We start from the raw sequence: 72,089 nt of genomic DNA, 5'->3' as shown, positions 1-72,089 counted from the left end.
ATCTGAAGAAAGGCCGTTGTGCAAGGAATGCAATCGTCCACACTTTGGAAAGTGCATGTAGGCATCATTCAAGTGCTTCAAATTCAAAGAGGAAAGACATAAAGCCATTGACTGTCCAAAGAAGAAAAGACCAACTGTTGGCAGAGCTTATGTCATGCATTCTGAGGAGGCGGAGGCAGAACCAGACACGAATCTAATCACTGGTAACCTAGTTGTTTAATGTTTTTACATTGCCTTATTGCATGCAATGATAATTTGGCTAATGGAATTGATTAGGATAATAAGTAACCTAGAAGAAAATAGGTTGCATGCTCTACTTTAGTTTGATTTAAGGGATGACATGGAGAATTGTAGAAATTGGGCATAAAATATATTCTTTAAGGATGTAAAGGAATGAATTGAAGCAATTTAAGAATTGTGGGACTGTATATTTCCTAAATCGAGAACTAGATAGTCTAAAGTGCAAAAACCGAGAGCTTGAGGGCGTAAATACACAAGGCCGAGAATTCAGGGACTAAATTGCAAGTTTGAGAATTTCAGGGGCAGTTTTGAAAACTTTATAAAACAAGGGGCTGTTTCTATAATTTCTAGAATTTTGGGGATCAAAACAATGGATTTATAGAAGATAGGGCCTGAATTGAATAAATTCCAAATTTATTTGGGGCAAAGATGTAATTTTCGAAACTTTAAAGGCCAAAAGTGAAGAATTTCGAAACTTTAAATGGATGAAATGCAACTTTTGAAACATATTTTGGGTAATTGGTGCATTTTCGAGATTTATTAAGGGTGAGGTGAGGTAGTTTTCAAGAATTTTGGGTGATTAAGGATATAAATTCTTTATGATTTCAACTCGAATGGATTTGATGGCATATTTGTCGCGGGAAGGATATTTATTTTAAGTGTATCTACCTATGCATTGCTAGATTCAGGAGCTAGAGACTCACTTATATTTGAGACGTTTGTGAAGCGATTGAAGATTATACCCGAGGATACGGATTTGGGCTTCAAAGTTTCCATTCTTTTTGGTGATCAGACGGTTACCACGAGCATTGTGAGGAATCTAGAGCTTCATTTGCTAAAGAATGCGGTTCAGGAAGATCTCATCATATTCCCGATGCTTGAGTTTGACATCATTCTTGGCATGGGTTGGCTATCTTTGAATGGAGATTCGATAGATTTTCGGCAGAGGTCATTATCCTGTTGACCGCTTGTAGTAGCCCGAATTCTACTAAGTTAACTAGACATGATTAAGTGTCTTTAATTAAGTAAATCATGTGTTAATTGAAATTGGTACCGATATAGATGATTTCAGAAGCCATGCATGATTTCAGAAGTCATGGGAACCTAGGTAGTGGCTGAACAGACGTGGCTGAGCAAAAGCGGCTGAGCCAAACTGGTGATAGGGAATAAGTCCAAACAGGTACTAGGGATATGTCTGAACTGCATTGTTCGTTAGGGAGCAAAGTTATGGCTCGAGCTGAGGTGTCCAGTAACATGTCACGAATCGGGGACAGGTGTCTTTGTGCATGTGACCGAGTGACACGTGCCCGAACAGGTGTCGAAGTGCATGGCATTGTGTTGACACGTCCATGCATGAAAGGCTCGAGAGTCCCAAACTGAGGTCTATAAATAGGCCATAGGATTTCTCACTATGAAGGGGGTACTGTGTGTTTATAGTTCAATTTCTAGCCATCTTAAAGAGCAGTCTGGGCAGGACATAACAGAACAGTCCGTACAGAGTAGAGCAGTCTGGACAGGTCAGAGCAGCAGTCCGAGCAGAGCAGAGCAGTCTGAGCTGGTTAGAGCAAAATAGTCCGGATAGGACAGAGCAGTCCGGGTAGAGCTGAGCAGTCCGAGCAGGATAGAGCAAAAAATTTCAGACAAAGCTGAGCAGTCCAGGCAGGTCAGAGAAGAGCATTCTCAGCAGAGCAGAGCAGTCCGGATAGAGCAGAGCAGTCCGAGTAGGTCAGAGCATATTAGTCCAGACAAGACAGAGCAGAGAACTCAAGACAGGACAGAGTACTCCAGACACAACTAAGCAGAGTAGTCTGGACAGGGCAGTTAGGGAACGAAGCAGCCAGGGAACAAACTATTCGAACTTGGACAGGTTAGACTAAGAGCATCGTCAACAGCGGGCTGACGATGGAAGAAGGTTTGAATTGTATCATTATTATTTCAGGAGTATTTGATACTCTAGCTAAGTCTTGTAGATACATTTAGTGATGATTTTTACTTGATGTATAGGCTTGGACTAGACGTTGTTGTTCTGGTTTTTCATGTCGATTAGGATTGCAGTGATAGAGGTACGAAAGTAGTATCCGATATATCCAGGTCTAGTATACATTCTTATATGTGTTGCTTAATTATTTTCTGGATTGATATATGTCATATGATGCATTCTATTATGTCATGCTTTATGTTGCATGTTGCATTTCATTTTGAGCCGTATCTCCTTTGAGATAGCCTTTACTATTGGGTTGTATCTCTTTCGAGATAAGATATATCTTGTGGGGCTGCTCAGCCCTATCTTGTGGAGGCATGGACACCGAGAGTACACAGTGGCCGACAGGTCGGGTGGGCTTCGGTGATTGGGGACATTTCATGTCCATGTCTGTTCTTGTAGTGGATCTAGTGACCCAAAGAAGTACCGCGCGGTACTACCCACTTGGCGCCTTTAGACTAAGCTTGTTGAGTTCTTTATTAATTCATGTTTCTTAACTACCCTGGTATCATATCATAGCATATGCATGTCATATAAGTTTGTATACTCATGCTTTAGTAGTGGGTGTTCTTATCTCTCACGTCCTCAGTTTTGTTTATCTTGGACACCCCATTCCCATGGGCAGGCCTCAGGTTGGATGGCTCAGGAGGAGGATGAGGACGTTGAGTAGCTGCTTGATTTATTTTATCAGTACTGTTTTGATTCGATATGGTTGTACCGTATATTTTGGTTTGAGTTGTTTTGGAATTTGATTGGGTCGTATAACTATTGTTTATTTATCGTTTCCGCAATTATCTCTAATTATTTTTATTTAGGTTAACTGCATGCTTAGCTCTTGATTAGTAGGTGATTCTTGAATGGGTCACTACATTTATGGTATCAGATCATGCATATGATTTTAGGATATAGATTCTGTTTTGGGATTTCCGTTGACCATTTGACCATTTTCCACCATTCTATCTTGTAGCGATGCCTGACCACCTTGGTGATGAGAGTAGTCACACGACAGTGTGGGTCGTTGGGGTGATGGACGACTGGAGGCGTCATCATGAGCATCTTCATCGTCGGGATGGCCCTAGGCGTTTTGAGATGCACCATTTCATTCAGATTGGGCCTAATCCTTAAGTCAGTGGTGAGACTCCCGATGTTGCGGAGGATTGGTTTGAGCGCATGGAGAGTTGTTTCCATGCATTCCAGTGCACCGAGGAGCAGTAGATGGAGACCCTTGGTTTTCTTCTCGAGGGGTGTGCGCGCAATTTGATGCGATCATGGTAGCGTTGCGGGGACTTATGATCAATCTAGGAGGGCTCACGGGCAAGGAGCAAAGTGCCGAAAGGTTCGTGATGCATGGGAGTGAGTTCGGAAGCCAAAGGATTATCATTCAAGCATTGTTAGAGACGGCCGAGACTACACGGACGTGTACACGGACCTGCACACAGGGTCCGTGTCCTATACACTTGAGGAAGAGAAATCTCGAGCCTACACGGACCCTGATCTGGAGCCATACACGGGGTCCGTGTCCTTTGTTTGCTGGAGAATATTTTTGGCCGAGTGTACACGGACCCGTACCCGGAGGCCTACACGGGGTCCGTGTCCTATGATTAGCTGCGAATATTTGCGAAGATTTGGTGCAGATTTTGTTACCTAGTTATCTTTTTATTATCTTTTGATTTTGGTATCATTATATAGACGAAAATCTATCATTGTAAACAACTTTTGAGTCATTAATTGAGTTTTATATAAAACTTTTCTTTGAGAATTCTCTCAAAAACAAGCTTAAGTTTCGTTATAACTTTTGCGTTGTATCAAATCAAACTTATCAAAAGATTTATCTTTTGTGGCGTTTGTCAATCGAATATCACGAGGGTTGCCAAGGACGGGTTCTTTGGAGGTTCCGATCGTTGATTAATTGTTGCTAGACCGCTTGATCTAGAGGCGATTGTCACATCTATCAATTACTAGTTTTAAAGATCGGGAAAAATCAAAGATCTCGTGGGCGGGATCGCATCAGGTGGTATCAGAGCTTTTGGTTTTTGATTCAAGTAAGCATATCCGTTCAATTCTTCGTAGGATTTTCAATACCGATTTTCGTGTAGCGATTTCTACGTATTTGTTGAATCTACAAAAAAAAATTAAAATAAAATATCGATTACTGTTCATCGACGGAGTACTGTTCATTTATCGGAATTACTATTCACGTGTATCGGATTTACTGTTCACGCGTTTCGGAATTACTGTTCATCTGCCGGAATTACTGTTCACGGCTGAAGTTACTGTTCAAGACTGAAGTTACTGTTCACGTAACTGTTCATCGCCGGATTAACTGTATCGTACTGTTCACCCGAAGAGAAAAAAAGAGAAGAAAAAAAAATTTGAATCGGGTATTTGTTGAAATTTTAGCGCTTATATTTCAGCGTTAAGTTCGTCCCTGTCATTTAGTCGCATTCTAGTCAATTTCCAAAGTTGCTTATTCTTGTGTGGTCTAAATGAGTCGAATTTCAAGCGTCACAGGATTGATCTCATAAGTTTGATACGTGGAAGCCACGAGACTTAAGCGCCCCCTTGAGAATTCTCACTTAAGTGAACATATTTGAGTGGAGTGAATTTTCATTGGAGTGATTTGTGAGGTTTTGTGGTGAGGGAAAAAGACGAGTGCGAGTGAATTTTCATTGGAGTGACTAGTGAGATTTTGTGGTGAGGAAACTTTATTCTTTTATTGTTTTATACTAACATTTTCTTGCAGATATAATGGTTGACGATCTTCAATTTCAAACAATGTTAAGGGGGTTTGATAAAATATGGGAAAAGGAGCTGAAGCCTTTACATGAAAGGTTGGATAGGCTTGAGGGTACTGCTAATGAGAAGAGACGAGGTAGTAGATTTGGTGGGGATAGAGCATTGCATTTGGATCGTGATGATAGGAGGTGCAAATCGAGTGGTAGGCAGGGAATTGACTCATGGAAGGAGTTCTTGACAGCCGCACGAAGGTCGAGTGAAGAGAAGAAGGTCAAGACTAGACCGAAGTTGGTTTTGAAGCATGGGTATCAAGGTACATCTAAAATTTCAAATGTTAGTACTTATGATATTCAATGTATTTGGTGTCTAGAGTTTGGACATGATATTAGCCAATGTACAAAGGAGGAGGTGAATGTATTGGATTCTAGAGTTGAATGTGAATCTAAGAACGCAGTCGAGTGTGGAGTTGACGTGAGCATTGATGTTGAACATAAAGTGGAGGTTGAGAGAATTGAGGAGGTTGGTACTCCACTGATTTCTGACTTGAGCATAGAGTATTGTGCTGTGGAGGGTGAATTCTTAGATGGTGAATTTTCTTTTAATGTGTGTGCTATGGAGGAGAAAGAAGAAAGTAGTAATAATTTGTTGCACGCATGTTATGATTCATCATGTACTTTATTGATCCATCTATATCAGTTGTAATTACTGATGATCAACTGCAATTTAATTGTGAGAGTGAAAAAGAATTTAAAATGGCCGAAAGAATAAGTGATCAAAAGAGTGAGATGGCCATAGAAAGAAAAGAAAAAGGAAATGCAAAAGAGGCCAACAGAAGAGAAAAAGAAAATAAATTAAAGGCCCAAAAGAGTGAGTATGAGAGTGATTTAATTTTGTATATATCTCTCCAAGTACCTTTGTACAAAGATGAGATTTATATACCTAGTGATGATATAGCCGGTTCAATTCCGAGCATTGTTACTTCTTCTTTGCAGGATTACGGTGATGTCATGATGAGGAGGCTAGCAAGTGTTGATGGTGTGAGGATGCAATGGGATGAACCATATGGATTCAAGAGCCATAGCGATGAGGTAAGGTTAGCTGTCAACGCAATGGATTGCACCTACAAACTTGAGCTTAGAGGTAAGCATGTTGATAATATCGTCCTTGTTATTACTAACTTGCGTCGTTTTTGTGTAGGTATCAAAGATTTGAGGACAAATCATTTTCAAGAAGGGGAGGATGATACTATCATGGTAGCGTTGCAGGGACTTATGATCAATCAAGGAGGGCTCACGGGCAAGGAGCAAAGTGCCGAAAGGTTCGTGATGCATGGGAGTGAGTTCGGAAGCCAAAGGATTATCATTCAAGCATTGTTAGAGACGGCCGAGACTACATGGATGTGTACACGGACCTGCACACGGGGTCCGTGTCCTATACACTTGAGGAAGAGAAATCCAGAGTCTACACGGACCCGAGCACAGACCTGTACACGGGGTCCGTGTCCTTTGTTTGCTGGAGAATATTTTTGGCCGAGTGTACACGGACCCGTACCCGGAGGCCTACACGGGGTCCGTGTCCTATGATTAGCTACGAATATTTGCGAAGATTTGGTGCAGATTTTGTTACCTAGTTATCTTTTTGTTATCTTTTGATTTTGGTTTCAATATATAGACGAAAATCTATCATTGTAAACAACTTTTGAGCCATTAATTGAGTTTTATATAAAACTTTTCTTTGAGAATTCTCTCAAAAACAAGCTTAAGTTTCGTTATAACTTTTGCGTTGTATCAAATCAAACTTATCAAAAGATTTATCTTTTGTGGCGTTTGTCAATCGAATATCACAAGGATTGCCAAGGACGGGTTCTTTGGAGGTTCTCTTGAACGAGATTGTTTCTATCGTTGATTAATTGTTGCTAGACCGCGTGATCTAGAGGCGATTGTCACATCTATCAATTACTTGTTTCAAAGATCAGGAAAAATCAAAGATCTCGTGGGCAGGATCACATCACAATTGGTGGCGATCGATTCTACGTCAATATTCCAGTCTCGTGGTAAGGTGACTATGGCCGACTTCCATGCAGCTTTCATGCAGCTATATTTTCTTGTAGCCCTTCGCCAGGAAAAGACGATTGAAATTCTGAGTCTTAAGCAGGAGAGTATGTCTGTTGACGAATATCAGTGGAAGTTCTTCGAGTTGTTACCCTTTGCTCCTCATATTAGTGGCAGTTCTGAGGCCAAGTATGACCATTTTCTTCAGGGCCTTAACCAGGAGATCTTTGATCGAGTCATGTCAGCGATGATCATACTTCTTATGAGGGGTAGTGAATCGGTGTCGCCAGGCAGAGATCAGTCTGTAGCGTGGTAGGTCTATTATGTCTTCCCGACCTCCGAGTACTTTGAGCCCTCGATCTCAATCTTTCAAGAAGTCTGGTTCTTCTGTTGGATCTAGATCTCGATCTAGTGGTTTTTTTCGCTTTCGTAAGAAGAAGGTTTCTTGTGTGCATTGTAGAAAGAACCATCCATCTGAGCAGTGCCGAATAGCCGTAGGAGCTTGTTTTCAGTACAGAGAGATGGTAATCTTAAGAAGAATTTTCCTCAATTGCGAGGTGAAGTAGGATTTAGTTCTGAATCTCAGAAGACTGTTCAGCATAGGACATAGGGTCATGCAGTGGGCGGTTCGAATCTTTGACCTCTTGCCCAGGGTCAGGTATTTGCGCTGAACTATGATCAGGCTACAGATGAGACAGGGAGAGTCATAGCAGGTACTTTTCATTTATGTGGTATTTCTGCTTTTGTTTTTATTGATAGTGGAGAATCACATTCATTCATATCTGCATGATTTGTTAAGCGTCATAAGTTACCGTATGTTTCTCTAGAAGTCATTTTTCTGTTTCTACTCCGATGGGTCATTAGGTGTTAGCGAAGCTTCTAGTGATGGATTTTCCTTTAGATTTTGAGGGTAATGAGTTGACTGTGAATCTTTTGATCCTAGAGATGGAAAACTTTGATTGTATTCTAGGATAGATCTTTTGACCACCTACCGAGCTACTGTGGATTGTTACCAGAAGCTTATTCAGTTTCTTACGACTAAAAGCTTTAGTTGGTTTTTCTATGGTGAGGGAGCACGACCTCTGATGCCATGGTATTTGCTCTGAAAGCCTGTCCTGCTTTAGAGTCGAGCGGAGAAGGCTACCTCATCTATACGAAAGTAATAAAACTTAGTCTCGGGTAATGGCATGTGTCTCAAATAGCATTGCACAATTACCAAACTAAATTCTTCGGCCCTTCTTGATTATGGATATGCAATCATAAATAAAATCAACTGGTATTCAATTCTATTTGGGTCCAAACATGATTAGTCCCTTAGGAGTCCATACCTTGATTGACTTACTGGTTCAAAGCTCTGTTTGTTCTGAAAGGGTTGTACAAAAATACAAGCGTGCAATGCTCTCGTTCATTAAAAAAAATGTTTTTTCGCTTTTCTATCATCATTGGTCTGCATGTATCCCTACTGAACGTACATACTGTTATTGTATCAGTAGGCGTATCCTTCGTAGATTTATGCTTTATCGAATTGATTTTATTACCAGACCCGTTTGGATTAGCATGAGAACTCTCTGGATTATACCATATATCAATTTTTCTTCTAGTGTTCATCTGTGTAACATGTTTTAAAATTTGATTAGTCGACTCCTGATATTCATATAATTTGCTAGCTATAACAAAACTAATGAATTTAGTTTTTCCTTTTTCTAGATACACCTGAATGTTCTTGTCAGTAAGAGTGTTATCATTACTATTTTAGCCGCGACCAGTCTTGTCTCTTGATGGCTTCTGTAGCTCCTGCATTTTCTCGAGGATGATTGATGACATGTTCTATAGTTTGATTGTGTGGGGACCCGGACGCTAATTCATTTTTTCAATCTTCTTTGGGATTAAGTGGATCCATTAACTAAACTAGGTCGAATTTTTATTTTTTTTAATGTTGAACACTTTATAATCAAGTGTACAAAGTACTACAACAAGTTAGGTCCAATCTCATTCAAATTACAATATCAAGTTTTATATCTATCACATGATCCAAAGTACAAGTCTGGTACATAAAAAAATCATAACAAACTAGGGTTCAACAACTACATATCAAGTTTTGAAAGCCAATTCTACTTCTAAGACCGGATCTCCACTCTAATCTCGATTGTTCATCATCTTCTCGACCCTGATCATGTCCCACTTGTTGTCATGCACACATACAAACACAACAACAGCCGGATAACTCCGGTGAGAAATATATTCCAAGTATAAACAACGTATACATGCATTTCATATAAACATATACAAAAACATATAACATATGGAAAACAATATGCATTGTAGTCTACCAAAGCATAAGTCGATACAAGTAATAAATCAAACTCTTTACTCATAATCTTGACTCGACTATTATCTAGGGATCCCGGTTGAATAAGAAGGTAACAAGTCTCCCACCTACTCTGCCCAGCTAGATGGTGGTACGTTCTTATTCCCAGACATTGGCCCTCTATATCGAATCTCTACAATAGGATTCGATCTACTCCTAAGCACATCGATATACACCAAATGTCCAGTGACCTGGCACCTCTGCAAAGACTCGATGCATGCTTTGCTATAACTCTATAGACTAAGCATATCGATCTCAAGAATTGCAAATACATAAAAGAAATTATAACGTATGTGGTTTTGGGAAACTCAAGCTATCTCTTACTCGAGTTGTATCTTCCCGGTTTAACATTGATTTATACCTTTATTTTCGTAGATCAATCTGGTCAATGAAATCAAATATCAGTCTAGCTCTGTTTAGTCTTCGAAGCCTTTTGTACCAACTCTGGAATCACATTATTGAGGAGTACAATATCAATATACAACTCAAAGCAATACTAGATATGATCAGAACTCAATCTAATTCTGTTTCGACGGCAAAACAGCACCAATCTCGATATATCCAACAACTCAAACATCCACAGATACAATTCACAACTCATAATCAATCAACAAGCACAATTCCAATACAAAATCTGTATATTCTCAATCAAACATAAGATGGAAATTGATAACAATTTCATACGGTGTCCGTTCTTCGATCCGGTTTCGATTATACGATTACCACAATCTCAGGAACACATAATATAGATCAAATTATGATTCCTTCAACATCAAGTTTTCAAACCATAATAGAAAGTAGTAAAACTTACGTCCTTTTGAAGTTTTTGACGAGAGAAACACAGTACTAAACTCATATTGAAAATCGGACGGCCAGATCTTGCAAAATCACAATTCTAGACTTCAATAATCTTGAGGTTGGCCATGGGCTTTTCTCGATTCTTGCTGCTCAGCCTGAAGGAAATGAAGAATAATTGCATATTATAATGCATGGCAAGGACAAGTGGCTTGGTATTCATTCAGCACGTCTCGCGCATATGCGCGTCCCTCCATGGCGCATATGCGCGAGACTCTCTTTCTCGGCAATCCAGAATTCACCATCTCGCGCATATGCGCGTCCCATGCCGGCGCATATGCGCGAGATCTACTGTCTCTACGCTTGAACCATACATCTTGCTCTCCCATATGCGTGCCTCATCTTGCGCATATGCGCGAGACCTACTGTCTAGGTACTCGAGTGATTCACATGCTCGCGCATCTACACGCCTAGTCTCACGCATATGCGCGAGGTCTTCTGCCTCGGAACTTTCTTACATGCATATGCGCGCCTTATCTCCGCGCATGCGCGCGATACCTAATGGATTTCACACTTACAATACAATACTAAAGCTTTTTTTCCAAATCTGGTCTCGGAGTTGTCCTTCTATAATCACATCAATTTATAAATCAATAATCTCGGATTAACAGGATAAAATCTCAGACATTACAATTCTTCCCCTCTGAGACACGATTTCGTCCCGAAAGCACAGGCAATTAAACATATAAGATAAGCAGGTAAAACAGAAGCTCAATAAGAAACTCACATCAATGAAATAACTCTGGAAATTTCTGTCTCATATCTGATTCAGTTTCCCAAGTAGCTTCTTCAATGCCATTACGACTCCACTGAACTTTTACAAGCGTGATAGTCTTCGTTCTGAGCTACTTTTCTTTACAATCTAGAATCTAGATCGGTATTTCAAAATAACTCATAGTTTCATAAAGTTCTGCCTCGTCTGGCTGAAGAACATGAGAAGCATCAGGAAGATATTTTCGCAGCATAGATACATGAAAGACGTCATGTATACCAGATAAGAAGGAGGAATAGCGAGTCGATATGCACGAGTACCTATCTTCTCAAGAATCTCATACGGCCCAATATAACGTGGAGATAATTTTTCTTTCTTGTCAAATCTGACAATACCTCTGAAAGGAAAAATCTTCAAAAATACTCTGTCTCCTGGCTCAAACTCTAACGGTCGATGTCGAACATCTACATATTTGGCATGTCTATCCTGAGCTGTTTTCATTCTCTGCTGAATCATTTTTACTTTCTCAATCATATCTCGAATCATATCAGGCCCAAGTTCAGGTACCTCAGATATCTCATCCAAATAGAGAGGGGATCTGTACTTCTTGCCATACAACGCTTCAAACGGAGCCATCTCTATACTCGTCTGATAGCTGTTGTTGTACGAATATTCACAAAGCGGCAAAGAGTCTTGCCAGCTAGTGCCAAAATCAAGCACTACAGCTCTTAGCATGTCTTCCAATGTCTGGATAGTTCACTCTGACTATCCGTCTGTTTGAGGATGATATGCAGTACTCAATGTAATTTCGTACCTAGAGCTTGTTGCAAACTGTGACAAAAATGTGAAGTAAATCGAGGATCACGATTTGATACGATAGACTTCGGCACACCATGCAATCTGACCACTTCTCTGACATAAATCCCTGCCATCTGGTCGTGTGTGTATGTCATTCTGTAAGGAATAAAGCATGCTAATTTGGTAAATCTGTCAATAAAGACCCAAATCGCGTCGCAACCTCTAGAGGATCGTGGTAGCTTCATAACAAAGTCCATGGAAATGCGATCCCATTTCTATTCTGGAATAGATAAGCTTTGCAACATACCTCCTGGTTTCTTTCTTTCTGCTTTCACCTGTTGGCAATTCAAACATCTAGATACAAACTCTGCAATGTCTGATTTCATCTGTTTCCACCAAAACTATTTCTTCAGATCATTGTACATTTTTCTGCCACAGGGATGAATACTTAAACAACTACAGTGAGCCTCTGTCAAAATCCGCTGTTTCAAATCTGAAACATCTGGCACAATAAATCGATTATTCACATATAACACATCATCACGAACCTGATGTTCTGATTGATGCCCTGATCTGACCATCAAAATTGAGTTCTGAACATTCTGATCAACTTTTTGTGCTTCTTTAATTTGAAAAATCAATTCTGGTTTAACATGAATAGCATAAAGTCTCAGAGGTTGACAATCTGTCTCAAATACTAGTCCAGAAAGACGGCAATCTTCAATCAAATTCGAAACACCAATCGTCGATAAGGATAAAGAACATACCTTTCGACTCAGTGCATCAGCTGCTGCATTTAATTTTCCCGGATAGTATTTGATTTAACAATCAAAATCTTTCAATAAATCAAGCCATCTACGTTGCGTCATATTCAATTCTGACTGTGAAAAGAGATATTTCAAACTCTTGTGATCAGAATAAATTTCGAATTTCTCACCATATAGGTAGTGTCGCCAGATCTTCAATGCAAATACGATGCCAGCCAATTCAAGATCATTAATCGGGTAGCAAGTCTCATGTTGTTTCAATTGTCTCGAGACATAAGCAATAACATGTCCTCGTTGCATCAAAACACAACCTATTCCTCTGTGAGAAGCATCACAATAAATAACAAAATCACCAGTACCTGACGGAATAGTCAACACAGGAGCAATGGTTAATCTCTTTTTAAACTCTAGAAAACTGGATTCACAAGCTTCTGACCAAACAAATGGGGCATTCTTCTGAGTCAACTGAGTAATCGGCTTAGCAATACTGGAAAATCTTTAAAAAATCGACGATAGTAGCCTGCTAAACCCATAAAACTACGTATCTCTGGAACTTATGTCGGTCTAGGCCAAATGATCACAGCTTCAACTTTGCTGGGATCAACAGAAATACCATCTCCAGATATAATATGTCCCAAAAATACTACTTGTTTCAGCCAAAACTCACATTTAGACAGTTTTGCATACAATTTCTCAGTTCTCAGAATCTTCAACACAGTTCTAAGATGCTTAGCATAATCAATCATATTTTTTGAATAAATCAGAATATCATCAATAAAGATAATTACAAAATCATTCAGGTATCTCTGAAATATACGGTTCATCAGACCCATAAATACAGCCGGAGCATTTGTTAAACAAAACGGCATGACTATAAACTCATAGTGGCCATACCTTGTTCTGAAAGCAGTTTTCGATATATCAGAATCTCTGACTCTCAGTTGATGATATCATGATCTCAGATCGATCTTGGAATAAACAGAAGAACCCTGCAACTGATCAAATAAATCGTCAATACGAGGCAAAGGATATTTATTCTTTATCATAGCCTTGTTCAATTGCCGATAGTCAATGCAAAGCCTCATAGAACCGTCTTTCTTTCTTACAAATAATACTAGAGCACCCCAAGGAGAAACACTAGGTCTGATGTAACCCTCGGCTAGTAAATCTTCTAGCTGCTCTTTCAATTCTTTCAATTCAATCAGTGCCATTCTGTATGGAGTTTTAGAAATAGGAACAGTACCTGGTATCAATTCAATGCTGAAGTTTATTTCTCGGATTGGAGGTAAACCTGGAATCTCATCTGGAAAGATATCAGCAAACTCACATACCACTGGCAAATCTGCCAATGACGTGCTCGATTTCAGTACATATACTGAATACACAAAGAATCCCTCCACTCCTTTCTGTAATAATCGAGTGATAGACAAAACAGATATAAAAGGAATTCGAGCTCTGGAACCCTTACCATAAAATTTCAATTCATCAGCTATCTCAGGTCTGAATTTTACAATTTTCTGGAAACAATCTACGGTAGCTCTGTACTTGGTCAGCATATGAATACCGATAATGCAGTCAAAATAGACAAACCAAGTACAATACAATCTAACTCAATTTCATTCCCATAATACTGCAGTATACAATGTTTAACAGACTTCACTGATATAAGACCTCTCCTCAAAGGTAAAGAGACAAATACTACACCAGGAAATGACTCAACAGGCAAATCATGTATCAATGCAAATCGTTCAGATATAAAAGTATGGGATGCACCCATATCAATCAATACATAAGCATTGTAACCACAAAGAGAATAGTTACCTGCAACAACATCATCAGTTGCTTCCTGGGCCTGTTCTTCAGTCAATGCAAACACTCTGGCCTACTGTCTCGGAGGCTGGCTAACCGTCTAGCTTCCTCTTGGCCTTGGTTGTGACTGGGTAGTAGGTGGCTGGAAAGAGTGAACAGAAGATGATCGTCTATCAGCCTGAGCCACAGATCCAGATGATTCTGCTCCCTGGGATCGTTGAGAAACTCGCTATGAACAGACTCTGGCAAAATGTCCTTGCAGTCGACAGATATTGCAACTACCAAACAATCCTTGGCATTGCTCTGTGGGATGTTTCCTCCACAAGTTCTGCAATAGACCCCTGTGTAACTCTGGCTCTGTTGTGAACCACTGGAGCTAGATGAATTAATACCAGACTTTTTAAACTGTTTTCCTCGAGATTTCAAATTATCTTTCTTTCCACTTCTACTACCACAACTATCAAATCTGGGAGGGGGTTGGTGGAACTGAGCTGAAGGTTGTTGCTGTTTCGGTGCTAGAGCAACATACGAAGCTTTTTTCTACCTGATCAAGGCCCGTTTCTGCTCCTTTTGCTTTATTCAAAGCATCAGCAAAATTATTCGGTCTCCCTGCATTTACCAGTGTAAAGATCTCGGGATTCAATCCATTAATAAACTGATCAGCCACTGCTTCATCATTCTCAGCAACATGAGGAGCAAATCGTAGCAAGCTAGAGAATTTGGCAACATATTCTTCAATATTAAAATGACCCTGTCTCAAACTATCAAATTCTACACCATTGTCTTTTCTGTACGATACAGGGAAGAATCGTTGACAGAACTCAGCTTTAAAGATCTTCCAAGTAATAATTGTACCTCGATGCTCCAATGCTCTCTTAGTCGTGAGCCACCAGCTTTTTGCAACATCATGCAATTGATGCCCAATCAGTCTAACTCTTCGCTCATCTGTGTAGTCAAGAGTAGCACGTCTTGCGCATATGCGCGTCCCTCCATGGCATATATGCGCGAGACTCTCAGTCTTGGCAAACCGGAATTCACCATCTCGCGCATATGCCGTCCCATGCCGGCGCATATGCGCGAGACCTACTGTCTCAGTACTCAGGTGATTCACATGCTCGCGCATATGTGCGCCTAGTCTCGCTCATATGCGCGAGGTCTTCTGCCTCGGCATTTGCTTCTCGCGCATATGCGCGCCTCGTCTCCGCGCATGTGCGTGATACCTACTGGATTTCACACTTACAATACTCATGCATTTTTTCCAAATCTGGTCTCAGAGTGGTCCTTCTATAATCACATCAATTTATCCGAAATTTCTTTTTTCTTGTCTTTGCGGTTCACTCAATTCATGGATTTTCTATCATCTAAGGAGCACCTTAAGTGATTTCAACGACAATATTGAATTTCATTATTTTCATTGGTCCATCCGTAATGACTTATCACATATCATCGTCTTGTACAACTAAATGCGTCTGCATCCTAATCTCCAATCATAACATTCTTATTTGAAAAACATGAAAATTTTACCGAAGAAGGCCATTTAAATGAGTAGTCATATACAATAATGAACCTGCTCTGATGCCATTTTTTTGGATTGGGAGACTGGTTTAGAGGATAGTGAATAAACAATCTCAACAGTGTGGAAATAATTCGATTGGATTAGCAACACAGAATTGAAATTCTATAAGCTAACAATTGAGTATTGCAAAAACACATTGAACTAGTTTGAGCACAATAAATGCAATATTGATGAACAGTTAGGCTAAGAAACCATAAGAAAAAATAAGTTTGTTGAAAATGTAAATGAACAAATATGTTTTTTGATGTTCGGAGACTTAATAACTCTTACATCGCTCCTTTTTCCTCTTCGAAAAGGATTTTCAATAAAAGGATTTTATAATTACAATATTTCGAAACTACCCACTTCAGTAGTTCTTACCACTGCTTAACATAAATTCTTAGTATGCTCACATCTTAATCAAGATGATCAGTAAGAGTTCTTACTGCCAATTACAAGTATATTGCAATGAATGACTCTAAGAAAAAATGATCCTTAATGAGCATAATATTAACCTTTAGTTTTTGCTCAAATAAATACTCTATCAGTCAGGCTTTCAAAAAATCATTTCATAAAGATTAGGAGATTTGAGGATTAGAGAGCTTTGAGATTTCACACAACTGATCTATTTATAGATTGCGATTGTTACAGTCTTTTGAATCTGAGAGTCGTTTCCAAATATAGACTTCTTTTCTGACAAATCATAAAATTTGGCTTATGCTCATGGACTTTGACATAATAACGAACTGTAAAGCTGTTATGAAGATTTTATCTGATATCAACTTGGTTCTCCTCTTCAAGGAATATTCGGAAATCTTCAGAGAATTTTCTTCTAACAGTCTGAATCATTTAGTAATGCAGATTGATTAATGATCTTATACCAGTAGCCCTTTCTTTCAGTTAACTTTCATGAGTTATGCTTAGACATCGGTTAAGCTATAAAATATCAGTTTTTCTTTGAGAAATATTTTACACATGAATTATCAGTGTCTCTCATTAATTCAGTTTGGCTGAGCTATGAAAATTTTATTTGTATTGGTGGCATAGATAATTTACCAAAACTTAATTGATCAAACAGTAAAATTTCAAAACAATACAAGTTCAGTCTTAATTAGCATACTTTCCTTCAAATTTTGTTGAGCATTTAACAAGATGCTCTGTCCTATATCCATTTTTTCACACTAGTTTTGAGTTATCATCTAAATTGACACTGGGATAAAATTATTTGTAGGACATAGCATTTGCTATTTCTCAAAATGAGTAGTTAGTGGTAATGATAGAACTCAAAAATTATAAAACATATAACAATTTAAATACCACTAACTACTCATTTTGATAAATAGCAAATGCTATGTCCTACAAAATTATAAAACATATAACAATTTAAATACTACATTTCGATCGGTTTTCCATCAAGAGTAATTATTGCTCCAAACAACCTTCTTCTAATGATTGAACTACCTTACAATTTATGTATATCAAACATGTAACATTGTCTTTGCTACGGGACTATACCAAAAAAATTAATTGATACATTATTTTAATTTTATGGACGGAATGAAAAGCATTGAAAATATACAATAAAAATAAAAATATATTAAATAGGAAGAAATTTTTTTATATTTTTACTTAAATAGACAAACTTCGTTAAATGACCAGGCGTGGAAATTGAAATATATTGTGCAACGATGCTTCTCCTGAAATTCCAATTTGGTTTCGCAATTCGCAATCGTGAGTTTCTCCTTTTTCTAATACTAACGACTGGACACATACCTTGTGTATCTAATATAATACATAAATACTATATATTGCAGTTATTTTTTTCTGGAATTTTTATTTTTTCATCATTTCTACAAAATTAAATATGTCTTGAGATTTAGTAAAACAATATTTCTAAAATAATGAATATGAAAATTTAAGCACAATCTATTACAATAATACAAACATAAATAAATACTAATGGAATAAATAAAATGCTTTCTGTTATAAATATATTATTATTATAGATGATTACCTTATTTAATTAAATTTGTACTCAAGATTAATATGACAAGATAATAAGTATAAAGATTTGTTGTATATTGTAGTCATCCCCTATAAATAGGGTGATTGTCTTCAATGAAAATTGCACCTGAGTATTGACTCATTATCTCTTTTCTTTTTACAAATTCTCTCAACTTATCTCTCTTTCTTTTATGGTTTATAACACATTATCAGTACGATGCTGTAAACAACTGAATATGAACATATTTCTCATTCTCTTGATACTATTGGAATAACACAACGTGTTGTCAATACTCAATTTTATAAAATATTTGTTAGTGCTCTGGAAGTGGCACAATTATAATTATTGATATATTGGTGTCCCTGAAATATTATGATGTTGATAGCTCTAAAGTAGCACAACATTAATTTATATTGATAGAAATTCATCATTAAGATATTTATATAAGATTAAATATTGAGAATTTAAAGAGATTCATGATTGAGATCTGGTAAAATATATAAGATCTATAAATGGTATTGAAGGATATATCTGTATCAAAGTATATCAATATTTATAAAGAAATATTGATCAAAATATCAAAGATTTGTTGATATTCATGGAGAATATTTATATAAGATCGAAAACTTGACAAGATTCTTGATGAATATTAATTTAATGTCTTTTTGGTTGAATGTTTTTTGATGATATTATGTATCGAGAAGGTTATTACAATTTCTTAAAGAATATCGACATAAGATCTGAAATTATTTATATTCCTAAACAATGTGACTAAAGATCTAATATCTATCAAAAGAAAAGACATGATCTATTATTAGTCACTATTTTATTATTTATAATGACTTCTTGTTCAATGATGAACTACATATACTATTTGATAATATATATATATATATATATATGATTATGTGGCAGTGAAACCATGATGTTTAAAAGAGAATATATGGTAGTGAATTGAGTTTTGAATTCACGTATTTCTCATCTACCGTCACTGATTTTCAATCCATGTTTCATTGCATGTTATTCACCATTCTTATGTTACTCTCTAAAATGTCTAGAATTTTTATAGTGAATTAATAGATTCAACTAAATTTTGAAAAATTCTAGCATGTATTTATTTTGATTCACATAAATAATTTTGTGACATAAATAATTTATAAATTTTGTGAATTTATTCTTCAATATATTTCATGGGATATTACATTAATTTATTATGTAATTTTGTGATAATTTTTCTGATTTGATATTTTTTTATTTAAGAAAATTTTGTGTTGTTAGATCTTTATTTCCTAAATTTTGATTAAATTTTGAGTGTGGATATAATTTTGACTAGTTTCAAAATTATTTGCTTAAAATTATCTTTATTTTAAAGTGCTGATAAATAAAAAAATATTGTTTACATATTATTGTTTTATATGTTTTGCAAATGAAGGAACAAAAAATCTAATATATGGAATGACATTCATAAGTAACCGAATGTCGTTATTTAAGATAAAAGATCTACTTGGTACATGTAAGAATTTAAAAAGGTACGTTCAATTTCCCAAGTTCAATTTCTCAATTTCAATATATTAGTTATATTCTTTTGTTTATTCAAAGATAAGTAAAGGTAAAAAATTATTCAAAGTTGTCTAACTAGTGTCCTCCATTCTATAAGATGAATGTGATAGTGTCAATGAACACATTTGATATCAAAGAAGAACATATTATCTCAAATGAGATATGAATTATAAAATTGGCACAAAATATTGAGATATACATTAAGCTCGATATAAAATTTGTGAAGGTCGATGATGTCTACCCAAATTATATTTTTATCGTATGTTGATATGAATGTTTTAAGGATCTAGAAGATAATTTCATTGACGATGAAAAAAATGATGATATGCTTGATACAATAAAATAGTGATAAACATTGATGTATAAGGATTTGAGAATCCAATGCCAATATTTATTTGGTATAAATAGTATATTACAAATCAATAGTTCTAGAAGAGCTAATATTACACAAAAGTATCATTGATACAAATATTTTCAGAGGTCAGTATAATCGCTTGGGTAGAATATTCAAATTATATAAATAGTTAAAAAAAACTATAGATAGTGCACAAAGATGTTAATGATGAAGCCAAAAGTTTCAGAATTGATAAATATAAAAAATTTTGAATCAAATATATAGAGAATTTTATTAATTCTAATTTATGGCTTAATTTTGAGAAAAATTTCCAAAATATATATCAAAACAAGTTTGATTAAAAGAAATAATATGAATATCAATTTTATGATTATAAATACATTGGTTTAGTTGTTCTTGCCTCCAAACAACTATTGAAACCATTGATTTTGATAAAAACTGCATCATATTTTGGGGATATCTTATATATATGTGAAACGACCCTCGCTTTTTAACTTCAAATTTCTTTTTTTTTTTTTTTGTAAGCATGATTTCGAAATCCACAATTTTAATAATTTAACATTCTCATTAATCAAAATAATTTAACATATGAAATTTCAAGTTACATAAAAATCCCTAAATCGTCAATTAACCAAAAAATCATACGTCGACCTTTAACAAGATCAACTAACATCGAAATAAAGTGTAAAAGAATATTTCTAATAAATCATTAACAAAAATCTTTTCAATCTTTTCGATCCACTCAAGCGTCAGCGCCTCCCTCAGTAACATCATCAACTGCAGCATTCAAACCTAGTGAGTTTAATGACTCAGCACATACTAAAAATGAGTAGCAAATAATACATATACAAGAACATGCATTAAAAAATACTTTTATTTAAAATAAGCTTGTAATCACAAATAAATGATGATTCGTAAAATCATAGAATCATAAAGATGTTAGACATTTATCATTTTGGGTGAAGTTTGATCAGTGAAAGCGACTAGCCTTTTATCCTCTGGTCGACTGATCGGTCTTAGCTCACCATTGCGCATGAGGACGGCCACTAGGCATCGACGTAAAAATAATGAAAATACGATCTTTGGGCTCCCTTTGGGGCCATGTCCCGTAAACGGGCTCCTTCTAAGGCCTTGTTTTTCACAATATTTTCAAAAATCATATACCCTCTTTTGCCACAGTCAAATCACATAATTCAGAAAAATTTTCCTTCTCTTTTTATTTCACAAAATATCATTACTTTCCAAAAATAATATTTTTACAGTAAAAATTGCACAGATTTATCAAAAATCAAAAAATTCCATATTTTCATCAAATTCATCATAATATATCTTTTAACATATGTTACGACCCTTCGGGACGGTGCCAACCCTTCTCGTATTACCCAGGTGTAAAATGATCGTTTTGCCCTGGACATAAAATATCTCGATTTTTGACTTTTTCTTACTTCCATTGACTCTAGACCATCCCAAATAAATTTTTAAGCTTAGATTAAATTTTAAATATTTTTATTTAGCATAAATTCGAGGCTCTTGATTTAATTTCCTATTTACTAATTCATGAAGCGTTTAATTCTCGAATTAATTCAAACTTTAATATTTTCTTCCCAAATTTTACACATAGACTTTTTATCACTAAAAAACCTTCATGAACCATGAATCGACCCTCGTGGACCATGGTTCGACCCTTTTCTTTCCCTAGCCCTAGTTCGAACCCATGCAAGCTCCTTTCGAGCCATCTTTTGTTCTTCCTTGAACCATGGCCGCGCCATCCCTTGACCAGACCTCCCAGGGACCCTACTGACCACGCCTAGCCTAGCTGACCATCCCCTAGCCTAAGAGCCGCGCAAGTTCCCTTACGTTTGCTCGAGCCACCATCGAGAAACCCTTCACTAAACCTTGACAATACTCCCTAGACCATAGTGGACCATCCTAGACTGACCCAACCAAGCCACGACCCTCCCCCTCTGATACCGCACGTATGCATGCATGTGAAGAGTCCATGCGGTTTTGGACTCTTCCCTAGAAATCGTCCTTGAGTCCTAGCCATGCTAGGACTATTCCTAGCCCTTAGTCACGTCCCTCACCGAGTCCTTGACCAGCCCTGGCCAAGGACCCGACGCACAACCCTCCTAGTTGAACCAATATTCCATCGAGTGGCTAGGAAACCCTAGGACTCCCTCCTCCTTATCCAAGCTCGGTTTCCAGTGTGTATTTCTTCCCCTAACGACTCTTTTCTTGTGCCAAAAACACCTCTTATTGGCAGCATACTCGTTGGAAATCATAACACATTCATATATACATAAAAACTTTCAAACTTTTAAAAATAATCGTCAAAATGTTAAGCAATTTAAAAACCAATGTTTTTCATTAATAATAAACAAAAATTGCATATTATGGATTGAATGATGTGTCAAGGGAGTTTATAAGTGTGCATTTGTGTTTTAGAACGCTCGAAAATACGATCGTCGACGTGGGGTGCGCGGAAGAACGAAGGGGCGACAAAGACTCCTTGTTTCCTCCCATATGTATTTTCGAAATTTGTGTGTGTGGTGTGTGTGTTGTTTCAGCTGAATGGTGTGTTTAGAAGCCTAGGTTTTTATTTTATAGAATTTAATTTGCATGATAATGGGCTTGGGTTTTGGGCTTTCATGTTTAGGAGAAATTGGGCTTACTCCTCCTAGGTAAATTGGGCCAAATAACACCTATTTTATTGAAAAATAAATGTTTATAAAAATTAGTTTTCAAAAATAATGGATTTGATATTTTAAAAGTCCCTCGTTTGTCCAAAACCAGCTTCTCAGATAAAATTGATCTCGTTTCATAAAATAATATGAACTCTATTATTTTTAGAAAATTTAATCATTTTTATATTCTATTAATAAGCCTTGAAAATACTTAATGAAAAATATTTATTTTGTCTTGGTCATCCCTGGTCTCCTTTCCCCAGCCTATTATAGAATATTCAAGTAAAATCCTTTAATTTCATGAAATCATGCACTTGAAACATTTAAGCATGTAAAATATATCAATTAAGCATTTAAAATCAATTAACTAAAATAAATATGCAATTTAAATCATTTGCATGCATGCGGTTTACGTGGATTGGCTTTTGGATGTTACAAATCCTTCCCCTCTTAATTAAAATTTTGTCCTCGAAATTAAGACCTACAGAATAATTCGGGATAGCAACTCCTAATCTCTGACTCCGTCTCCCATGTGGCTTCTTCCTCCGAGTGATTTAGCCTTTTGACTTTGACCATCTTTATCACTTTTTTTGCAATCTTCTTTCTTATCTACCCAAGATTTGGAGTAGGCTTTTCCTCATATGACAAGTTTGGTCTAAGTTGTAGTGGTTCAAAATACAGTACATGTGAAGGGTTTGACATGTACTTGCGGAGCATCGATATGTGGAAGACATTGTGAACCCCTGCGAGATTATGTGGCAACGCCACTCGATATGCTAATGCTCCCACTCTTTCAAGTTTCTCAAATGGTCTAATGAATCTTGGACTAAGTTTGTCTTTCTTGCCAAATCTCATAACACCTTTCATAGGTGACATTTTCACGAATACATGATCACCGACTGCAAACTCGAGATCCCGTCTTCTTTGGTCCGCGTAGCTCTTTTGTCGACTTTGAGCTGTTTTCATTTTTTCTCAGATCTTGGTTACCATTTCTATTGTGTGCTGAACTATCTCGGGTCCTAATGTAGCTCTTTCTCTTACCTCGTCCCAATGGATGGGTGATCTACATTTCTTTCCGTAGAGTGTCTCGTATGGATGGATTATTTTAAGTGAACTCCACTAGAGGTGGTTTCGATTCCCAACTCCCTTAAAAATCGATCATGCATGCTCGGAGTAGATCCTCTAATATCAATATGACTCTCTCAGACTGACCATCGGTCTGAGGATGAAAAGTGGTACTGAATAGTAGTTTAATACACAATGGTGCAAGCAAAATCTTCCAAATTGAGGAAGTGAAACGTGTGTCTCGGTCAGATAATATAGACACCATAATACCATGCAGTATAACAATCTCTCGAATGTATAACTCCACATATTGAGTCATGAAAAAAGTCATCTTCACTGGTAGGAAATGTGCTGATTTAGTAAGACGGTCTACTATCAACCAAATGCTATTGAGTCTTTTCACCGTCTTTGGCAATTCTACCACGAAATTCATAGTAATATTCTCCCACTTTCACTCGGGAATGGGGAGAGGTCGAAGCATTCCTGCCGGTTTTTGATGCTCTGTCTTCACTTGTTGACATGTCAAAAATTCGGATACAAAATGCATAATGTCACGTTTCATTCTCGGCCACCAATATAAAAGTTGCAAGTACTTGTACATTTTGGTGCTTTCGGGATGAACAGAATAAGGAGTACTGTGAGTTTCAATCATAATGTCAACTCGTAGTGAATCACCACTAGAAACCCATAGTCGACTCGATATTTAACAATGCCATCCTCGACTAAATATAACATGCTACCCTTCGATTCTTCTCGCTATCTCATAGTGTAGAATGCACTGTCAATGTAGCGATATTAGGGGCCCCTCCCCTAGCATAAACTTCAAGATTGAAGCATTGAATTTCCACTTGTGAAGGCTCTTGTACAGATAAATGCGCCCAGACTGTCCCATTTCTACTCAAAGCATCCGTAACTACATTAGCTTTGCCATGATGGTAGCTAATGTCACAGTCGTACTCTTTTACAAGCTCTAGCCAACTTCTTTCTCTCATATTCAAATCCTTTTTGGTGAAGAAATATTTAAAGCTTTTATGGTCCGTAAATATCTTGCATTTCTCACCATACAAGTAGTGTCTCAAAATTTTCAATCCAAATACGACTGCTGCAAGCTTTAGATCATGCGTTGGATAATTCTTTTCATAAACTTTCAATTGTCTAGACACATATTGTGGGGACCCCGACGCTAATTCATTTCTTAATCGTCTTTGGGAATAATTAAAAACAATTAAATAAACAGGGTCTAAATTTTTTTTTTAAAATACAAAAGCGGAAACGTATGAAATAAATCTTATTTCATTTACAAGATCAATATCCAGATCTAAGTACAAGTCTTGTACAAAAGTAAATCATAACAATTACTGTTCATTCATTACATGTCCGGTAATGAAACAGATCTACTTCTGGGTCCGAATCTCCACGCTAACTAGTCCTCTCTCATCCTCGTCTTGACCCTGATCCTGTCCCACCTGTTGTCATGCACACATACAAACAAGACAACAGCCGGATAACTCCGGTGAGAATTATATTCCCAGTTTAAACCATGTATACATGCATTTCATATAACAGATATAAAAGTATGAAGCAGATATCTATAACATGTATCAAAGTCAGAAACATGAATCAATATCAAACTGTAAATCACACTCTGAACATGTATCAAACTCAGAAAACATGAATCAATATCAAGCGGTAAATCACGCTCTGTGACTCTGAGACTCTGACTCGACTCATTCCTAATCTAGGGATCCCGATCTGAATAAGAACGCAACAATCTCCCACATACTCTCCCGATCGTGGTGGCGGTACGTTCTTATTACGGACTTTGGCCCTGTCCATATTGAATCTCGCTATAGAAGTTGCTCCACTCCTATGCACTATCAATATGACCAAACGTCCGGTGTCTTGGCATATCCTGCCAAAGACTAGGCCTATCCGCCCTGGCATGTCCTGCCACTGACTCATTACAACACATACTAGACTATACATCCATAGCCCAGACATATCATGTAAGGCCCTGTAATTAATTATCCGGTAATTTTGGCATAATTAGAATAATTATTGAGTTGTAAATTAAAATAATTATTTATGCCAAATAAATTCAAGAAGTGTGTTAAAAATATGTATTTTAGAATATCGGAGTTAAAACGATATAAAAATACATATAGAGATTTAAATAGCACACGAGAGCAAAATATATGCAAACCGGGATTTTTGGACATGTGTTAGTATTTTTTTTAGTAACTAAATATACATATACATACACACAATTTATCTTGTGGAGAGAGAAAGGAAGAATCAGAAACCCATTTCCCTCAACCCCATTTTCGCAACACATGTAGCAGCTGCGGGAAAGTTGCGATATCTCCTCCGTCCGGCGTCCAAATCACAAACGATTTGAGGGGTTGTCTTCCTTACATCAATAGCTTCATTTTGAACCATGAATCGCTATTTTGATGCCCATTTCAGTGCCAATCGAACCCTGTTTTGTGGCTGTTCCTGTTCAAGTTTCTTGTTCGATTTTAGGTGAGCTATTGCTTGGTTTTTCTTGGTTCTTTGGAGTATATTGAGCAAGGATTTGAAGCTTAAATCTTACCTTGCTGTTCCTACATTTTCTAGCTAGTTTTCAGTTCGGTTTTTGGTCGTGAATAGTGTTTTCCGGCGTCTTTTCCGGCGAGTAGCAACATTGGACCGCTAGCGACTAGTTTATACTTCGATCTTTGTAATTTTTGGATCCAATTCAAGATTTTTCGGTTCATAAGTAGGCCGCCCCGAAGTGTAATTTTACTCGCTTCGATTTAATTTCGTTTTGTCGATTTTAATGCATTATATTGACGTATATATTGGGTTTATATTGTAGGTTCGATCGTTGGAGGGCTTTGAGGTATAAATTGAATAGTTTGTGAATTAGTATCGAGTTAATCGTGTGATTATTTTGGAGAATTACGGTTATTTAGTTGAAATTTCAGAATTGTTGAAATTGATTTGGGAATTAAGTTTTGATAATTAAAAATCAATATGTTGGATTAATTTAGTTTTATTGGCGAATTGTGAATTATTCGACCTATTTTTGTCATTGTTAGGTCGAGGAGATTAAAGTTGAGCTTGTTGTGATTTTAGAGTCGGTTTAGGTATGTTACAACTCGTTAACATACGACGGTAAAACATGAATTATGTTTAATTGTCATTCTGTGTTACATTGATCGGGTGTATGACTTGTTGGCTGTTGGAAATTGTTAAATGCCTTCGTTGTAATCTATGTTTATTATTGTGACATATTATTGGCATTTAGCATCGGGCATACTGTTATGACATTCATGTTGAGCCCTAACGTTCTTGTTAGCCCATTGTTGATATCCGTTGTTATCTGACACTGTTGTTTATCTCGGGATCATTGTGTGGCTGATAGGCCTATACACATGAGACCGTAGATGTGATTGAACAATCCCGTGGTTAGTGCAGCCTTTTGAGGTGAGCGCTGGGATTGTGTCATCTAGTTCGTTTTGTTGTGTCATCCTGTTATATCGTATCAGCTGTATGGAGGCCGAGTCAGGGGTGTTATTCAGCACAGCTTGGCATACCTCGCATACTTGGCAGGGCGGTTTAGCTGCATGACGATGTAGCTCCCCTGTGTTGTTGCTCGAGCATTATTCCAGTTGTTATCGTACCGTTTGTTGGCTCCTGTTATCCCGGTTATACGTTGAGCCTTTCACGCATTGCATATTACATTTTATTATATGATTATGCATGATTTATGTTTATTGTTGTTATTGTTGAACTGTTTCATACCAGAATCCTAACCTCAGTTGTTTACTGGGGGGGCTACTGTGGTTGCTATTGGGCACCATGGTAGATCTCCCGAGTCGTTTTGCAGCATCAGGCCGAGGTTCCTCCAGTGGAGTTCGGGATTGAGGTTGGATTGCTTGGTTCTGTTCAGTAGAGTCTCCCAGTTGGTCTATATGTATGTCTTGAGTTTGTTCAATCTTGTATTGTAGTTTATTTGCCAGGGAGATGCCCCGTGTATCTGTATTGATATTTGGCTGTTCTGGTTATGTTCTGAGGCGACTCTGTGATTTTAATGATCTGGCGAGTATTTGGTAAGTTTTAAATTCTGTTTAGTCCTAGCTAGTGCGGCTATAGGTTGTTGACTTTGGTTTTTTTTTAATGACTCTAGTTGGAGTATATTTTGATATAAAATATTGCTTGAGTTTTCGGGATATCCTACTTACGGGGAGGTCATGCCGAAATTTTTCTAGGCCCTAAGGCCCGTTTTAAAGTATTTTAAACATTTTTCCGCTGCAATTTTAAATCAAACCATTATTGTTTGATCATTAATTGTCGTTAGAGTAAATGGGCCTCACATATCAAACTTATCAATTGCAAATATCAATGCAATAAGATAAAGTATGTGATTTTGGGAAACTCAAGTCAAATCAAACTCGAGTTGTACAATCCCGAATCAACATTAACTTATACCTTTCTCTTCTCGGTCTGACGAAGTCGAAGTCTCGAATTCCACTCTGTCCATATTCAATCTGGTAATGACAATATCAAATATACGGTGTCAATGTACCACTCAATTCAAGACCTGTTCTGATCAATACTCAAATCACGACATAATCTGATCAATGTCACCGATATAACGATATAATCTCAATCAATACTGAATCTTCTCAATGTCAATCTACTGATGTTTCGACGGCATAACAATACAATCTCGATAACCCCGTCAATCTCAACATCACAGATATAATAACACGACTCATAATCAATATCAGTACAACCCATAATCTCAACAATAACAGATCATAATCTCAAATCTGTACAAGCTCGCAATACTGGCAATACAATATCAGTATATACGAATCAACAACTCATCTGAATAATATCAACATACCCAGCGATACAGTATCAATCAGATATCAATCCCAACATCTCATAATCGATAACAACATAATTCTGATATCAAATCGGTCTAATCACAATCAAATTAACTCTGAAAATTCATAATAATTGCATAAACATCTGTTCTTCTATCCGGTTTCGATTATACAATGTCTGATATCGCAAGAACAACATATATGGATCAGATCTGATTTTGGCAGTATCATAATTTCAAATCATATCAGAACATAAGAAAACTTACGCCCAGTTGAAGCTTTTGTCGCTAGAAACTCAGTACTGAAGTCGGATTGAAAATCTAACGGGCGGATCTTGCACAAATCACAAATATACAAGGTGAAAAGGCGCAAGGATTTCTCTGAAGTTTCCCCTGACCTTTCTCGTTCTTCTTTCTACTAAATATGTCAAAAGGGAAATGAAAGATTCATATATATATATCCACTTGCATGGATAGAGAAACGTGTCTCATTTTCATGAATTTAATTCGGCGCTCAGGCGGTCATGAATTTCCGCTCGGGCGCGAAATGTTCGTCCCTCGTGTATTATACAATGGCGCTCGGGCGGTCATGAATTTTCGCCTGGGCGCATAATGTTCGGCCCCCTTCATATTACCTAATGGCGCTCGGGCGGTCAAAAACTACCGCCCGGGCGCCGAACTTTCGGTCCAAAAATTGTGTCATTTCTATGCTTTTCCCGATCTGGTCTCGAGATGATCTGTCTATAATCATATCAGTTCATAATCAATAATATCAGATTAACAGAATCAAAATCTCGGGCATTACATTTCTCCCCCTCTAAGATACGATTTCGTCCCCGAAATCACAGGCAATTCAATCAGATATTCACCAGATACAATAAGGAATGGAGAATAGAAGCAAAATAAGAATACTCACATCAATACAATAATTTTGGGAATCTCTATCTCATGTCTGACTCAGTCTCCCTGATAACTTCTTCGATGCAATAACAATTCCCCTCGATAACAATACATAAAAATATCAGGTATCTCCGATAAAGAAGGTGGTAATACGAGTCGATAGATACGATCTCCTATCTTCTCGAGAATCTCATACAGCTCAATATAATGTGGAGACAACTTCCCTTTCTTGCCCAATCTGACAACTCCTCTGAAAGGTGAAATCTTCAAGAATATTCAGTCTTCTACCTAAAATTTCAACGGTCTATGTCAAACCTTGGCATATTTGGCCTATCTATCTTGAGTTGCCTTCATTTTATTCTGAATCAGCTTCACTTTTTCTGTCATATCTCTGATCATATCAGATCTAATCTCAGGAATCTCAGAGATATCATCCCAATATAGAGAGAATCTGCATTTCTTACCGTACAACATTTCTACAGATGTCATCTTAATACTCCTTTGATATCTACTGTTGTACGAAACTCACGGGGTGACAATGAATCCTGTCAACTAGTGCTAAATCAAGCATTACCGCTCTAAGCATATCTTCCAGCGTCTGAATAGTCCGCTCCGACTATTTATCAGTCTGTGGATGATATATGGTACTTAGATATAACTTCGTACCCAACTCTTGCTGTACTCTCTGCCAAACGTGCAAAGTCGAACGAAATCACGGTCTGATATAATTAACTATCGGCACTTCGTGCAATCTGATCATTTCTTTGGCCTAAATCTCAGTAATCTAGTCATATCTGTACGTCTTCATGTACGAACTAGAACGTGCAGACTTGGTCAGTCTGGCACTCCTAACTCAATCAATGCTCAATTTCGGGAGGAATGCGGTAGCTTCATCACGATATCCCTTGAAATATAATCTCATTTCCCTTCAGGAATCGATAAGCTATATAACCAATTTCCTGGTTTCTTTTTTCTGTCTTTATCTGTCGGCAATTCAGACATTTCAGTACAAATTCTGCTATATCATACAAATTCTGCTATATCTGATCTCATCTGTTTCACCCAAAATCTATCTTTTCAATCATCATACATCTTTCTATCATCAGAATAAATGTTGAATCAATTATTGTGCACTTCTCATAATACCTGTCGTTTCAAACCCGAAACATCTGGCACAACAAATCGGTTATTCACATACAATACATTATCATATACCTGATTTTCTGATCGATACCCTGCTCAAACTATCGATATAAAATTCTGTACATTCTGATCAACTTTCTGAGCTGCTTTTATTCTCAAAATTAGTTTTGGTTCAACCGAGATAATATTAAATCTCAACAGTCTTCAACCTGTCTCAAATACTGATGTAGAAGAATCACAATCTTCAATCAAATTTAAAACAACAGTCATATATCATAGCCTGCTAAACTCATGCAACTACGAATTTCGGACACTGATGTCAGTCTCGGCCAACTGATTACTTCTCAACTGGGCTCAGATCAACTGATATACCATTTTCGGATATAACATGCCCCGAATACAATCTGTCTCATCCACGATTCACTTCTCGACAGTTTCTGTATATAACATCTCAGTTTCAGAATATTCAATATCATTTTCAAATGTTCGATCTGATCAGTCATATGCTTCAAATATCTCAGGATATCATAGATAAAATAATCATTGATAAAACGAGCATAAACTCATCAAAATATTCCTGAACATGCGGTTCCTCAACTCACAAACATAGATGATGTGGGGACCCGAACCTAATCCATCTTCTTAATCATTATTAGGATCATTTAAATAATCTGGGTCTAAATTTTTTTTTTTAAAATACAATTGCGGAAACGTAAAGTAATCACTCCGATATAATTATCAACATAAAGTACAGATCATGTACAACATATGTTTATCGCAACTAGAGTTCAGCCACTACATCAAGTACTGAAAATCACTCTACTCTAAGTCCGGATCTCCACGCTAATCTTGAATCTCTCATTCTCTTCGTGACCCTGATCCTGTCCCACCTGTTGTCATGCACACATACAAACAAGACAACAGCCGGATAACTCTGGTGAGAAATACATCCCAGTATAAATAATGTAAACATGTAATCATATAAGACATATATAAAAGCATGAAATAGATATCAATGACATGTTTTAAATCTGAAAGACATGAATCGATATAAAACTGTAAATCAAACTCTAGACTCATCATCTCAGACTCGACTCATTTCTAATCTAGGGATCCCGATCTGAATACGAACGCAACGTTCTCCCATCTACTTTACCCCAGCTAGATGGTGGTACGTTCTTTGTCCCAGACTTTGGCTGTCTATATCAAAGATCTGCAATAGGAGTCGATCTTCTCCTCATTATATCGATATATATCCAAAAGTCCAGTGACTTGGCGATTCTGCCAAAGACTAGGCGGGTCTGCCCAACTCTAACTCATGCTTTCCTATAGATCAATAGACTAAGCATATCAATATCAAGAATTGCAAATATCAATGCAATAATAATTCAGTATGTGATTTTGGGAAACTCCAGTTAATCTAACTCGAGTTGTGCAATCCCGAATCAACATTGATTTATACCTTTCTCTCTGTCAATCTGACTCTGTCGAAGTCTCGAACTCAAATCTGTCAATACTCAATCTGACAATGACAATAACGAGGAATACAATATCAATACCACACTCAATCAATACTGGATATAATCAGAACTCAATCAAATTCTGTTTCAACAGCATAACTGTACAATCTCAATATATTCAGCAAATAAATCAATCAGATATCCATTCCCACAACTCATAATCAATACGATACAAATCTGATATCACATCTCAGTCAAATCAACCTGAAATTCATAACAATTCTACACGGTATCCGTTCTTCAATCCGGTTTCGATTATACGATGTCTAACATATCAGAAACACCATATATGAATCATATCCGATTCTGGCAATATCATAATTTCAGGACATATCAGAACATAAGAAAACTTACGTCCAATTGAAGCCTGCGTCGATAGAAACTCATTACTGAAATCGGATTGAAAATCAGACGGACAGATCGAAATATAAAGGCGTAAGGATTTTCTGAAACTATTCTGTTCTACTTTCTTCGTTTTCTCCATTTCTGAATGAAGGAATTCGTATATATATATCCTAACTTGCATGGTTCAGCAAAGTGTCACTTTTCTTGGATATCGGTTGGCGCTCGGGCGGTCATAAATTTCCGCCCGGGCGCTTGCTCGGCGCTCGGGCGGTTAAAACTTACCGCCCGGGCGCGAGGTGTTCTGCCTCCCGATTATTCATTGGCGCTCGGGCGGTCAAAAACTGCCGCCCGGGCGCCACATCTTCTGTCCGAAGCATATTTTGTTGAACATTGGCGCTCGGGCGGTCACTTTCTACCGCTCGGGCGCCAATAGTTCTGTCCAAAACTTTTACAATTCATATGCTTTGCCCAATCTGGTCTCGGAATGGCACGGCTATAATCACATCAGTTTATAATCAATAATCTCAGATTAATAGAATGAAAATCTCGGGCATTACATATGAAACATCCCAAAGAGAAACACTCAATCAGATGTAACTCTCGGCCGGAAATCTTCTAACTGATCTTTCAATTGTTTCAATTCAGTCAGTGTCATTCTGTACGAAGTTCTAAAAATAAGAACAGTACCTGGCATTCATTCAATGCTGAAGTCAATCTCCCTGACTGAAGGCAAATCCGGAATCTCAGCTGGGAAATAGTAGCAACTCTCATATCACTGGCAAATCAGTCGATGATAAACTCGATTTCAGTAAATCAACTGAATGCATAAGGAATCCTTTTTTGTTCCTTTCAATAGTCATCAAGTCATAAATGATACGGATATCAATGGAATTCTAAATCTAGAATCCTTACCGTACAATGTTCATTCTTCGGCCATTTCAGGTCCGAATCTTTCCATCTTATGGAAACAGTCTACGGTAGCTCTGTACTTTGTTCAACATATCAATATCACTAATGCGGTCCGAATCAGACAAAACAAGTACAATACAAGTTACCTCAATTTCACTCTCATCTTACTACGGTATACAATGTGTCACAGAAGTCACTGATATCAGAACTCTCCCCAACAAAAAAGAGATCAATACTACAGCAAATAATAACTCAATAGACAACGCATATATCAATGCAATTCATTCAAAGATAATCGTATGGAATGCATTAGTATCTATCAATACATATGTAAAATAACCGTACAGGATCAATTACCTGCCACTACCTCGTCAGCTGTGTCCTGGCCTTGGTTGTGATTGAGCAGTCGTCGGTGGTTGAAAGGAGTGAACAACTAGTGATTGTCTATCAGGCGGTGCCACTAAACCAGATGGTTCTGCTCCCTGAGATCTTCGGGAAACTCTCTGTGGACATACTCTATCAAAATGTCATGGCTGATGACAGACATTGCAACTACCAAACACACCTCGGCATTGCTCTATGGAATGTCATCCTCCACAAGTGCTACAATAAACTCCCGTATAACTCGGGCTAGAACTGCTGGAGCTAGATGAACCACTTCCTAACTTCTTAAACTTTTTCTTGCGAGCTTTCAGGAAATCTTTCTTTCCCCCACTACTACTGCCACTATCAAATCTAGATAGTGATTGCAAGAATTGAGCTGGAGGTTGGGGTTGGTTCTGTGATTGAACAACATACGACTGTCCTCGCTGTTGGATCAAACTTGCCTCAGCTTCTTTTGCCCTGTTCAAGGCGTCGGCGAAATAATGGGGTCGTTCCACATTTACCAATGCAGATATTTCAGGATTCAGTCCGCTGATGAACTGATCAACTACAGTTTTATCATTCCCAGCCACTTGAGGAGCAAAACGTAGTAGGGTAGAGAATTTTGCTACGTATTCTTCAATATTCAGCTGGCCCTGTTTCAAGTTGGCAAACTTTATACTCTTATCTTGTCGGTACGATACTGGGAGAAATCTTTTATGAAACTCATCTTTAAAGATTTTCCACGTAATCACGGTACCATGCTGTTCTAATACTTCTTTGGTTGTGATACACCAACTTTTTGCAATCTCGTGTAACTGGTGCCCAATCAATCTAACTCGGCGTTCATCTAGGTAATCAAGTGAATCAAGCAGCACTTCAATATCATTCAGCCATCTCTCACAGTCATCAAATTTCTCAGTACCCTTCAGAATCGGCGGTTGAAATGATTGAAACCTCTTCAACGGAGTTTCTGACACACCCATCTGATAAACCGAAGTACCACCTGATTCTGGTTGAGGAGGTATATCTGATTACCAAAAGAATTAGTAACCAAATACAACAAACATGTTTCAGTCCTCCTCTGATCATCTTACTGCTGATCAAGAATCGGTTCTGATTCATTCTCAAATAATACATGTGATTAATCAAATCAGATAATCAAGTAAACATGTAGTTTTAACGCAGTAAATCATGCTAGCAATCACAAGCAAGGAAAGAAAACTCATTCTACCCCGCTCACTAGCTCTTCTGTCTTAGTCTAAGGTACCTACTGCTCCGGAACCTACTGCTCTGATACCACCTGCTGTGGGGACCCGGACGCTAATTCCTTTCTTAATCGTCTTTGGGAATAATTAAAAACAATTAAATAAACAGGGTCTAAATTTTTTTTTTAAAATACAAAAGCGAAAACGTACGAAATAAATCTTATTTCATTTACAAGACCAATATCGAGATCTAAGTACAAGTCTTGTACACAAGTAAATCATAACAACTACTGTTCATTCATTACATGTCCGGTAATGAAACAGATCTACTTCTGGGTCCGAATCTCCACGCTAAACTAGTCCTCACTCTTCCTCGTCTTGACCCTGGTCCTGTCCCACCTGTTGTCATGCACACATACAAACAAGACAACAGCCGGATAACTCCGGTGAGAATTATATTCCCAGTATAAATCATGTATACATGCACTTCATATAACAGATATAAACGTATGAAGCAGATATCTATAACTTGTATCACAGTCAGAAACATGAATCAATATCAAACTGTAGATCACACTCTGAACATGTTTCAAACTCAGAAAACATGAATCAATATCAAGCGGTAAATCACGCTCTGTGACTATGAGACTCTGACTCGACTCATTCCTAATCTAGGGATCCCGATCTGAATAAGAACGATACAATCTCCCACCTACTCTCCCAATTGTGGTGGTTGTACGTTCTTATTACGGACTTTGGCCGTGTCCATATTGAATCTCGCTATAGAAGTTGCTCCACTCCTATGCACTATCAATATGACCAAACGTCTGGTGTCTTGGCATATCCTGCCAAAGACTAGGCCTATCCGCCCTGGCATGTCCTGCCACTGACTCATCACAACACATACTAGACTATACATCCATAGCCCAGACATATCAAACTTATCAATTGCAAATATCAATGCAATAAGATAAAGTATGTGATTTTTGGAAACTCAAATCAAATCAAACTCGAGTTGTGCAATCCTGAATCAACATTAATTTATACATTTCTCTTCTCGGTCTGACGAAGTCGAAGTCTCGAATTCCACTCTGTCCATATTCAATCTGGTAATGACAATATCAAATATACGGTGTCAATATACCACTCAATTCAAGACCTGTTCTGATCAATACTTCAAATCACGACATAATCTGATCAATGTCACCGATATAACGATATAATCTCAATCATTACTGAATCTGCTCAATGTCAATCTACTGATGTTTCGACGGCATAACAATACAATCTCGATAACCCCGTCAATCTCAACATCACAGATATAATAACACGACTCATAATCAATATTAGTACAACCCATAATCTCAAAAATAACAGATCATAATCTCAAATCTGTACAAGCTCGCAATACCGGCAATACAATATCAGTATATACGAATCAACAACTCATCTGATCCAAATCTGAATAATATCAATATACCCAGCGATACAGTATCAATCAGATATCAATCCCAATATCTCATAATCGATAACAACATAATTCTGATATCAAATCAGTCTAATCACAATCAAATTAACTCTAAAAATTCATAATAATTGCATAAACAGTCTGTTCTTCTATCCGGTTTCGATTATACAATGTCTGATATCTCAAGAACAACATATATGGATCATATCTGATTCTGGCAGTATCATAATTTCAAATCATATCAGAACATAAGAAAACTTACGCCCAGTTGAAGCTTTCGTCGCTAGAAACTCAGTACTGAAGTCGGATTGAAAATCTAACGGGCGGATCTTGCACAAATCGCAAATATACAAGGTGAAAAGGCGTAAGGATTTCTCTGAAGTTTCCCCTGACCTTTCTCATTCTTCTTTATGCTAATTATGTCAAAAGGGAAATGAAAGATTCATATATATATATATATATATACATGGCTAGAGAAACGTGTCTCATTTTCATGAATTTCAGTCGGCGCTCGGGCGGTCATGAATTTCCGCTCGGGCGCGAATTGTTCGGCCCTCGTGTATTATACAATGGCGCTCGGGCGGTCATGAATTTCCGCCCGGGCACAGAATTTTTGGCCCCCTTCATATTACCTAATGGCGCTCGGGCGGTCAAAAACTACCGCCCGGGCGCCGAACTTTCGGTCCAAAAATTGTGTCATTTCTATGCTTTGCCCAATCTGGTCTCGAGATGATCTGTCTATAATCATATCAATTCATAATCAATAATCTCAAATTAACAGAATCAAAATCTCGGGCATTACACATATTTTATGACTCGATATATTCCTCTTGCTCTGTCGGCATAGGTAACACTGGCGCTATAGTGAGTGCTTACTTTGCCTGATCAAAAATCCTTTGATATTCCGGGCCCCAAGCAAATTTAACATTTTTCAATGACGTCAAGGGTACAACAATGGATGAAAAGCCCATGATGAACTTGCGATAGTAGCAAGCTAAATCCAAGAAACTACGTATTTCCGTCACACTTTTAGGCATTGGCCATTGCTTGACTAACTCAACCTTAGATAAGTCAACCTCTATTCCCTCTTTCGACACAATGTGGCCCATGAATGCCTCCTTCTCTAACCTAAAATTCACACTTGCTGAATTTTGCATATAATTTCTGCTCTCATAATACTTGCAAGGTCGTCCTCAAATGTTGATCATGCTCCTCACGGCTCTTGGAATAGATCAAGATATCGTCGATGAAAACAATGATGAACTGATTGAGATACGGCTAAAATACGCGATCCATGAAGATCGCTGGAGCATTAGTCAATTTAAATTGGTGATATCCAAACCTAAGATATAACTTTGAAAATACCGACGCAATTAATCAAATAAGCCCTCAATTCGGGGCAATAGAATATTTATTCTGTACTGTCACTCTATTTAGCTCCCTATAGTCGATGCATAACCTTATATTTCCATCTTTCTTTTTTACAAATAACACTGGCGCGCCCTATGAAGAAAAACTAGGGTGAATAAATCCTTTGTCTAACAGGTCTTGAATTTGGTCATTTAGTTCCTTCATTCCAGTGGGTGCTAACCGATACGGTACCTTAGAGATTGGCACTGTATTGGGCATCAATTCGATAGCAAACTCTACTTCTGTCTCAGGTGGAATACAAGAAAGATCATCAGGGAACACATCTGGAAAATCCTTGACAACTTCCACATCCTCAATAGATCGACTGTCAGTGTCGGGTGCAGATATAATACTAAGAAACTTTGGCACCCCTTTTTTAATAAGATTCTTCGCACGCATGCATGAAATAATATGCGGCATTTGATTGTTTTGCGCCGCATCTAGGACAAATGATTTCCCATTTAGTGGTCTAATAGATATTGTCCTTCGCCAAAAATCAATAGTGTCCCATCTCTCTGCTCTTGAAGCACTTGTAGGTGCCCCACGTGCACTTGCCGTAATGATGACGATTGCACTCCTTGCATTGTGGCTTCTCAATTATCTTCGGAAAATTTTCTTTAGATAGTTGTCCTTGTGGTTTCGGCTGTCTCGGTCGCTTAGGTGGTCCCATATAAGGCTTTTTAATATGCTGACTAGCTTGTTGGGAACAATTCCTCTTGCACTTCATCTCCCAATCAATGTCCTTTAGTGACTGCTTGGCTCGAAAATTTTTCGCAACGGCAGTAGTATAATTAGTAGGATCGGTGAGAATCACATCACGACGGATCGTGGGCCTCAATCCATCGATGAAGTGTCGTAGCTTCTCCGCAGCATCATTAGCAATCAAGGGCATAAAGTGACAGCCCCAATAAAAGTTCTGTACAAACTTGGCAACAGATGAATCCCCGTGGCGGAGAGTCATGAACTCTCTCTTGAGCCTAGAACGAACGTCAGAAGTGAAATATTTATCGTAGAATACTCTCTTGATGTCCAGCCAAGTCAATGTCACCAAATTTACCCCCAGCTCTGCTCCTTCCCAACATAAAGAAGTGCCGCCCTTCAATAGATATATAGTAAAATGAACTCGATCACCGTCCGCCATAAAAGAATATTTCTAATAAATAATTAACAAAAATCTTTTTAATCTTTTAACTATCAAACTAATGCGGAAAATAAATGTCCCTCGGTAATGTAATGTCTGCCTTAATCCACTCAAGTGTCAGCGCGTCCCTCACTAATATCATTACATGCATCATTCAAACCTAGTGAGTCTAATAACTCAGCACGTTCTAAACATGAGTAGCAAATAATACATATACAAGAACATGCATAAAACATACTTTTATTTAAAATAAGCATGTAATCACAAATATATCATTAATCATAAAATCATAGAATCGTAAAGCTGTCACTCGTTTATCATTTTGGGTGAAGTTTGGTCATAGAAAGTGACTAGACTTTTATCATCTGGTCGACTGATCAGTCTTAGCTCACCATGTTGCATGGGGACGGGCACTAGGCACCGATGTAAAAATAATGGAAATACAATCGTTGGGCTCTTTCTAGGGCCTTGTCCCATAAACAAGCTCTTTCTGGGGCCTTCTCCCTCACGATATTTCCAAAAATCATACATCCACTTTTGTCACATTAAATTCACATCTTTCAAAGTATTTTTCATTCCCTTTTTATTTCACAAAATATCATGACTTTTCAAAAATAGTATTTTTACATGAAAAATTGAACAGCTTTACCATAAATGAAAAAATTCCATATTTTCATCAAATTCATCATAATATAACTTTTAACATGTGTTATGACCCTTCGGGAAGCTGCCAACCCTTTTCTTACTACCAATGAGTAAAATGACTTTTTTGCCTCTAGACATAAAATTTCATATTTTTTAATTTTTTTTACTTCCATTGACTCTAGACCATCCCAAATAATTATTTAAGCTTAGATTAAATTTTTAATATTTTTATTTAGCTTAAATTCGAGGCTTTCGATTTAATTTCCTATTTACTAATTCGTGAAGCGTTTAATTCCCGAATTAATTTAAACTTTAATATGTTCTTCCCAAATTTTACACAGAATTTTTATCCCTAAAAACCTACGTGAACCATGAATCGATCCACGTAGACCATGGTTCGATCTTTTCTTTCCCTAGCCCTAGATCGAAACCACGCAAGTTCTCCTTGAGCCATCTTTCATTTTTCCTTGAACCACGGCCGAGCCACCTTGAGCCATCCCTTTACCAGACCTCACAGGGACCCTATTGACCACGCCTAGCCTAGCTAGCCAGCCCTTATCCCATGCACCGCACAGGGCGCACATGAACAAGAGCTGCACAAGTTCCCTTATGTTTGCTCGAGCTACCATCGAGCCACCTGCACCAACCTCTAACCCGACTCTTGACCATCCTTCCTAGACCCTAATGGACCATCCTAGACCGACCCAGCAAAGCCACTAACCTCCCCCTCTGACACCACACATATGCGTGCATGGGAAGAGTCCATGCGGTTGTGGACTCTTCCCTAGAAATCTTCCTTGAGTCCTAGCCATGCTAGGACTCTTCCTAGCCCTTAGTCATGTCCCTTACTGAGTCCTTGACCAGCCATAGCCGAGCCCCCGGCGCACAGCCCTCATAGCCAAACCAATATTCCATCGAGTGGCTAGGAAACCCTAGGATTCTCTCCTCCTTTGCTAAGCTCGGTTTCCAGCATGTATTTCTTCCCTTGACGACACTTTTCCTGTCCCTAAAAGACCTCCTTTTGGCAGCATACTCGTGGGAAATCAAAACATGTTCATATTTACGTAAAAACTTTCAAAACTTTTAAAAATAATCGTCAAAACATTACGCAATTTAAAAACAAATGTTTTTCATGCAAAATAAACTAAACAAGCATATTATGAATTGAATAATGCATCAAAGGAGTTTATAAGCGTGTCTTTGCGTTTTAGAATGCTCGAAAATACGATCGTCAGCGTGGGGTATGCAGAAGAACGAACGAGTGACGAAGACTCCTTGTTTCCTCCCCTAGGTATTTTCAAAATTTTTTTGTGTGGTGTGTATGGTTACGGCTGAATGGTGTGTTTAGAAGCCTAGGTTTTTATTTTATAGATTTTAATTTGCATGATAATGGGCTTGGGTTTTGGGCTTTAAAGTTTAGGAGCATTTGAGCCTACTATTCCTAGGTAAATTGGGTCAAATAACACCTATTTTATTGAAAAATAAAAGTTTATAAAAATTAGTTTTCAAAAATAATGTATTTGACATTTTAAAAGTCCCTCGTTTGTCCAAAACCGGCTTCCCTGGATAAAATCGAGCTTCTCTTGTAAAATAATTTGAAATTTATCATTTTCAGAAAAATTTATTCATTTTTAGTCGTATTAATAAGCCTTGAAAATATTTATTGAAAAATTTATTTTTTCTCGGTCGTCCCCAATCTCCTTTCCTCACCCTATTATCGAATATTCAGGTAAAATCCTTCAATTTCATTAAATCATACTTTTTAAACATTTAAGCATGTAAAATATATCAATTAAGTATTTAAAATAAATTAAGTAAAATAAATATGCATTTTAAATCATTTGCATGCATGCAATTTACGTGAATTAGCTTTTGGACATTACAATATGTTGTATTTATTATGCCAACTGATAATATATTATGTGCGACAAATGCACTAAAATAAATCTCTTGAAGAGATTGTAGATATGTTGGAAATAATTTGAATCTTATGATCAAATAATTTGAGCAATGAGATTTTTATGATGCAATTTTGTTGGAAACGAAATTTCAGTGCTTGACAAATTAAACGTGAAAAGATTGAACAACTGATCAAGAAAACTGAAGGTAACTGAACTGAAGATTCGTAAACTGATAGTTGCCTAAACAGAAGATTAATGCGTATATAATTCTAGGCAACTGAACTGAGCGAAACTAACTGAAATGTGTTGTCAACTGAACGATCAGTTGAGACTCATCAGTTACACTACAACCAGTTGAGAATGATCAGTTAATCCAATCTGCTAAAGTAGTCAACTGATTTTATCAGCTTTAGACGTCATCAGTTAAGGACGTAGCAAACAACCGAAAATTTGTACAAAAATAGTGGGAATGCCGCATTTCAGAGAATATACAATTTACGACTGTCAGAAGAATGTTGACATGGCTATACGACGAATATAAAGATTCAAATGCATTCATTGTTACCGTTGGAATCAAAGCCTATAAATAGCTGAGAAGATCAACTGAGAAAAATAAGAAAACGAAAAGAATAACGCAACGCATACAAAGTAACTAAGTCATTCGACTCTAAAGCTTTTCAGTCAGAACTCTACGCGTATTCTTTAAAAGCTCAGTTTTAAAAAGCTCACACTTCATAGAAATATTCATAGCATTCAGGCTATCATTTGAGCTGAAGTATTAGCACCTTACACTGTTTTATTCGATCTTTGTAAAATCAATTGTGCTTAGAAATTATATCAGTTGAGTACTGATACAAATTATATTGATACTAAGAGTTTTGGTTTTGGCATTGTTAAGAACAAACAGAATTGGGTTTGTACAGATGATTGTATAGATCAAAGTCTTTTAGTAAATATCATATCTTGAAGATAGAAGGGGTGACGTAGGAGTTATTGAAATATCTGAACATTCACAAATCTTGTGTTCTTTCTTATCAGTTATATTCTATCTGTCTTTCGGTTATTTCCGCACTTTTATTAAGTTAACTTATTGGCATTGACAACAAGATTCCTGAATTCAGTTTATCACTAAACTGATTCTACCTTCGAAAAGTTGTGAAAATTTTCAAGTGTTTATTCAAACCCCCCCCACTTCTAAACACTTTATCACACCCAACCGATCCTAACAAATTTTTCATTTGTAATTCTTGTAGAATGATATGTAAGGCCCAGGAAATTTAAAGTATGTAACCTGAATTCATGCAATCTAGGATTTTAATTAAAATATGTGTTTAATGATTTTTATACATGATTATTGCATGATTAATTTTTATTTCATCGTTATTTTAAATTTTCATGCATTAGGGTTTTAAGTTGCATTTCGCTCTTGAACGAGGAACGGAGACCGGGGATAATCAGTCAAATATTTTTTATTGAATAATTCTTTTTTTATTTAATATGACGTGTTTTAAGTATGACTTTTGATGGGTCTTGATTGGGTATTTTTACTCGCCGGGTTATTATTTAACTGGTACGCAAAATTTAGCGAATCAGAGAAATTTTTTAGGGTTCGGGCAATATTTTCAAAAATGTACCTAAATGAAATATTTTTCGGGAGTGTAATTGGGGTTGATGGGTTTGTTTTAAAGCATAATTGGCTCAAAAAAACATTTTCAATTTATTTAAGTTTTAATTAGGGCCCATTTATGCATGTAAATTTTGTTCAAACTCTGCCTAAGTAACCCTAACACCAATTACACCAAGTGGCCACCCATTTTCCTCATCCCTTCAGCAGCAATCCATGTTTTTCAGCAGCTAGCATCAACAATTTCGAAATCCTCCATAGATTTTCAAGAAAAGCTTCTTCCCCACCTCTCCGGTTCACGTCCAGCGCGTAGTTCTTTGAGTTTTCAAGCGTATAAATATTAAGGAACTCCAAGTATCTCTTTTATCATCATTTACACCATGTTTATATGGTGTTGTTTATGTTTTTGCATGAAATTTCGTTGGTCCATCTCATAGAATCGTTTTTGCAAAGGTTTTGACACGTACATACGTATATCTTGTGTGTAACTCACATTTTCTTGACCCTTGTGTAAGGGGGCTGCTATGGCTAGGTGTTTTGAGGCTGTTCAAGTTGATGACTATGAAGAAAAGAGGCCGAGAGCATGTCGAGTCTTGGTTAGGGTGGAGGCCTATCGGTTTTGGGATTGAGTGAGTCCTTATTGGCTAGATCGAAAAAGAATAGAAGGGGCCGATGCATGGGATGTTTGAGGGATGTGGAGGAGGCCTTTATGGATCTGAGACACGGCTGGTCTCAGGTAGTAGGGAGATCGAAGGAGATAGCCGCAAGTTAGTGTCGAATTATTGGATTTAGGGCTTGTGTCGTGTAGATCTTGGGAGCAGCGTGCTGGAGGCTATGAGCTTGGGTTAGGTCGGTCCAGGAGGGTCCTAAGGTGGGCTTGGAAGTGTTGGTTCAGGGCTTGTTCAAGTTGGTAGGGCCTAGAATAGAATATTTACGAACTTGGTGCGCTAGGGTTCGATAATGCATGCACTGAAAATTTCCAGCAACCTTTGCGCATGGTTTCTAGGTCAAAATTGTTCTAAATAAGTGATTTAGAGGCTGTTCATGTAGGTTCGAGTTGGGAGAAATTAGGATAAGTTTCGGGTTGATTCGGGTTAAAACCGGAACCTCGGGCCAAGTTTTAAAAAGAATCATTGAAATTCTGAAACGAGCTCGACTTTATGTCTAAGAAACACTTATTAATATTTTTTAGGATTTTTTGAATAGTTTGATAAGCTTCGGGTCGAAATTGTGAGGTCTGGGGGTAAAAAGGTCATTTTGGGTTTCTAGGGGCCAAATGATACACATGGGTCGAGTTTTAGTTCTTGCAGCAGCCCTGAACAAAAATTTGACATGTTTTTAAATGTTTATATATCATGTATATGATTTTACGTAATTATTAAAAATACGTTGCATGCTGGATTTTAAGAAAATATTTACGTATATGCATTATTTTATTAAGTGATGAATATGATGACATGTTTTGAATGATGGGAGTTGGTTGTGACTAGTACGATGACACAATGACATGTAAGATCAAGGCTCAGTGAATGGGTAATGCTGTCGCTTATGTCCCCGCCGTCAGGTACCACGGTTACACGTAGATGGATCCATCGACTAACAAGATGATATGAAAGTCACAATTAATCAACAAAATTAAATTAAAAGAAATGAACATGTACATGATGTTATACTGAGATTTGTTTTGACATGTATTCTTTATTATGTTTATGTTTATGATTAAAAGATCATGAACTGTATTTTTACTACGGTACTTTTCATTGTTGCATGCGATATATATGTATTTGTTATAATGTTACATATGTGTTGAGTTTTTAGACTCACTAGGTGTGAATGATGCAGGTGAGCATGTCGATGAGGATGCTAGAGGGCCGAAGTCTGAGTAGGCAGGGCTGGATGTAAGAACACGACCCGAGGACCATAATTTCCACACATCACGTTTTTTAATGAGTTAGGAGTGGACATGAACATTTTTATATTCTTGTTTTGACATGTTGAAGATTTTGCCATGATTTTTACTTGTTTCTTATTTTCATGATTTTGAAACGTAACTATAGGTGTGTTGACTTTTCTTTTATTTAAACTGCAACATTTTATTGATTACGATTATTTTTAAGTCAATTACGATTATTGACTAGTAGTTAGGAAAGAAATTGATGTCGTGCAAGACATATGTTATATTACTTACAAGTAAACATAAAAGATGCTAAAAGCGTTATCGACCAAATATTTTAATGAATCTAATTTGGATGGTGTTATTCACGAAGAATAACAAGTATAATAAAAGATGAGATTTCACATGTTATTTGGGATCAAAATGATATAATTGTTAATGTGTTTTTTTTTTTAATAATGAAAAATGATGATTATCTTGAAATACAATTTGTAATGATTGTCAATAAAAATAATTTACAAATGACATGTGAAATATGAGCACATTTTAGCTCAAAGTTTCTAACCCAAATCGGTTATGAGATATATTTTCAGTAGTCATTGGTGTATTAATTTGACAGTGAGATATATATACAAATTATTCTCAGGATTTGAGATGTCAAATAGATTTAGATTCAACGTCCAATACTATTATTTTCATAGAACATGTCATTATACAAATTAAAATGATCACATGCATCAACTTGTGAAAAATCAGTCTACAAGTTCGGAATACAGAGAGTTGATTATTTTAAATGATGCTTGCAATAGGAGGATCAGTCAAATTTGTACTCTTTTTCCATGTATATTATTTTTCTCTCGTTGTTTTTCAAAAATAAGTTTTTAATGATGCAATTAACAATTATCAAGAGATTTCGTACTCTCTTTCTTTTATTAGGATTTTTTCCCACTGTGTTTTCCTAAAAAGGTTTTGACGAGGCGCATCTATCGTTGGGAAGAAATCTAAAGAAAGTATCTATTGATATTGTAATCTTTTTCTTTCGTTCAGATTTTTTTAATGGATTTTACTGACAAAGTTTTAACGATGCATCATTAATGAGTCCTGATAAAGTTTCTAAGCATCCATCTTGCCAAATGGATATTTGATGAATCAATTGTTTCTGTAAATAATCATCTAAGTGGGAGTGTTTTAAATATATTCTTATTGTAGATGATTACCTCATTTTGTTAGATTTGTAATCAAGATAAATATTACAAGATAATATGTGTAAAGATTTGTATATTGTAATCTTATCCTATAAATAGGGTGATTGTGTTTAATAAAAATTGCATCTAGTATTGACTCATTTTCTATTTTCTTTTATAAAGTGGTATCAGAGCCATTTTATCTGAAGAAAATCTTCAATAAAGTTTTATTCTTGTAAAATATCATATTCTTTTATCTTATTTAGGAAGGCAGTAGCTCTACAAGTCGGGTTCCATAAATCCTGTAAAGCCAAAGGGTAAGGTCGGGGTAAATCCTTGACCGTATCTACTAAATTCTTGAATGGATAAAATAATACGATCTTTTAATAAGAATAAATCTTCAAGTAGTAATACTAAAAATAAAGAATTAATTATTTCCGAAAATTTCGGGAAAAATATTCAAAACTGGAAATTACCAGTATCTTCTAATACGAAGATCTATAGATCCAAAGGATTTAATTTTAAATCTGACTATATTATAAAAACTATTGAAGAAGCTATTCCTCTAAAAGGAGGTTATGATTCTTTTAGTCTGTTATCTCAAAATCTTATAAATATTCATATGAAATATTATAGATTTATGCATCTGGGTATGATTCAAGTAGGTTTAAAACCACTCACCAGATTAGGTTTAAATACTTCGGCCTTAATCCTAGTACGAGATCAAAGGCATAACAAATTTGAAGATTCCTTATTAGGAATTGTAGAGTCTTCATTATGTGAAGGACCTATACATTTTAGTTGTTTCCCTAATTTTTCGATCTCTTTCTGATCCAAATATCATGAAAGCCCTCACATTAAATATAAAAACTGAAGGTTTCGATATGATAGATGATACAGAAAATGTTGTTTTATTATATATAATTTGTTATAAAGTTATGAATTCTACAATCTCTAATTTTAGAATTAATACTAATCAAATTAGTTCTAAAAGAGGTGAAACTACTTTCTTTATTACTGATATTAATAAAAGTAATATTATGATTCTCAAAACAATAAATTGGAATCAAGTTACTTTACCAGAAATCTGAAAAATGGAGAATATTGCTCCTACCATTAAAAAAGAATCTAGAAAATTAGAGAGTATAGTTCAATATGTAAATGGTGATGTTGAAATAAAATTCTCATCCCAAAGACATTTACGAATTAAACTCCTAGAAGAAAGTAGAAATTTTACTTCTTCTATATCTGATTTTGAAAAAATTAGTATATCTGGTCTTCAAAAGACTAATGATAATATATCTCAACCTGAATATAAGGTTGATCTTCCTGAATCTATTACTTCTCGATTTCAAAGAAGTTATTCTGTTAATAATAGAAAATCAAATTCTCCTACTTTTCTGATATGGGTTATAATGTTATGGTTATTAATAATAACAATTTTATTCAAAAAAGTTGAGAAAAGATTAAAAATCTAAATAAGAAAAAATGGTTTTTAAGTTGTTTAAACTCAAAACAACAAAATTTATATTCTTCAAGATATACCGAATGGGTTGAAGAAACTAAATTAAATTTGGATTTCTTTAAATGGATGGAAAAATTATATTTTCCAGCTAAAAATAAAATATTTCCAAATTTTAAAGATGAGTTTTTTATAAATACACTTGAATCAACATATAAATTATATGTTCATGAAACAGGAGAAGAATCCTTTGAGATTCATCATCCATTTACTACTCTACAAATTAAAAAGGGCAACAAAGAGATATTTGCTGCTCCTATAAAATCCGAATTAGGAATGGCAATTTTGACCACATAATTCAGCAAAATAATTTTACCAATTTAACTTTACATTCTTTAAGAAATCAAACTACAAGAATAGAAAATATTTTATCTAAATCTAAACAAGAAATTTCTTGTGGAGAAAGTTCAAAAACTTTGATGATAAAACCTCCTCCTAATCTTAAACAAGAAAAATTTCTTTTAAGTTCTAGAAAAGATGAAAATTTTATGGAAGGTCTAATAGACCGATTACAAAAAATAAATATAAGAGAAAATGGTTCTATTTCGGTAATTACCAAAGATGAACAATTTGAAAATTCTTCAAGTTCTTCTGAAGACGAAATGCAGATTAATAAAATGCATAAAGTATCAATTGTAAAACCTTTTTATAAAAAGACAACACCTATTGATCTTCAAATTGAAGAAAAAAAGATTATGTTCAGTTTAATGGTGAAGCCATTATTGAATGGAATATAGATGGTAAATCGGAATATCAGATTAAAACTGTGATTAAACAAATGTTAATATACTCTTCTGCCGCAAAAATAAAAGGTAATAATGATAGGCAAATTGCTCAAGTCATTATTACTGGTTTTACTGGCCAACTTCAAGGTTGGTGGGATTTTTATCTCTCAAAAGATGCAAAAAATAAAATTATTAACTCTTCTATAATTGATCTTAATGGAAGAGAAGAGTCTGATGTAGTTAATACACTGATTTATACCATTCTATCTAATTTTATTGGAGCCAACGAACTTCAATTAAATAGATCTCAAGAACAATTAATGAATTTGAGATTTCCAGCACTATCTGAATTTAGATGGTATAAAGATGTGTTTATGACAAATGTTTTAACTATAAATGATTGCAATGCAAATTTCTGGAAAGAAAAATTTATTTCTGGACTTCCAGTTCTTTTTGCTGAAATAGTTAAAAATAGATTAAAATCTAAATCTCCAACAAACTCCGTAGATTGGAGTATTCTTACTTATGGAGATTTATCTGCAGAAATAACTGCAGAAGGAATAACTCTTTGTAATGATATCAAGCTAAAAAGGCAGCTTGATATGCAAAAAGAAGAAAACCGAAATATTATTGGTGACTTTTGTGAGCAAATAGGCTTTCAACCAATACAATATCCTAAAAGAGATAAGAAACGAAAAAGATTTCCTTTTAAAAAGGAAGAAGCATTATCTAAAAGATAAAGAAAAATCTAAAAAATATTCAAATAAAAGATTTAAAAAACCTATAAAAAATGATTCTACTAAAGTTCCAGTATGTTGGAAATGTGAAAAAATTGGACATAAGGCTAATAAGTGTTATGTCAAGAAAAATATTAATAATCTTAATATAAACGATGATTTAAAAGAATCATTGATAAATATTCTTCTTAATAAAGAAGAAAATTTAAAACAAAAAGATTTTTATATCAATATTATTGATAATGAATCCTCTGAATATTCTAATAGTTCAGACAATGACTCTGAAATATTAGAACATAAAATCTGTGATCCAGATTGTGATTGTGATACTTGTCTCATAAATTTTATGGGCCTAGAAATAAATGTTATATCAAATGAAGAAACTTTTATTTTAGATCTCATAGATCAAATAAAAGATCCTATAGAAAAAAGAAAAGCTATAGAACATTATTTAAATATGGCAAATCATAAGCCTAATAAACTTGTACAAAATACGGTACAAGAACATGAATTATATTCTTATAATAAAATGTTAGAAAAAGATAAACAAAAAGAAAGAGAACCTACGATATCCGAATTAAAAGAAGAAATAGATCAGATAAAATCTGAGATCAAATATTTAAAAGAAAGAGTAAATACTCTTAGTATTAATAATAATCATATTTGGGAAAAAGATTCTACTTCTGATGAAGAAGAAGAAGAAAATTTATCCAAAGATGACAATAATAATGAAATAAATCAAATGATTTGGATCAATAAAATTGATCAGATTATTTCTCAAAAATGGTACTCAAAAGTAACATTAATTATTAATAAAAAGGTTAAAATTACGATTGAAGCATTATTAGGTACAGGAGCTGATGTAAATTGCATCAGTGAAGGAATTGTTCCTTCTAAATATTATAAAAAGACCACTCAGTTTATAACAGCTGCTAATAAGCAACCTCTCATAGTAAATTACAAATCGTCCGATGTGGCAATATGTAATTCTGGAGTTTGTTTAAATACTACTTTTATTCTTATTAAAAATATATCTACTCCTATTATTTTAGGAACACCATTTTTCCAAATGTTGTTTCCCATTAATAAAATTAATGAAAAAGGGTTATATACCAACATCAAAGGAAATGATTTATTTTTTCCATTTACAACAATACCAGTTTCAAAACCTATTAATATTTTGCAAAAAATAGTAACTAATAAAGAAAATTTTGTTACTTCATTAAGAGAAGAAGTTCTTTTTAAAAATATTAAAGAAAAAAATAAATTCTGATAAAATCCAAGAAAAAATAAAAATTGTTTTTTGGAATAGGAAAAAACATCAAGTTAGTCTCCTTATACAGATGATTTTTCTGAGGATAAAATTCTACAAAAGTCAGGCCTATTGCAATGGGGCCTAGACTTTTAAATTATTGCAAAGAAGAAATTGATAGTCTCCTTAAAAAAGAATTAATTAGACCAAGTAATAGCCCTTGGAGTTGTCTAGCTTTCTATGTAGAAAATGCAGCTGAAATAGAAAGAGGGGCTCCATGACTTGTTATAAATTATAAACCTCTTAATAAAGCGTTAAAATGGATAAAACATCCATTACCAAATAAAAGAGATCTATTAAATAGATTATTAAAAGGAAAAATATTTTCTTCTTTCGATTTAAAATCAGGATTTTATCAAATTCTTCTAAAAGCAGATGATAAATATAAAACAGCTTTTACTGTACCATTTGGACATTACGAATGGAATGTAATGTCATTTGGACTAAAAAATGCTCCTATGGAATTTCAAAATATAATGAATGAAATTTATAATTCATATATTGATTATATTATAGTATATATAGATGATGTCCTTATTTATTCTGATAATATTGATCAGCATTTTAAACATCTTAATATTTTTATTCAAGTTACTAAAAAAGCTGGTTTAGCAGTAAACCAGAAAAAAATAAAACTTTTTCAAACTAAGATAAAATTCTTAGAAAACTATATTGAAAATGGAATAATGATTCCTATAGAAAGAGCAATAGCTTTTGCTGATAAATTTCCTGATAAAACATTGATATAAATCAATTACAAAGATTTCTTGGAAGTCTTAATTATATAGAAGATTTTTATAAAGATTTCTCTCAAGATTGTAAATTATTATTTCAAAGGTTAAAGAAAAATCCATTACTATGGACTAATAGTCATACTCTCGCAATACAAAAAATAAAAGAACGGGTTAAAGAACTCATTTGTTTATATATTGCTAATCCTGAAGCATTTAAAATAGTTGAAACAGACGCCTTTGACATAGGATACGGAGGAATACTTAAACAAAAAATAGATAATACATCTAAAGAAATTTTTGTCAGATATACTTCCGGAACGTGGAATAATACGCAGAAAAATTATTCTACAATAAAGAAAGAAATTCTTTCAATTGTTAAATGTATTACGAAATTCGAAAGTGATCTTTTAAATAAGAAATTTTTATTACGAGTTGATTGCAAATCTGCCAAAGATATTCTTTTAAAAGATGTTAAAGTTATAGCATCAAAACAAATATTTGCTAGATGGCAAGCCATATTAGCTTGTTTTGATTTTGATATTGAACATATATCTGGAAAATCTAATTCTTTACATGACTTTCTAACTAGAGAATTTTTGTAGGGATCAGCCTTGGAAGACAGTCTTAAAAAGACCAGCCACCGGGAAGAAGCCGATGAATAAACCACCTTTTAAAAGAGGTGCTACTATTCCTCAGCCTAATATGGCTACCACAGAAGAAGAAAAATTTGATCCAATTAAAGAATTCGTAGAAGATCCTACTGCATATGAAATACATTATTATAATAATGTCATATTTGCCTTAAAGGGATCAAAAGAAGAATTAAAATATCCCTATTTAATTTCAGGATGCCTTAACTGGACCTTAAAGGTCTATCACTTATCCATATAGCTCAAAGCTATTTAATTAAAGATTTACAACCCATATTGGGCAGAAAAACCAGAGACTACTTTCAAACAATTTTAGTAGAAACTGGATCAGTTGAAATTCAACATATGGATCGCAATCGCGATTATGCATTTTCTAAAATGATAATAAAAAAGATTATCCCAGCGGCTAATTGGGGTTTACCCCTTAGTCAAGCAAGACAATTAAACACTTTTCAGGCAATGCCTAATATGTTTAATTATCATGATTATATCATGGCTTGCGATACAATTGTATTATATGAGAATTCTTAAAGAAAACACTCTTGGTGGATGAAATTCCAATTAGATGATATTCATCAATTCATACCCACATGGTTCAAAACTTTTTTCTTTTCATGGGGGGTAATGCCCTCGATCCTTCCAAGAAATGTTAAGAACATATGGATTAAGTTCCAAAATGCCAATACCCAGTTCGATGGTTTAACAGCCATGATTCAATTTGCCATTAATTATAATGTTCCCTGGATTATTCAATGGGAATATGGACTGCAAGACCTGACTAAAGAAAAGTTTGAAATCAAATTTGCCCCTACTGAATTAATTAGGAAAATTCTTTTAAAATGGTGGGGAAAGGAAGACTTCTTTTCAGAAGGCAAAGTTTATGATCGACAGGGAGTAATAGCTTTGGGAGTTGCCAAAGAAACTGTGAAGAATTTGAATCATGACACCCCAACACAAACCACATTGTTAAAAGAACTTTTTCAACATTTGGACAAGGATACCATTACTTCTATGTTTACAGAAGTTTTTGGTGAAAAATCAAATTTATCCACTCAAGAATCAACCTCCTCAAAAGGAAAGGAAAAAATGGAAGACGATACACAGATGACCGATCAAGATGATCTACAAGATGCTCAGGACCCATATGAGGGTGAAGACATATTTGCATTATTGAATGCATGAGACAGTGGATGTGTGAGCTGGAAGTCACGAGCTTTGTGAACTGTGTCTCGACTAAAAGTCATGCATTATTGTTGTGTATTATTAAAGTTTGTAATTTTTACTTTTATGTGGCAAGTTTTTATTCGTAATTGTACTGTAGCTAGTTTGTATTGCTCTATTTATGGAGTGGACTCCCTTTGTGATCCACACACCAAAAAATTCTCTACTACTCTCTCTAATAATAAGAGTTCCGAAGTTTTCTCCAGTACTTCAGTTTTGAGTTTCATCATTTCATCAAGATTTATGTAAGTTTATGTCATACAATTATATTTATGATCCTCCATTTGATTATATCATGCCGTCTGCAAATTATTTGAAAATCTTAAAAAAGAAAATTAAATTAATCAAAACTCAAATTGAAGAACTTGAAAATCGATTAAAAGATCCAGAGATAAATCCTGTTTATAAACAGTGGTTTGTTTATCCACATTTGGAGAGATCCAAGATTACCTTAAAGGAATTCGAGAAACAGAGCTCACAGCTTGCTGCTTAAAGCGGAAGATTACCTTTATTAAGGTTTTTTGTATTAAGGTTTTTTGTGATTTTTGTTGTAAAAGTGGTATCAGAGCCATTTTATCTGAAGAAAATCTTCAATAAAGTTTTATTCTTGTAAAATATCATATTCTTTTATCTTATTTAGGAAGGCAGTAGCTCTACAAGTCGGGTTCTATAAATCCTGTAAAGCCAAAAGGTAAGGTAGGGGTAAATCCTTGACCGTATCTACTAAATTCTTGAATGGATAAAATAATACGATCTTTTAACAAGAATAAATCTTCAAGTAGTAATACTAAAAATAAAGAATTAATTATTTCCGAAAATTTCGAGAAAAATATTCAAAACTGGAAATTACCAGTATCTTCTAATACGAAGATCTATATATCCAAAGGATTTTGTAATGCCCGAATTTTGATATAGTATGGCAGTAGTTGTGATGGTTCTTGGCTTTACGATATGGTATGAATGGTAATGATGCTATAGAATGGAATTGATAATGAATGGGTAGAATCAAAGGTGAAATTTGAGCTAAATAGGTAATGGAAGTGCAGAAACAGTATGAAAAATATGACACAAGTTGTGGTTTTTAGAATAATGTTTTGTAATTGATCCAATTAATGTGAGACCACTTTCATTAGAAAGATAATACATAAGGCTATGAATTTCCAGTTTTTAGTTTTGTTCAAATCATTTGGAAAGATGAGCCAAAAGCACCCTGAAGTGTGTCGTGCGTATCGTCGTTCCTACAATGACACATGTTGGGAGATTGAGAATAAATTTTTACTCAAACCTCCAAATGACATAGGGCCAATTGGAGATGCAAGCCAAGATATACGGCTACAACTTTCTAGTTTACCACTTTTCCTAATTCTGAAGGGAAGAGGCGTTTCGGAAGCGATCTTTGTAGTGGATGTGCACAGAGTGCGCGCCCGGGGGGGAATTAATGTGCGCCCGAGCGGGTCTTGTTCGGGAAAAATGGTGTTTTGGCTGAGAGTTCTGCGCCCGGGCGGAAAAAGATGTCCGCCCGGGCGGCCAGCGATTTTTAAAAAGCGTGTTTTCGAGATTTAAGTGCTATAATAGAAGAGTTGGTTCACTTTTCCCTCAATTCTCTCCTCACTTCTCGATTCTTCACTCCAAGGGAAGCTAGGGTTCTCTTTTTCCTTCATTGGTCCCTTTGATTCTAGCTACTTTTTGGGTTTTTGGAGTAAGAGCAAGAGCATTTTGGGTTCAAAGAACTAAGGTAAGCTTGTGAGTTTAGTTATTGTTGGATTTTGGTGTTGAGGAATTTTGGAGATTTTGATTGTGTTGGTTTGAATTTAAAATGGAATTGAAGCCAATGGCAAAGTAAAGGAGCTAAATCTTTAGCACGCATGTTATGTGTTTGATAAAATCCTAATGTGGGGCCTCGGGTCCGATATCTAATACTAATAATTATAATTGTTATAAACCAAATGATTTAGTAAAATACATAATTATTAGTATTAGATATCGGACCCGGGGCCCCACATTAGGTGGTATCAGAGCGTAAGATATTTAAGAACAGGGTAGATCGAGTCAGTTCGAATTTCTTGATCATGTGATAATTTTGCTAGCATTTTCACTGTGATGTAATGTGAAATACATGATCATAATTGAGATACTATATTGTTGAGCTTTATTTGAGATTATTGAGTCTCGAGAGCCAGAGATGATTGATACAAGATTGAGATGATTATGATATTGTGATTTTATATGTGTTTGATCTATTTTATATCAGACATGGCTACTCGAGGTAGAGGTCGTGGTAGACCTAGACAGGACATACCAGTGGCACAAGATCAAGGCAGTGCTACTCATAGTCAGATGGATATAACTCCGACTCCGATGGAGATACTGTTAGCCAGATTTCAGTCTTTGCACCCACCGATGTTGAAGGGTACCGAGAATGCATTAGAGTGTGAGAACTGGTTGGAGAATATGGATCAATTATTTGAATCTCTTGAGTATCCAGGTGATCGTAGAATCAAATTAGTTGTACATCAGTTATTGGATGTTGCCAAGAGCTGGTGGATAATGACCAAGAAAGCTTTAGAGGGTCGAGGTACGATTGTTACCTAGGATATTTTTAAATCTGAATTTTATCCGCGTTTCTTTCCTACCTCTTACAGGAAAGATAGGGGAGCCGAGTTTGCAAATTTAAAATAGGGAAATCTGAATATTGAGGACTATGTTGCTAAGTTCTAGAATTTACTGAGATTTGCTCCTCATGTAGCATCTGATGAAGAAGCTAAGGCCGATCACTTCATAAATGGTCTTAACCCAGATATATTTACTTTGGTTAATACCGGAAGGCCTAACACTTTTGCTGAGGCTCTTGATCGAGCCAAAGGGAGCTGAAACTGGAATCATTAGGCAGAGAGGTTTTCAGTATTCGCAACGAACCCAACAACCACAGTTCCGACAGCATTTTAGACAGGGTAATAGTGGCGGTAACAGTGGAAACATAAGAGAGCAGTTCAAGGCTAGAGGCAAGCAATTTAAGAGGCATGGCAGTAATTTTTCGAGTTCTAGAGGATCGAGACAGTCTGATTCAGTTCAGCGCACTGGTTATTCAGGCCCGAAATGTGGTCAGTGTGGTGGTAGACATTATATCGATCAGTGTAGAGAAGTTTCGGGAGCTTGCCATTTGTGTAACCAGGTGGGACACTATGCTCGAGTGTGTCCAAATCGTGGCAGTGATATATCTCAGAGTGGGGGATCATCGAGACAGGCATCTCACCAGAATCGCCAGACTCCTACAGTTCATTCCTATCAGCAATCAAATAAGAAAGATCAGAACAAACAGAGTGGTAGCCACAGGGTAGGACAACCACCTAGACAGCAAACTCGAGTTTTTGCACTCAGTGAGGATGAGGCATATAATGCTCCAGATAATGTTATTTTAGGTAATTGTTTTCTCTCAGGTTATCCTGCATATGTTTTGATGGATACTGGTGCATCACATACTTTCATAGCTGAGCACTTTGTCACATTGCATTCGTTTAATTCTATGCTATTATTGTCTACATTATCTATTTCAACTCCACTGGGCAAAGTGATGAGGTCAGCAGAAATGATAAGTGGTTGTGAATTTCGTTATGAGGATAATGTCATTGAGATTGATTGCATTGTGTTGGAGATATCTGATTTTGACTGCATAGTTGGTATTGACATGTTGACAAGATACAGGGCTACTGTAGATTGTTTTCAGAAGATTGTTAAGTTTAGGCCTTATATGACAGATCACTGGACATTCTATGGTAAAGGTTCTCGAGCTAAGATTCCTTTGATATCTGTTTTGTCCATGACTCGTTTGTTGCAGAAAGGAGCCGAATGTTTCTTGGTTTATGCAATTGATATTTCAAGGTCAGTACCTATATTGACAGATATTCCAATTGTTAGTGAATTTTCAGATGTATTTCCAGATGAGATTCCAGGATTTCCTCCAGTCCGAGAGATTGATTTCAACATTGAGTTGATGCCAGGTACACAACCTATTTCTAGAGCTCCTTATAGGATGGCGCCAATTGAACTGATACGAATCCTCGTACGAATGAAAGCAAACACGATTATTAGAATCGCGCCCTCAATTCAATATCGAACAAGGATCGATTGTGTTGTCCCGATCTTTTGAAACAAGCAAAGATTTGTGATATTCACCTCTAAGCGATTAACACTTAGCAACAAATATCAACGATGATAACAATCGAATTTCATACGAACCTTCAAAGAACTTGTTTTGACAATCCGTGCGAAAACAATCGACAAACGCCACAAAGATACAATCTTTGATAAGTTTGATTTTGGTAATAACAAAGCAATGAAATGCCTTGAATGTTGAGAATAAACTCAAGAAATTTTCATATCCTTCAATAATGTTTCGTTCATAGTGATTACAAGCATTAAATAAACAATAAAATACGAGAAAAGTTGTGTGAAAAGGCTTAATAAAAAGTAGATAACAATTTTGACACGAAGGGACGCGCGGTAGCGCCAGATCTCGCGCCATGGCGCGCTACATTTTGCCTTCATTCCGCCAAGAGCGCGCGGTAGCACCAATTCATGCGTGGTGGCGCGCGCGAAGCACGCGGTAGCGCGAAAACACGCGCGATGGCGCTCTAGCTACTGCCTTGATCCAGCCCCGGGGCGCGCGGTCGCGCGCAATCATGCACTGGAGAGCGCGCAGGGCGCGTGGTGGCGCCACTTTTGGTGCGGCTGCGCGTCTTCTTGCGCGGGTGCGCGTGTGCTGCTGTCCTCATGGTCAATTTGCACTTGAATTACATTCCAAACACTTCCATCATTGTGCCCATGTTCACCAAGCTCCTCTAATTTATACACCCAATTTGTAATCCCTCCTTGGTAACTCAACATGAATCCTTGAAGTGCTTCTTTAAACTTCTTGCTACGTCCCCTTGTTATAGGTCCTTCGGGTAACTCCAACGACTCCCATGCTTTCTTTGGTGCTTGACCAACCACATTTGCATCATCCTCTCCTTCTTGAAAAGGATTTGTCCTCAAATCTTGATCATCTTCTACATCAAACAACGAAAGATCACTAACATTAAAAGTAGAACTAACATTATACTCACCTGGTAGGTCTAGTTTGTAGGCATTGTCGTTGATCCTTTCAAGCAGTTGAAATGGTCCATCACCCCTAGGTAAGAGCTTCAAACGTCGCTTTTCTGGAAATCTTTCCTTCCTTAAGTGCAACCACACCCAATCTCCTTTTTCAAAAACCATCTTTTTCCTTCCCTTGTTGGCTTGATTCGTGTATTGTAAATTCTTCTTCTCGATATTAGCCTTAACCTTCTCATGCAAACTCCTAACAAATTCAGCCTTCTTCTTTCCATCCATGTTTAACCTTTCACTCACAGGCAAAGACATCAAATCCAAAGGAGTTAAAGGATTAAAACCATAAACAATCTCAAATGGTGAATAATTCGTAGTAGAATTCACGCTACGATTATACGCAAACTCAACAAATGACAAACATTGTTCCCAATTTTTCGAGTTCTTTTTAAGTATAGCACGCAAAAGTGTTCCAAGAGTCCTATTAACAACTTCAATTTGTCCATCCGTTTGAGGATGACATGTAGTAGAAAACAACAGTTTTGTGCCAAGTTTAGTCCACAAAGTTTTCCAAAACTAACTCAAAAATTTAACATCACGATCAGATACAATAGTCCTAGGCATACCATGCAACCTAACGACTTCCTTGAAGAACAAATCCGCAATGTTTGATGCATCATCGGTTTTATGACAAGCAATAAAATGTGCCATCTTATAGAATCTATCAACAACAACAAATATTGAATCCCTCCCCTTCTTAGTCCTCGGCAAACCTAAAATAAAATCCATAGAAATATCAATCCAAGGTTCACTAGGAACAGGAAGTGGTGTAGACAATCCATGTGGTTGTGTTCTAGACTTAGCTTGTCTACAAGTAATGCACTTTTCACAAACACGCTCAACATCACGTTTCATATGTGGCCAATAAAAATGCTCATGCAAACAATTCAAAGTTTTAGCCACACCAAAGTGTCCCATCAAACCACCACCATGTGCCTCCCTCACAAGTAACTCACGAATTGATGACTTAGGAATGCACAATCTATCTTCTCTAAATAAAAACCCATTATGCAAATAAAATTTGTCATGTGGACCATGCATACATGTTTCAAATATCTCCTTAAAATCCTCATCCAACAAATACAACTCTTTCATATGTCCAAATCCCAAGATTTTCGACTCCAAGGTAGAGATTAATACGTACCTCCGTGATAGTGCGTCAGCCACTACATTATCCTTACCTTGTTTGTATTTGATTATGTAGGGAAATGTACCTATGAATGCCAGCCACTTAGCATGCCGCTTATTCAGTTTCTGTTGTCCCCTAAGGTACTTTAGAGACTCATGATCGATATGGATCACAAACTCCTTAGGCCTCAAGTAGTGTTGCCACATCTCCAAAGTCCTCACAAGCGCGTACAACTCCTTGTCATACGTTGGATAGTTCAGCGCTGCTCCATTTAGTTTCTCACTAAAGTACGCCACTGGTCGTCCTCCTTGCATTAAAACACCACCAATACCTACACCTGAAGCATCACATTCAATTTCAAAAGTATTAGAAAAATCAGGCAAAACAAGTAAATGCGCATTAATTAATTTTTGTTTAATAATATTAAAAGACTTCTCTTGCTCCTCACCCCAATGAAATGGAACGTTCTTCTTAATCACCGTCGTCATCGCTGCCGCCAGTGTGCTAAAATCTTTTACAAACCTCCTATAGAAGCTTGCAAGACCATGAAAGCTTCGAACTTGACCAATAGTAGCAGGAGTTGTCCAATCTCGAATAGCACTTACCTTATCTTCATCCGCTTGTATTCCCCGTGAACTTACCACAAAACCAAGAAAGACAAGCTTGCTTGTACAAAAATCACATTTCTTTAAGTTAGCATACAAATTTTCAGTCCTAAGTGTTGTCAGTACAAGTCTCAAATGCTTAACATGCTCATCCAAGTTTTTGCTATACACTAGGATATCATCAAAATAAACCACAGCAAACTTTCCTATGTGTGCACGCAAAACATGATTCATTAACCTCATAAAGGTGCTAGGAGCGTTAGTTAAGCCAAAGGGCATGACCATCCACTCATATAACCCGTATTTGGTTTTAAAAGCAGTTTTCCACTCATCACCTTCTCTCATTCTAATTTGATGATAACCACTCTTCAAATCAATTTTTCTAAAGATACAAGCACCATGCAATTCATCTAACATATCATCTAGTCTAGGTATGGGATGCCTATACTTAATGGTTATGTTATTGATTGCTCTACAATCTACACACATACGCCATGAGCCATCTTTATTAGGAAAAGTAAAACAGGTACAGCACAGGGTGACATGGACTCACGCACAAAACCCCTATCTAACAACTCACTTACCTGCCGCTGGAGTTCCTTAGTCTCCTCCGGATTGCTCCTGTAAGCTGGACGATTTGGCAATACACTTCTGGGTACCAAATCAATTTGGTGCTCAATCCCCCTTAATGGTGGTAGAACTTGAGGGTAGCTCCTCCGGAAATACATCTTCAAATTCCTGCAAAAGTGAAACAACAATGCTCGGAAGGGATCCGGCTATATCACTTGTGTTAAAGAGAATCTCTTTGTAAAAAATCAACACAAGTGGATCATGTGTGTGCAACAATTGTTTCAACTCACTCTTTTGGGCCATATATGTTTTCTTTTTGACCTCTTTCCTATCATTTTCTTTTCCCTCATTTTTCTTTTGTATGGCTATCTCACTTTTTCTTTTAGCCATTTCATTTTTGTTTTCAAAGGCCATCTCACTTTTAAATTCACTCTTATTTCGGCCTCATCTCTCTTCATTTTTTTCAATTGGTCCTCCAACACTTGCTTTGGGGACAAAGGAAGTAAAACAATGGGTTCTTTCTTGAGTACAAAAGAATATTTATTTCTAAACCCATCATGTGTCACTTGCCTATCATATTGCCATGGTCTCCCTAACAAAATATGACAAGCATGCATTGGCACCACATCACACAAAACCTCATCAACATACTTCCCAATCGAAAATGCAATTAAAACTTGTTTGTTCACTTTCACTTCAGCACAGTCATTCAACCACTGTAGCCTATATGGTTGAGGATGTTTCAAAGTAGGCAAGCTCAATTTTTCCACAATCTCAAGACTAGCAACATTAGTACAACTCCCTCCATCTATAATAATGTTGCAAACTTTGCCACTAACAAAACATCTAGTATGGAACAAGTTTTCCCTCTGATTCGTCTCCTCTTCTTTGACTTGGGCACTCATGATACGTCTAGTCACTAATACCTCACCCACAACTGCTTCATATCCCTCATCAGGATCCTCTAATGCAGGCATCTCATCTTCATCCTCTCCATCATCTCCCTCACTATGAGATTCATACTCCCCATAAGTATTCAACACCATCACTCTTTTATTGGGACATTTGCTAGCAATATGTCCAACTCCTTGACACCTAAAACATTTGATATCTCTAGAACGATTAATAGGAGTTTCAGGTTTACCTTGCACTCCCTGCTTAGGCGTCTTCTGTTTAATGTCAACTTTGGGCTTGGCCACTACCTTGCCTTCTTCACGTTTAACAACGTTGGAACGCCAAGGTGTTGATGTGTTCCCAGCTTGGGTGGTACGGACAACTCCTCTCCTCTTGAGTTGTTGCTCTACTTTTATCGCCATCTGCACCATTTCATCTAGATCCAAGTAGTGTCTAAGCTCCACTTGGTCTTGAATTTCCCTGTTCAAACCACACAGAAAACGAGCCATAGTAGCCTCACTATCCTCCTCTATGTTTGCTCTAATCATGACTACTTCCAACTCTTTATAGTAGTCTTCAACACTCTTCACACCCTGTCTCAAAGTTTGTAACTTTTTAAAAATTTTTCTATAGTAGTGATTTGGTACAAACCTCTTCCTCATTACGCTCTTCATCTCAGCCCAAGTTTCTATAGGCCTTTCATTGCATCTTCTCTTAGTGGTCACTAATTGATCCCACCAAATAAGTGCATAATCAACAAACTCAACCACAGCCAACCTAACCTTTTTGAGTTCAGAATAGTGGTGACAATCAAAAACAAATTCAACTCGCTTTTCCCATTCTAAATAAGCCTCTGGTCTGACTTACCATGGAACGACGGAATTTTAATCTTAATACTACCTATGTTACTATCTTCCTCATTCCCATCATCGTACCTACCCCGTACAGCTTCTCTTCTTCCCTACCAAATCCTCTAACTCTTCCGTTTCTACCCCAATTCTCGTTTTGACTCTCCTCTTCTCCTTCCAAATCATAATCATCCTCTTCTTCTTCCACTCTACCCAAAACATTAGGCTTAGATTTATTTTCACTCGTACTAACCTCAAGCCTATCCAACCTCTCATAAAATGGATCCAACTCGGCCCTCATCATTCTACTAAAATGCCCAAATAACGCCTCCATTTGAACTTTAGACAACCCCTGATTCGAACTCTCTCCTACCTCCCTCTCCATTTTACTTTCAGATTTTGTACCTGCAAGAAAATGTTAGTAGAAATAAAAGATGTTCCTCACCCAAATTCTCACAATCACTCCAAAGAAATAACACTCGCACTCAAATATTTTCACTCGAATGTGATAGTTCTCTCAAAGATGTGATCAATCTTTATATTTTTTTTTATCAAACTAACAAGATTTAACTTGTGAACACTTGCAACTGTCTCACTTGGATTGCACAAAGCCAAGATCACTAGAATAACACAGATTTGAAAACATAACAAAGGATAACACAGATCTGAAAACAGAAACGAAGGACTAACACAGATCTGATAACAGAACGAAATTTATGTTTTTCTTTTCTTATATAAATTTTTTTATATAGAAAGATTTGACAATAGAAACGAAAGGATACCACAGATCTGAGATCGGAACGAAATTTTAGACAGATCTGAAAATAACAACAACAACGATAACTTACTTGAATCAAACAGAACCAGAAGCTCTGATACCAAATGATACGAATCCTCGTACGAATGAAAGCAAACACGATTATTAGAATCATGCCCTCAATTCAATATCAAACAAGGATCGATTGTGTTGTCCCGATCTTTTGAAACAACCAAAGATTTGTGATATTCACCTCTAAGCGATTAACACTTAGCAACAAATATCAACGATGATAACAATCGAATTTCATACGAACCTTCAAAGAACTTGTTTTGACAATCCGTGCGAAAGCAATCGACAAACGCCACAAAGATGCAATCTTTGATAAGTTTGATTTTGGTAATAACAAAGCAATGAAATGCCTTGAATGTTGAGAATAAACTCAAGCAATTTTCATATCCTTCAATAATGTTTCGTTCATAGTGATTACAAGCATTAAATAAACAATAAAATACGAGAAAAGTTGTGTGAAAAGTCTTAATAAAAAGTAGATAACAATTTTGACACGGAAGGACGCGCGGTAGCGCCAGATCTCGCGCCATGGCGCGCTACATTCTGCCTTCATTCCGCCCGGAGCACGCGGTAGCGCCAATTCATGCGTGGTGGCGCGAGCGAGGCGCGCGGTAGCGCGAAAACACGCGCGATGGCGCGCTAGCTACTGCCTTGATCCAGCCCCGGGGCGCGCGGTCGCGCGCAATCATGTGCTGGAGCACGCGTAGGGCGCGCGGTGGCGCCACTTTTGGCGCGGCTGCGCGCGCTGTTCTTGCCAATGCGCGCGCGGGTGCGCGTCTTCTTGCGCGGGTGCGCGTGTGCTGCTGTCCTCATGGTGATTTTGCACTTGAATTACATTCCAAACACTTCCATCATTGTGCCCATGTTCACCAAGCTCCTCTAATTTATACACCCAATTTGTAATCCCTCCTTGGTAACTCAACATGAATCCTTGAAGTGCTTCTTTAAACTTCTTGCTACGTCCCCTTGTTATAGGTCCTTCGGGTAACTCCAACGACTCCCATGCTTTCTTTGGTGCTTGACCAACCACATTTGCATCATGAACTGAAGGAACTAAAGGAACAACTTGAGGATCTATTGGCTAAAGGATATATAAGACCAAGTGTTTCACCTTGGGGTGCTCCGGTTTTATTCGTGAAGAAGAAAGATGGGTCTATGAGGCTTTGTGTTGATTATAGACAGTTGAATAAAGCCACAGTAAAGAATAAGTATCCTTTGCCAAGGATTGATGATCTCTTTGACCAATTGCAGGGTTCTTCAGTATATTCTAAGATTGATTTGAGATCCGGATATCATCAGTTAAGAGTTAGAGAGACAGATGTGCCTAAGACTGCTTTTCGTACCAGGTATGGGCATTTTGAATTTTCGGTTATGCCTTTTGGGTTGACCAATGCACCTGCGGTATTTATGGATTTGATGAACCGTGTGTTTCAAAGGTATATAGATCAATTTGTTGTGATCTTCATTGATGATATTCTTATTTCTTCAAAATCTGAAATTGAGCATGCCGAGCACTTGAGAGCTGTTTTGCAAATTTTGAGAACTGAAAAGTTGTATGCTAAAATATCGAAATGCGAGTTTTGGTTGGATAGAGTGGTTTTCCTTGGACATGTGATTTCAAGTGCTGGTATATCAGTTGATCCGAGTAAAGTTGATGCAGTCATCAATTGGTCTAAACCGACATCAGTTTCTGAGGTACGTAGTTTTATGGGTTTGGCAGGCTATTATCGCAGATTTATTGAAGGATTCTCACAGATTGCGAGGCCAATTACCAGCTGACACAAAAGAATGTACCATTTATTTGGTCGCAGGCATGTGAGGCTAGTTTTGTTGAACTTAAGCAGAGATTGACTAGTGCTCCAGTTCTGACTATCTCATCAGGTGTTGGAGGATTTACAGTGCAAACTGATGCTTCACATAAAAGACTAGGCTGTGTATTAATGCAGCATGGCCGTGTGGTTGCTTTTGCTTCACGACAGTTGAAGCCACATGAGTTTAAATACCAAGTGCATGACTTGGAACTAGCAGCAATGGTTTTTGCGCGAAAGATTTGGCGTCACTACTTGTATGGGGAGAAATTTGAGATATTCACTGATCATAAGAGTTTGAAATATCGCTTTTCACAAGCGGAGCTGAATATGAGACAAAGACGTTGGTTAGACTTGTTGAAAGACTATGATTGCGAAATAAAATATTATCCAGGCATGTCAAATGCAGCAGCCAATGCTTTGAGCAGAAAAGTATGCAATATGTCCTTGATCACTAGCAGTGTATCTGACTTAATAGAAGAATGTTGTCTTTCTGGTTTGGATTTTGTGGTAGATACTCAACCTATAAGAGTATTTATGATTCAGGCAGAGCCAGAGTTGTTTGTAAAGATTAAAGAGGCTCAAAGGTTAGATCAAAGCATTCAGAAATCAGTTGAACTCGTTAAATCATGACATCGATCAGAATTTCAGGTCAATAATGAGGGTATTTTGTTTGTGAATGATCGTATTGTAGCTCCTAATATTTCAAAGTTGAGGATACATATTTTGCGTGATGCTCATTGCAGTAAGTTCAGTGTACACCCTGGAAGTAAAAAGATGTACAATGATTCGAAGAAACAATTTTGGTCGAAAAGAATGAAATCTGACATAGCAGAATTTGTATCTCGTTGTTTGAATTGTCAACAAGTGAAAGCAGAAAGAAAGCGACCAAGAGGTCTTTTGCATAGCCTTAAGGTTCCAGAATGGAAGTGGGACCATATCACCATGGACTTTGTCACGAAATTGCCGAGGTCGTCAAGGGGTTGCGATTCAATTTGGGTTATCGTCGATAGATTAACCAAGTCTTCATGTTTTATTCCTTATCAGATGACATATAAGCATGATCAGATGGCCAGATTGCATATCAGAGAAGTTTTGAGATTGCATGGTGTGCCTAAGTCCATTGTATCAGATCGTGATCCCAGATTTTCTTCTCATTTTTGGCAGAGTTTACAAGAGGCCCTTGGTACTCGTTTACATTTGAGTACAACATATCATCCTCAGACAGACGGACAGTCAGAACGTAATATTCAGACATTAGAGGAAATGCTGAGAGCTGTAGTGATGGATTTTGGTATTGGTTGGCAGGATTCGTTACCACTTGTCGAGTTTTCTTATAACAATAGTTATCAAGTGAGCATTGGAATGTCACCATTTGAAGCACTATATGGCAGGAAGTGTCGATTTCCTTTGTATTGGGACGATTTATCTGAAGCACCAATTGTAGGACCTGATATGATAAGAGATATGACAGAGAAGGTGAAATTGATTCAGAGTCGTATGAGAGCTGCTCAGGATAGACAGGCTAAGTATGCGAGCATCAGGAGACAGCCGTTGATTTTTGAGAAAGGTGACAGAGTTTTTCTGAAAATATCTCTTTTTCGTGGTACAATTAGATTTGGAAAGAAGGTTAAATTATCACCGAGATTTATAGGTCCGTATGAGATTTTCGAACGTGTTGGTGATTTGGCTTATAGATTAGCTCTTCCTCCTGCGTTATCAAGTGTTCATGATGTTTTTCATGTGTCCATGTTGAGGAAATATCATCCAGATCCTTCTCATGTACTTCCACCCGATGAGGTTAAGTTAAATCAGAATTTGAGCTACATTGAGAGACCGATTGAAATTCTAGACAGAAAAGATAAGCAACTCAGAAATAAATTGATACCGTTGATTAAAGTACAGTGGAACAAACATGGTGTCGAGGAGGCAACTTGGGAATTAGAAGATAAAATGAGACAAAAATATCCCGAGTTATTCAAATGAAGTACGCTTCTATTCTCGGTTTTAATTTCAGTATTGATTATTACTTGTTAGACTTGAAAGAGATGATTGATTTCGAGGACGAAATCTATTTTTAGAGGGGAGGAATTGTAATGCCCGAATTTTGATATAATATGGCAGTAGTTGTAAGGCCCGAGAATTTATTACTGTAATCTGAGATTAATCTGAAATGATTTATTTATTAATTGAGATGATTATAGACGAAACGGATTAGACTGGGAGAGCTGAAAGAAGATTTGACATTTTGGTGCAAGAAAAGTACCCGCGCACATGCGCGACATGTACGGGCGCACATGCGCGAGGAAGACAGAACCATGCGCGCACATGCGCGGCTTGAATGCGCGCACATGCGCGGAACGTCCAGAGAGTTCGGCGCACATGCGCGGCGGAAGGCAGCGCAGAGTGAAGGGATGTGAGAGACAGAACATCTCGCGCATATGCGCGAGATATGTTGCGCATATGTGCGAGAAGATAAATGCGGAAGGTGCCGGGCCGAACCTCAGGCTCATATACGCGGCTTTGTTCGTGCATATGCGCGCGGCATGCAGAATGGAAAAATGCCACTTGGTCTGTAGTATGCAACGTGTATATATATATATATATATATAAGACAAGCCTTATTCAGAAAGAAGCAAAAAGGAAGAAAGAAAAACGAGGGAAGAAGCTCCAATTCCTTTCGGGTGAGAATTTGAGTGTTACGCAAAATACGCCCGTCCGATTTTAAATCCGACTTCAGTACCGAGTTCCTATCAAAGCAGGCTACAACTGGACGTAAGTGTTGTTACGTTTAGACATGATTGGAATTTATGATATTGTCAGAATTGAATATGAATCAGATATAGTGTTTCTGCTACAGTAGACATTGTATAATTGAAGTCAGATTAAAGAATAGACTGTTTATACAATTGTTATGATTTTCGAAAGATATTGATTGGGAATTGATATCAGAGTTGTGTTGTTACTGATCTTAAGTGTACAGACATTGAGATTATGAATTGTACTGATACTGATTATGAATTCTGATATTATATCTGTGATGTTGAGATTGACGGAGATATCAAAACTGTATTGTTATGCCGTCGAAACATCAGTTGATTTAGAGTGATCAGATTCAGTAATGATTTCGATGATATTGTTGATATGAATTAGATTGTACAAGACTTCGTCTTCGTCAGACCGGGAAGACAAAGGTATAATTCATGTTTTGTTTGGGGAAGACACAACTCAAATGAAATTCAATTTGAGTTTCCCAACAAAATCACATACTTGTTCTGTTTGTACTTTATATTGATTTATATATATGTACTGAGATAGGAGTGTCATTGGTAGATACGCCAATTTTCTAAACGTTCGGTGATATCGATGCTTCGGATCAGATTCACTCCGATTGTAGATTTCGATACAGACCAGACCAAAGTTTAGGAATAAGATGTAACGCCACCCCGATTGGGAGAGTAGGTGGGAGACCTATTACATCTTATTCACACCGGGATCCCTAGACTTAGATACGAGTCAAGTTAAAGAGTAAGAATCAGATTGTTTTATCTGTATTCACTAATGTGTCATAATTACTGATTATGTGTTATGATTTGTATTAAACAGCATGACATGCATGTATACATGTTTTATACTGGGATTTATTCTCACCGGAGTATCCGGCTGTTGTCTTGTTTTGTATGTGTGCATGACAACAGGTGGGACAGGATCAGGGTCAAGAAGATGATGAGAGAAGACGAGTTTAGAGTGGTGATTCCGGACTTATTGTAGACTTGGTTTAATACTTGAAATTTAGTAGTTATACCTTAGACTAGTTTGAATAATTGTCGTACATTATTGTACTTATATACTGAGATGTATATTAGTTACATTCCATTACGTTCCGCACTTACATTTTAAAAAGAAAAATTTTAAGACCTTATTTATCTTAATTGATAAATAAATCCCAAAGATGATTAAGAAGATGATTAGCGTACGGGTCCCCACAACACGTGGTATCAGAGCGATAGATCCTTTAGACTGAGATAGAAGAGAATGAGCGGGGTAGATTGAGTTTTCTTTCCTTGCATGTGATTGCTAGCATGAGATTTATTTTAATGTTGATTTACATTATGTATGCTAGCATGATACTATGATTTACTGCTTTGAAATACATGGTTACCTGATTATCTGATTTGAACTGGTATTATGTATTATTGAGTATGAATCAGATCTGATTCAAGATCAGCAATAAGTTGATCAAAGAAAGATTGGAACAGACTTGTAGTATTTGGGTTACTAATGGTTTTGGTAATCAGATATACCTCCTAGAAGAATTCCCTAACGGGGCAGTACTTCGCTTGAACAGATAGATATATCAGAAACTCCGATGGAAATACAGTTGAAGAAATTTCAGTCGTTTCAACCGCCGATTTTGAGGGGTACTGAGATGTCTGAAGAGTGTCAGAATTGGTTAGATGACATAGAACTGTTGTTTGAATTGCTTAAGTATTCAGATGAACAGAGAATTACATTGGTGCTCAACCAGTTACGAGAGGCCGCCAGGAGTTGGTGGATTACAATCAAGGGAGTATTAGAACAACGTGGTACTGTGATCACGTGGGAAGTTTTTAAAGCCGAATTCTGTCAAAGATTTTTCTCAGTTTCATACCTGAGAAGACAAAAGAGCAGAATTTGAGAATTTGAAACAAGGCCAACTGAATATTGAAGAATATGTTGCTAAATTCTCTACTCTACTACGTTTTGCTCCTCAGATAGCTGGGAATGATGAAGCCGTAGCTGAGCAGTTCATCAAAGGATTGAATTAAGAGATAGTTGCATTGATAAATATGCAGCGACCTTACCATTTTGCTGATACTTTGAGTAGGGCAAAGAGAGCTGAGGTGAGTCTGATTCGACAACGAGAAAGATTGGATGTGATTCCACTCCAAACACAACAACTTCCCTCTTAGATTTGATAAAGGCAGTACGAGTGGAAAGCAAGATTTGCTGAAAGCTCGAAAGAAACAGTTTAAGAAGTTAGGGAGCGGACTTAGTGGTTCGTCTAGCTCCAGTGGTTCCAGCACGAGTTATACTGGAGTATATTGCAGAACTTGCGGAGGGAGACATCCCACAGAGCAATGCCAGGGAGTGACTGGTAGTTGCCATATTTGTAGACAGCCGGGACACTTTGCTAGAGTTTTTCCTCAGAGAAGTTCCCGAAGATTTTAGGGAGTAGAAGACCGAGGAACAGACACAGGACACACCTGATGATATAGTGGCAGGTACTGTTCTTTTATGATTATATTGCATAGGTATTGATATATACTAATGCATTCCCTACGATTATCTTTGACTGAGTTGCATTGAGATATGCTGTATTTGTTGAGTTTGTTTGTACTGTAGTATTGATTCCTTTACTTTTTGGGAAAGAAATATTGATATCAGAGATTTCTGTGAAATATTGTATACTACAGTAAGATGAGAATGAGGTCGAGTTAGATTATGATGTACTTATGTTTCTGATTTGACCGCATTATTGATATTAATATGCTGAACAAGTACAGAACTATTGTAGATTCCTTCCAGAAAAATATAAGATTCAGACCAGATAGGGCTGATGAGTAGAAATTCCACGGTAAGGATTCTAGATCCAGAATTCCTTTGATATCTGTATTGTTTATGACTCGATTGATACAGTAAGGAGCAGATGGTATCCTTATGTATTCAGTAGACATACTGAAATCGAGCCTAGTATTGGTAGATTTGCCAAGCGATGTACGAGTTGGTTGACGTCTTCCTAGATAAGATTTTTGATTTGCTTTATATCAGGAAGATAGATTTCAGAATTGAATTGATACCAGGTACTGTTTGTGTTATAGAATTCAGTACAGAATGATATTGAATGTACAGAATGTCACTGCATGAATTGAAAGAATTGAAATATCGGTGGAAGAATACTGACCAAGAGTTACATCTGATTTAGTGCTTCTCTTGGAAATATTCAGTTCTTTCTATAGATTTATAAATCCTGTGTTCAGAGGTATTCTAATGATTTATGCTTATTATATCTATGATATGTGGATATATTCGCAGCGTCTGATCGATTGAATCAAACGATTGAAGATTGTATTGAATACTCTGAAAATTGTGATGATTGTATACAGAAATTATTCAGATAAGAATCTTGCTTGAAACAGATTGTATTCAGAATAAGCGATATCTGAAGTTAATATACCGATTGATTTTGACACAGTTGAGATTGTGATCAGTGACTGAGAACGATACCGATATCAGAAAGATCACAAATCTGAGAAATGTCAGAAATTTATTTTTGTCTAAGTTGGCAGATTATCTTATCCGATTATGTTTTGAACTGTTTGGGAATTGTTAGCTTCTAGATAAGTATTTGATACAGATTGTATGGTTTGGGGGCATATCATCTTTGTAGATAATATAGCAGTTGATCTGGGCAACGTGAAGATGTAATCGATTATTGAAACCGAATCAGAGCTGAATTCGAGAATTACGGCATTTCAGAGATTTAACCAGAATGTTCAGAACTTAAATTCGATAATCTGAGCAGAACATCGATCAGAGTGGCAGATATGTGATTTTTGCTGTATGAAAATGATTATCTTGTGATGTCAAATGTTTCAGAATTGCACGACAGAATTTGATATCGATAGTCAGAACCGAATACCAGGTAGGTATTTTTTTTAAGTTATATTATTAACTGATTTGTTTGTACCAAATAATTCGAATCTGAAATGACAGATAGTGTCAGAAACACACAATAGTGGATTCAGTTTTTATTTTGGTAACTGAGAATGGATAATATTCGGACAGACAGTTTTGACATAGACAGATTAAATCAGTTGTGACAGAATTTGTACTGAAATGTCTGAATCGCCAATAAATGAAGATAGAAAGATAGAAATCAGAAGAGTTATTACAGAATTGGTATATTTCTGACTAGACATGGGGAGTATAATTCGATTAATTTCGTAATGAGATCACTATAATACTTTCCAGATTGTGATATAATATGATTGTGATTGACAGATTGTTCAATCTATATCTATTAGTTTGTACAAGATGACGTACAAACATGACCAGATGACAAAGATCGATGTCAAAGAAATGGTCAGATTGATCAGAATGTTGAGGTAGATTATATCAGATTTTGAATTTTGATTGAGTTTGTAATTGTGGATGAACATACCATGAACTCATTCAGATATTATCCACCAACTGACAGATAGCCAGAGTGTACTATCCGGATATTGAGAGATATCCAGAGAGTTGCAGT

General features: G+C 36.5%; 1 protein-coding gene and 1 long non-coding RNA gene across 2 annotated transcripts; one reads left to right on the top strand and one right to left on the bottom strand.

The window, feature by feature from the left end:
- The first annotated feature begins 25,551 nt into the window (after positions 1 to 25,551).
- LOC142548099 (uncharacterized) lies at positions 25,552 to 27,609 on the top strand. The gene is made up of 5 exons (XR_012820886.1): positions 25,552 to 26,064; positions 26,158 to 26,260; positions 26,399 to 26,422; positions 26,622 to 26,669; positions 27,392 to 27,609. It is a non-coding gene; the product is annotated as an uncharacterized LOC142548099 (long non-coding RNA).
- A 9,536-nt stretch (positions 27,610 to 37,145) lies between these two features.
- On the bottom strand, positions 37,146 to 38,824 carry LOC142550102 (uncharacterized). Its single transcript, XM_075659339.1, has 4 exons — positions 38,239 to 38,824; positions 37,876 to 38,123; positions 37,733 to 37,776; positions 37,146 to 37,401 (listed from the first exon to the last, which is right to left on the bottom strand). Exons 1-4 carry the CDS (start codon positions 38,822 to 38,824, stop codon positions 37,146 to 37,148), a joined length of 1,134 nt encoding a protein of 377 aa, XP_075515454.1.
- Positions 38,825 to 72,089: the final 33,265 nt, after the last annotated feature.

The sequence above is a fragment of the Primulina tabacum genome, chromosome 6 (assembly GCF_025594145.1).
Source record: "Primulina tabacum isolate GXHZ01 chromosome 6, ASM2559414v2, whole genome shotgun sequence".
Classification (NCBI taxonomy): Eukaryota; Viridiplantae; Streptophyta; class Magnoliopsida; order Lamiales; family Gesneriaceae; genus Primulina; species Primulina tabacum.
This window is presented reverse-complemented; position numbering and strand designations above follow the sequence as displayed.

Bases quoted from the DNA above. Each gene is read 5' to 3' on its own strand.
- LOC142550102 (XM_075659339.1), bottom strand. From the start codon at position 38,824: ATGGCGGACGGTGATCGAGTTCATTTTACTATATATCTATTGAAGGGC. The intron at 38,124-38,238 runs GCAAGTGCACGT...CATTTGTCCTAG, and splicing joins GTGCAATCGTCATCATTACG to ATGCGGCGCAAAACAATCAA. The intron at 37,402-37,732 runs GTTATGCATCGA...TGTGAATTTTAG, and splicing joins AAGAAAGATGGAAATATAAG to GTTAGAGAAGGAGGCATTCA.